Source organism: Olea europaea, chromosome 11 (genome assembly GCF_002742605.1).
Source record: "Olea europaea var. sylvestris chromosome 11, O_europaea_v1, whole genome shotgun sequence".
NCBI classification, from domain to species: domain Eukaryota; kingdom Viridiplantae; phylum Streptophyta; class Magnoliopsida; order Lamiales; family Oleaceae; genus Olea; species Olea europaea.
Window position 1 is genome coordinate 35,430,489 of NC_036247.1, and position 66,044 is coordinate 35,496,532.

General features: G+C 36.3%; 2 protein-coding genes and 1 pseudogene across 3 annotated transcripts; 1 reads left to right on the forward strand and 2 right to left on the reverse strand.

Moving 5' to 3' along the window:
* Positions 1 to 12,661: 12,661 nt before the first annotated feature.
* On the forward strand, positions 12,662 to 32,894 carry LOC111404800 (annotated as a pseudogene).
* Positions 32,895 to 40,459: 7,565 nt separating this feature from the next.
* On the reverse strand, positions 40,460 to 40,993 carry LOC111404801. The gene has a single exon (XM_023033555.1). The coding sequence runs from the start codon at positions 40,991 to 40,993 to the stop codon at positions 40,460 to 40,462; it is 534 nt and encodes a 177-aa protein (XP_022889323.1).
* A 19,467-nt stretch (positions 40,994 to 60,460) lies between these two features.
* On the reverse strand, positions 60,461 to 63,231 carry LOC111404215. Of its 2 annotated transcripts, none has more exons than XM_023032997.1 (3): positions 62,896 to 63,231; positions 61,883 to 61,972; positions 60,461 to 60,646 (listed from the first exon to the last, which is right to left on the reverse strand). In XM_023032997.1, exons 1-3 carry the CDS (start codon positions 63,023 to 63,025, stop codon positions 60,597 to 60,599), a joined length of 270 nt encoding a protein of 89 aa, XP_022888765.1. In that variant the 5' UTR covers positions 63,026 to 63,231; the 3' UTR covers positions 60,461 to 60,596. The 2 variants fall into 2 exon arrangements, with proteins under 2 accessions (XP_022888765.1, XP_022888764.1); XM_023032996.1 differs by having other exon boundaries at positions 61,883 to 62,032.
* Between the last annotated feature and the right edge of the window lie 2,813 nt (positions 63,232 to 66,044).

Sequence of the window (66,044 nt, forward strand, 5' to 3'; positions counted from 1 at the left end):
CCCGCCCCCCCAAAAAAAAAAATAATAATAAAATAATAATACCTTGAAGTATTGTCCTCTCTATAATTTTATACTATATATTCATACTATTTTGACTACTCGATGAGAGACTCGTTTACTTATCTTTTTATCGCCGTGCCCATAAAAGGAGAGATATAAGTTTTATCTTGGAACCGTGTATTGCCAAAAGAACCCGCACGAATAGAAGGTAACACGTTTATAGGACAACGCTTTCAAAGTGACTCCCAACACTTCCTTTTCTAACCCTCTTCTTATTTTATATTATTGTCTAATTATGTATTATTGTTTAATTATGTTTATGTCATTTAATTGATTATGCTAATTGATAAATTTATCTACACATAAATCACCAATTTTCCAACAATCTAAAAGTGTTGGTGATTTGTTTGTAGATTAAATATGGTGTGATCTACAAACTTAAAAGACATCTTAATTTGAAGTATGTGATTGAATTATATGTTTGCTGAATTATTAGACTTATTATTTGAATAATAATGAAAATTACATGCTCTCGAAAGGTTTATGAATTACATTCACGTGAACTAGCTTCTTTAATAATTGGGAATGACCAATGTTTAAAGAAAAGAATTTTCTGATGATATTAACCATAAAGGTGATTGGGATAGATTCTAATATATATTATTCGGAAAAAATGATCTTGTGCTAATTATATTTAATTATAATTAGAATTATTCCCTTATTTGCTTTTATGTACTTAGAACTCATTTTCTACTTTCTTTAATGGGTTTATAAATATATGAAGTTTATGCCCAACATATTAAATAGATGGTGAACATGTAGTGAATCTAAGATTTTCATTAACCTTTCTTTTGATAATACTGATTTGACGAACTAAAACTTGTCTAGGAGAAAAAAGGATGGCAAAATCAATTTTGAGTAATGGAATGTGATTATTATTTATATTGAAATAAAACGTATAATATGTAATATATTAGGTCTAAACTAGTTTTCAATTAGTAATGGATTGAAGGTCAAAGAGGTTACAAAATATGAGTCCTATTACTATCTTGGTATGCATTGAAATTAAAGTTTAGAATAGAGGAAGAAGGATAATCCCATGGTACCAGATATATGGCTATGTTGCTGGCATTAATTCCGTTGGAACAACAAGTTCTAATTGAAAATAATATACATTGACCGACAATGCAACTGAGTCTCTAAGGTCATTGACAATGTAACTTTAGACCACATAGGAGTAAATTTAGGAGTTGGATAGTTTAATATTGGATTACCAAAAGTTTAATTTCATAATTAATCAGCATAATTTTATTGAAATTTGTAACTTATAAAAAGATTCCCAACTTTAATATTCTATTTTTTATTATTTAAAACTTCAGTTTCAAGTTTCAAAGTACATATTTAATACAAAATCTAAATATTAGAATGTATGTTATGGATGGATTAATTTTCATTATTGTGGGGGTTGTTTTTTTAGAGGCTATTACTTTCATAGAGAATTAATAAAAACAAATTGGTACTTTTACATCCAATGAGGATTGCAGTGAAATTAGTTTGTGTTAGAAATTTTAATAACGCTAGGTAAATAATTGATCATGTTATAAGTTTGCTAGTGATATTCTAAAATAACCTACGTGCATGTAGGTGGAAATGAAAATTTGTTGAATAAATTATGTTACAACATAATTGCTATCCATTTAAAATTTATTTTAACCAATTGATAACAAAGTTCATGAGAATAATGTTTCAAAAGGAAGCTTTATATTTTAAACATTATATAAATGTTGTAACTTAAGTTTTAAATTTTGAAAACTTAAAACTGATTTTAATTTTAATTTTTTATTTTAATTATCTTTTTAATACATAATTAAAACCTCATAATTTATATTGTAACCTATATGGTTTAAATGTTTCTTTCCTCTGAGACATAGTGCAAATGTCTTGAATGTAGGAGGCAAAATGAGATGAAAATGTAAATTTAATTTGTGGTAGTGTTTTAATCTCATTCATAATTAGTGGTACTCCTACTTTGGCAGGTATTCTAAATATAATTAATTATTTGGTTATAATTTATTGTTATATAAATAATATTCTGTTAATGTGTTGAAGAAGAATTTATGGATCTATTGGTGGATGAAAATCATGAAAGTATGAAAAATTATATGCATTAACCATCTCCGCTCAATGTTGGATCTTATCAAAATAGATAAATTGTAAAAATGTATACTCACTCTATTCAAGTTGGATATCTTTTGAATGTGGAGGTATTTACATATTTCAAATAGAAGCACCTTGCATACTTTGTTCTCAAACTGACTCTTAAAATGTGTTAAAAATTCAATTGTAGATTTACAGGTGAAATACAATTGCTCAATTGATGCATATGCTCAAACATGTTACTAGAAGTCAATTTCTAAGTTTCAAATATTTATCGTATTATAATTAAACGTGTGAGTAAAAGCTTGTAAATTGACATTACCAAATTATTGTCCAAGAGGGACATGAAATAAATTATAGTTTGAAATCGACATAATAAATTATCGAGGGCGATGAGTTTAAGCCATTAGGGAGTCACCTCCGGGAGTAACCCAACATTTGTGATTGGAGATCCCATGAAGAAAATTCAGTGTGGTAGAAACAACCCGTACTGCATGATTAGTAATAGCACTATGCCCTTGTTTGAGCCCCATTATTTCTATAAAAATCCATTTTCAACAGTGATTTGACCCTATTTCAATCATATATTCTTTATTAAAATAATATTACATGCAAATCTAAAATATTTCCTTATTTTTAATCACACAATTTCCTTCAATATACTATTCAGAAATACATTTTTTGGCAAGAATGGGGCTCAAACAAGAGCTATATTATTTGTGCTCATCCCTGATGATAATGCTAATAATAATGTGATGTTAGGAAGGGTTTAACCATGAATGAGTACGGAGGTGAGAATTCTCGCGAGATGTGAGTCACATGCACCCTTAGAAGACTCACCTATATAAGAGTTGCCATGAGGTCGTGGCTATGAAATTGGGCTATTCCCTAGAGACTTTTACTAGAATTAAGATTAGAGCACATGTCCATTAAGAGCGCTATCCGCTATGAGCTAGAGCTTAAATCGATACTATGTGCAGGACAATTGTGGGTGATTGTTGAAAAATAAATAATTTAAGTTTTAAATTTTCAAATTAATAATTTGTTGCTTCTATTTTAATTTTAATTTAATACAAAATTAAATTAATAATATTATAGTGTAACATAGATATTATAACTTGTGGTAAAATTTATACTATAATAGTTTAATAATTTATACTATAAAATTAAAACACCATAATTCATTTTATAATTTATACTATAATAGTTTAATTGCGGGGGTTGATATTCACCTATAGAAGGAGGTGATATTTCATATTATTTTGACAACTCCACAAGAGACTCGTTCACTTATCTCCCTAGAGTCATGCCTATAGAAGGAGAGCCACATGCATATTATTTTGGAGCTATGTAGTGTCGAAAGAACCTGCACAAAGGGGAGACAACACAACTTTAGTATGCTTTCGACGTGACTCTTAAGGCTTGCTTTTCTAGTCCTCTTCTTACTTTATATTATTTTTTAATTATATTTATATCATTTAGTTGATTATGCTAATTGATAAATTTATCTACACACAAATCACCAATTTTCCATCAATTCTTACTTCCAAGAGAAGCCAAAATTTTAGCCAACTTAGCGAAAAGGCCACTTGATGCAGCCGAAAAACAGAACAAAAGCAGAATCTGTGATCACGATGAATTCACAACCCTTTCACAGCCTAGAAACTAGAACTAGGAATGCACGAATCAAGAAAGAAAATTCTTATTGATTTCAATTCTCAGCCAAAACCGTGCCCCTTACAGAATATGCTCCCAAATATATAGAAAAAACTAAGGAAAACCTAGGTAGAAAGCTTACCAAAACAATGACTGACAAAATAATTAACTTATGAGAACTTTCCTTAAACTCGACCAACATAATAATGAAAATAATAGAAAGAAAAGCTAATAAATAACTTGATTTAAAAAAAGCTAGTAAAACAACTTGGTAAAATAAATGTGTTTATTTCTATCTCTCATGCCACCCACATGATCTGATCATCCTATTGCTGCCATGCGATTTGCATTAACATGTTGCTGCCACACGATCTGCATCATCCTTCCCTGTTTGGAGAGAATTCTCCCTCAAATTTGAGTCCTCCATTGATGAATTGCCAGCATATGGAATCAAGTTCTTGACATTAAAGACATCGCTAGTCGCTACATTGCTTGGAAGCTTCAACTTTTATGCATTAGGATTGATCTTTTCAATTATTTCCAGTGGTGTAATTTTTTGAGTAGCAAGTTTATTATAATCTCTAGCAGAAAATTGATCTTTTGTCAGGATAACCCGCACAGAATCTCTTGCTTCAAACTCCACAGAATGCCTCTTCACATCAGGGGCCGCCTTATACTTGGTAGTAGAATCTTGCAAGTTCTTGACCATTGCTTCATGAGTTTTTTGAATTTAACTTATTAAATTTTCAGCCTTGACATGAACTCGTCTGGTATCGAGAAGAGGAGCTAAATCAAGTGGGGCACGAGGATTATAACCATATACTACATAAAAGGGCTAAACCCCGTACTCCTATTAGTAGACCGGTTGTAAGTGAACTCAGCCTAAAATAATTTCCGATCCCAAGACTTCAAGTGATCACCTACCAGACATCGTAACAAGTCTCCCAAAGAACGGTTTACAACTTCGGTTTACCCATCGATTTGAGGATGATAGGCACTACTAAAGTCGAGCCTGGCATTAGACAAACACCATAAACATCTCTAGAAGTGGCTAAGAAAACGAGTGACTCTGTCAGACATGGTGGACGACGACAATCCATGTAACTGATATATCTCACGAAAATAAAGTTGCGCCACATGAACAACATCTGATGTCTTCTTACAAGCCACAAAGTGTGCCATCTTGGAGAATATGTCTACCACCACAAAAATAGAATCATGTCCGTGTTGTGTTCTAGGCAACCCCAACACAAAATCCATGCTAAAACTAGTCCAAGGTCTGTCTGGAATAGGCTAGGGCAAGTAAAGACCTGCATTACTTGCTTTCCCCTTCGAGGCCTGACAGATCCTACATCCCTCCACAAATTTTGTGACCTCCTTCCACATATGAGGCCAAAAAAACTACTCTAAGCTTCAAAATTTTGTCACGCCCCACATGACCTTCATTGTATAATCCTTGAATAATCTTTAGGCTTAGACTCCCCTTAGGAACACAAAATTGATTTCCTTTGAACAGAAACCCATGATGCGTAGTTTAGTCATCTTGAGATTGGAATCCTAATTTATTTAAAATAGGACAAAAAAATGATCGACGGATAAGCAATCTTTGAACTGATCAAAACAATTTACCTTGGTCTACATTTGTACCAGTAACAACGTCATCCTGCTTAAAGCGTCTGTCACCCTGTTTACAGCTCCTGATTTGTGTTTAATGGTGAAAGAACATTGTTGAGTGTAAGCAACCCAACATGCATGTCTAGTTGAGAGTTTATCCTGACTATGAAGGTGCTTCAATGCCTCATGATCTGAATAAAGGATGAACTCATTATATGCTAGATAAGAGCTCCAATGCTTCAAAGTTCGAACTACAAAATAAAATTCAATCATAGGTACTATAGTTAAGTTTGGACCCATTCAATTTCTCACTGAAGTAAGCCACGGGCCTGCCTCCTTGACTTAGAACGGCTTCAATGCCAACTCCAGAAGCATTGCAATGTAACTGAAAAGGTTGAGAAAAATTCAGCATCCAAGTACGGGAGCGGTCGTCAACTTCTCCTTAATTTGTTCAAATGCCTCGGTTGCTTTGTTCGTCCACATGAATTTTCCACCCTTCATACAATCCGTGAATGGTGCCGTAATAGTACTAAAATTTGGTATAAAACATCTGTAAAAAGATACCAACCCATGGAAACTATATACCTCCTGAATAGTGGTAGGAAATGGCCAGTTCCAAATAGTTGCGACTTTAGATTCATCGATAGACAGGCCATCCTTGGAAACTACATAGCCCAAAAATAAGACCGAGTCTGCCATGAAAAAACATTTGTCCTAGGCTAAAAAAACTTTTCCCTGCGTAGTACTTCCAAAATCTCTCTCAACTGCTGAAGATGCAACTTAACAGTAGCACTATATATCAATTTATCGTCGAAATAAACTAGAGACACCAGCCAATGAATGACCTAAAAATCTAGTTCATCAACTGCATAAAGGTAATAGGGGCGTTAGATAACCCAAAGGGCATCACCAACCACTCATACAACCCTTCCCTAGTTTTGAAAGAAGTTTTCCGCTCATCTCCTGGACATATAAGTGTCTGATGATAACCACTATTCAAGTTTAACTTGGTAAACATAGTAACACTACTTAGTTGATCCAACAAGTCATCTAGTCAAAGAATAGGAAATTTGTACTTGATTGTAATTTTGTTGATAGCCCTACTGTCAACACACATCCTCCAGGACCCGTTAGTAAGTAATGCCAACACGACACAGGGGCTAAGACTTTCTCTGATATGACCCTTTGACAACAAGGTCTCCACCTGAAGCCTAAGCTCTTCATGCTCTTTAGAGCTCATGCGGTAATGTGTCGGTTTGGTGGATTAGAACCAGGAACCAGGTCAATTTGATGTTGTATTTCTCTTAATGGGGATAAACCTTCCGGTAGCTCGTTTAGAAATATATTAGAAAGTTTCTCCACTTGTTCATGTGAGGTGGTACCTTTTCCCTCTACGTAACCCTATTTTCCCAGTAACACAAACACCACTGACTCCTGCAACTCATTCATAAACTCCCTTTTAGCCAACAAAATTTGTCTCTCCCTCGAAGGCAGTTGGGGCTCATCCCTTTTGTTAGGTAATAAGACAATCTTTACTTTGTCAAACACAAAACTATACATATTCCGCCTTCCATCATGTATAACGTCCTGTCAAATTGCCACGGTCGACCTAATAAAAGATGACATGTGTCCATGGTTATCACATCACACCAAATTTATCCTTATACTTCGCACAGATAGAAAATGAGACAAGCAACGCTTTGAAATAGTTACCTCACGTCCTTTCTTGAGCCATGCCAATTTGTAAGGACTAGGATGCTTCTCAGTCTCCATTCCCAACTTCTTAACAGCCTCTTCAGAAATCACATTCTCACATCTGCCTGAATCAATGATAAGTTAACAAACTTTGCCACCATTGGTACAAGCTGACTAAAAGATATTGTGATATAATCAGTCATCTCCTTCATCCTTATAAGGTGCCAAACACACACTCCTTACTACTAACAAAGGGCCTTCATCACTTCCAACCTGCACCTCTTCCTCATCATTGTAAATAAGTTCCTGATCGACATCAGCAGCTGAATTTCTAGAATTAATGAATAGCCCCTTATCGTATCTACCACTTTTTTTTGCAATCTTCCATGTGATGACCCTGCTCACCACACTTGAAACATCATGCCTAGGAACTCGATGCTACTCCTCTGCTCGATTGGGCATTAGTGTCCCCTTTATTCTGTGAAGACAGAGTACTTACAATTCGCGGCTGGTTCGTCTGATTTCTTCTAGTACTACCGCCATTGCTCACCCCACCAGCACTCCAACTCCTCCTAGATAGGTCTTTTCCAAGTGTAGAGCCCGTTGATGAGTTTTAGAAACATTCACAGGGTCAAAAAATTCAACGAGTCTTGAAATTGCTGTCTCATCCCTCCAATATACCGTGACACCAGCTAATCATCAGATTCTGCCAAGTCCACATGTGCCACCAATTTATAAAAATTCGTCATATATTCATCCACAGATCTCGTTTTTTACCTAAGGTTCTAAAATTGTTGGTACATCATCCTCACATAATTATGGGGTAAAAATGCTGCCCTAATTTATTTCAAGAATTTCTTACAACTACATATTTTTTGCTTACCTTAGAGCACTCGCGTCTGTTTAGTTTGCTGCCACCAAGCAGCAGATTGTCCCCTAAATCTTGTGGCTACTAAGGAAGCTCTTCGATCATCTGGTACTCCTTTGAACTCCAATATTTCATTCGCAGCAGCAACCCAATCCAGGAACTCTTCAGGTTGAAGGCATCCATGGAATTATGGAATGTCCAGTTTGAAGCCAGATTCCTACCCGCTGGTATTATTTTGGACAACTGGCCGTTCTCACCTTCCTCTCAACTCAGCAAATAGGTTTTGAGCCTCCTCTCCATTGCTCCCGTCATCACTTTCTTTAGCAAAGCGATTATCATCTCGTGCTTGACGTCGATGATATCCAATATTAAGAGCCCCCAGTTTTTAATCAAGGCATTAAATCGGTGACGCATCTGAGCAAATCGCTCATCCACATGTTAGAATATCCGTGCCTCCAGTTGTGCATCACGTGTTATCTCATCGCATTCGTTCACCTCTTCCAACGCTGCATGCCTTTCCCCATAAATTCCCTTACGTGCCATGGAAGAAAGGAAGTCAACAAGGCTTTGATACCAACTGATGTAGCGAAAAAATGGAGCATAAGCAGAATTTGTGATCACGATCACCACCTTTCCACAGCCTAGAAATCAAAACTAGGAATGCAGGAATCAAGACATAAAATTCTTATTGAAGTCAATTCTCAGCCAAAACTGTCCCCTTACAAAATATGTTCCCAAATATATTGAAAAACTAAGGAAAACCTAGGTAGAAAACTTACCAAAACAATGACTGATAAAATAATTAACTTATGGGAACTTTCCTTAAACTCGACGAACATAATAATAAAAATAATAGAAAGAAAAGCTAATAAAATAACCTGGTAAAATAAATTAGTTTATTTCTATGTCTCATGCCACCAACATGATCTGATCATCCGGTTACTATCACACGGTTTGCATCAACTTGCTGCTGCCACACGATCTGCATTATCACTTCTCTAATGGAAGGAAGTAAAGTCAAACATGCAACCCAACTGCGATCGAACTTCTAGGTCAGCAAAATTGTGCAAATTCCATCACTGGTTTTCAACTTTTCCCTGCTACCAATTTATCATTTCTGCTACACTTTACTTAATGCAGTAGCTCTTAGGTCAATATCAAACTCTGGTTCTAGATGGATCTTATTTTCGTTCATCAACAAACGATTTGTCATATATATTAAAAATATTGGAGCTCATTTTGTCTCTATCTAAGTTGCATAAAAACTTCTAATGCAAGTGTTTATTTTCTGATATGACTGAGAAGTTGAAATTCTTTTAAACTTAAAAAAACATTTCTTAAACTCAAAACTTTTCCTAAATTTCTATATCTTATGTAAATGTCTAAAAACTACTTTGTAATTTTAATCCCTATACTACATGAATAACTAGTAATTAGAGTTGAATTAATATGTAGGTTTGAAAATATTAAATGTTGACTTTATAAGGATAAATATAAAATTTTATACATGGTTTCAACAGCGTAACACAACCTTTTTGTAGCCTTCTCTTTCTGAACTTGGGATCACATTATCATATGTAAGCTATTATAGTATGACAATGTGAGATAAATTAATCTACATTAAGGTGGATTTTTTAATTTTTTATTTCCTTCTCATACCTTTTGCATGAGTTGAGAAGACAATTTCATATGCCCATTACCGATCGGAATTTGTTATATATTGTTCAACATTAATAAGATACGATTATGGAACGAAGAAAGAAATTGGGAGCCAAGTACTTGGTCCATGCGGTCACATGGCCTATGGCAGAAAATTAGCAACCATGTTGTCCTTGAACCATGCGACCACTTGGTGTTGAACCATGTGGTCGCATGGTAGTAAACAAGTGATCGTTGGAGGTCGTTTCTAGTTAGTTTTTTGGCGGCTTTTGGAGAGTTTCTTGCAACCTTTCAACATGGTTTTGGCACCAATTCGTGGTATTGATTGAGGCCTATAAATAAGCCATGGATGATCAATAAAAAAAAATATATAGAATTTATATCACAAACATATGGAAAAACCATCTTTTCATTCCACAAAGAAGAAACCAAAATCTTCTTCATCCATATTCAAATTTCCTTAGTGTTCTTCAAGTTTTGAAGAATCACACAAGTGCTCAAGTGTTGATTTTTTAAAAGGCTTGTTATAATCCTACAAACCGTTTGCCGTAAGACCCTTTAAGCACCAAAATCATATCTGAGGGGGGGCAAATATAGTTTGAGGACAGCGATTACGCGTTCGAGCCTTCATGTTCATTTTGCCTCTTCTTCTTCTTCTCCATTTTCATCTTCTTGATTTTCTGGTGGATTATTTCTTCTCCAACCTTGGTGGCCGCAAATTTTCCAACAATCTCAAACTATATTTCTGCGATGGAGAATAAAATATGGCGACAATCAAGTGATGGATTGAGACTTTGTTCGTGAGAATTGTTTGATGGCATTAACTTTGCAAAATGGTTCGACTTGTGGAAGAATATGAATCCAGATCTTTGTGTAAGTCAAAATTACTCTCCAAATTCGAAAAGTTGAAATTGCGTTTGATTTCACGCAAGCATGAGGTATGTGAATATAAAATATGTACAACATTGATGTCATATTCCAATAATCCTAAGATGATTTTGTGTTCATTGTGCATAAGAATCTGGAATTATATATGGCTTTAATCTTGGAAGATTTAAAATTAACCATGTGCATATTCTACAACAAACGGGTAAAGTATGCAATGACGGTTTAGATAATGCAAAACTGTAAGTATTCTGATGAAAATTTATGAATTGTGAATTTATTATGCCAACCATTGTATTCCTTCATGTTGTAACTAACTCTATTCAAATTAGACTAATGTTATGTTGTGCCATCCATTGGATTAGTTTATGATAAAAAAGTAAAGTATTATATGTGACTGTAATTATCAATGCATGGCTGCCAACTGGTTTAAACTTCTACAAGTGCATGTGATCTTAAATCAATTTTTGTTGGTGGTTGATGATGGAAAAGAATGTACGAGCAAATGCATGTGTATTGCTGTAATGTTAACCAGTGGATTTATGCATTCTTTTAACACTCACATGATTCTCTCTCTCGTAAACTGTGCATTGCATGATCATGGTTTATAAAGGGATTATGTGTCAAGAACCATGAACTTGACAAATGCATCTGGGTTTTTTGGCAGTTTATTAAATGGATTTATGTTGTGACTTATATGAAATATAAACCTGGATCTATTTGGCCGGTTAAGGTTTTGTGACTTTTTGAAATTATGTATCATGAATTGATTTGTCTTATGGGTTATCTGACTTCATCTATGAATGAGCGTGATGGATTAAATATGGATTCCATGAGATGGAATAAAGCAATCAAATAAACCATGTGTGATTTTTTATGCTTTATTTATGGAATTTGATTTTATATACAATATATGGAAATTGTAGACACTAATGAAAAGGCTATGGAATAATTAACTTGGTGTCAACATGAAAACTAGAAAGAATAATGTGATTCTATCCAAGTTGAAATCATTATTAATGAATGTTTAACCTCTTATTTGTGGAAAATTATATAGAATATTATGAAATATTCTAGATGAAAGTATGTGATTTTCCCAAGTATGGTTTATTTTATGAATGTTATTTCATGTGGAAAGATGGATGTTGATAATCAATAAATTATTGATTCATCTTGAACAAACGCATGTTTGGCGATCATCTATATACTTTAATGGTTAAAGTTTAATATGTATATCATATTATGGAAATCATGGTATTGCATAAAGTTCTCAAAGACTTGTATCACTATGTTACATATGGGTCTAAAGGGACCTCTAATTGTGTTGATTTGGAAAATTTATGATATGCTCTAAATAACATTAGTGTGTAAAGGATATTGTGGAAATCAATTTAGATGAATTGATTATTCTCACTTTGTTGTAACAATTGGGAATGGCTCATATGCATGACATTTTAAGAATGCAATTTAAACCAATTGTGATGGCTAGAGATTTATTTGGCTATGGTTGTTATTCGGTGACTAATTCCAATACATTGGCTGTCACTTACAAAAATTATGATCTAGTCAAAAAGGACTGTTTAACTTTTATATGTCAAAAATGATTGTGACTGCAATAAGAAAGATGAAGTCACTTTCCCAGATTGTTTGTGTGTGTTGGAAGAATACCAATTGGTTTTGGAATTGCATGATACAGATCTCGGCCATTGTTTAATTCAATTGTGGTAGTGGCAATCTTTGTTGTGAGAATAAGATTGCAAATACAGATGGAATACAACCATACAATAAATGTATGTTATTCTTTCACTTTGGTCGTGATAATGTGAATGCATGATTATTGGAAGAATGCATTTGAATTTTCATTTCTTTGTTGAAATATGTGGGAAATTTTATGAAAGAAAGTATGTGAACTTTCATGACCATTTCTTCTACTAAAAAATTGAAAATGACATGATAAATTTGTTTGATTGATTTATGTCTTGTTGAACTCATATTAACTTGGATTAATGCTGATAGCCTAATTTAATCCTATAGAATTAAGTGAGATGATTTTATTCCAATTATATTTGCATAAAGTATGACAATTGTGACTTGTTCTAGTGAAAATTGTTGCGAAAATATTTAGACATGAAAATACTTTGTAAAGCACAGACTGTGCCTACAGTTGGCAGTGGTGCTAAACATCCTTCAAATCCGGAAAAGTTTGAATGTGGTGATTTAGTTAAATATTCATATTTGGTTAGAAATTATACTAACTTTTCATGATAACGTCAATTAAATGAGATGATCTTATACAAGGACAAACTATGATGTTGTCCAAAAGTGAGTAAGGTGAATATATGCCTTATTATTTGATATGATATAATGTTATTTTGTAAAAGAGACAAAATGCAATTCTTGTGAAACAAGAAGCATAGTCTTATTCGTTGTTGAATTTGACTACTATCATGGAACCAATTGAATTTAGTTTATGCTTGGAAAAGCATTATTGGTCTATAAGACGAACTTGATCAAATTGTGTGATCAAAATTAAAGATAGTTGGATTGAAGCACATAGTGGCTTAACGACCACTATCAGAAAGTATTTAGACATTCACGAAGATCATTAAAATGACAAGATAATTGAACTATGAAAGAGTTGATGAACTCTAAGTTCAATTACAATCCCAAATATGGGGGTTAACATATTGATGAATTCTAAGTTCGAGTTTAACTTGAAACGTGGGGGTTAACGTTAAGATCGTGAACTTACATGAGAAGTTCAAATACATGTTGATGCAATATTCCAAGTTGCATATGGATTCCTAATTGAGGAATTGTGGGGGGTAACTTAAATTTAAAGGTTACTGTATCGTGTACCTTTTAATCGTAGAAAGAGATCTATGAAAGGAGAAAGGTAGAAAAGCCCTTAAATATATAATTATAAGGATGTGATACAATAAGTCTAAGTGGATGAATTGGGTAAAAGCGGGTCATGGGGCTTACAAAACCAATGGAATATTTAAAATATTCATTGAAGATCATTGTAATATTTCAATGATGAAAACTGAATACCCGAAAGTGTGAAATCCACAAATTAAAGTAACTGACTAGTATAATGGTTGATAGAAATCTTCCAAACCAGTTTTGGAAAATAAAGCTTTAAGTAAATCAAATGAGAAGCACAAGAGAATTCTTTGTGGTAACAAGCTGTGTCTATCAAATGAATCGATCATTTTCTAGCTATATGTGATAAGATACTAAGTCATATGTAATATCTAGACATATAAGTAAGTTATAAATGTGACTTACAAGGAAATTATCAAAGTGGGAATAATTTCCGAAGAGAATTTAGCGGATCCTTTAACTAGACCACTAAATAAAATTTTAGTGGCATCTCCTTCGAGTAGGATGGGGTTGAAACTTTTTAACTAAAAATTTCCACCAATGACAACAACCCTACCTATCATTACTCAAAAGGTAATCTACGGGTTCAAAGGGTAACAACAAGTCATTCGATATGTGAATAGTTACAGCATTTTTAAAATCTGCAATAATCCTATCATAATTAAAACAATGCTGGTTGTTACTGAACTGAGGGTTGAGCTTTAAGTTCTCAATGAAGTTCAATGCTAAAACACAAGTACCTCTAAAAGCAACAAAGGTGCTGGAAGAACTTCACCTAAACAATCTTAAAGGTGGTGCTGCCTTAATAGAGAGTTGGAGTTTCTCTCTTAAAAGATTGTTGAAAAGGATAAGCGCAAGGCCATAAAAGCGCTAAGCAAGTTATGAGAAACTTGAGAACATATGGTACTCATGTATGTGTTCTAAACCGGTATTGTCACATGGAATAACAAGTTCAAAGCAACGGCTACCTTTGATTCCAACTTTACTTTGTTTGAATTACACTATGGTCAGATTTAAATCGAAATATATCTAATCTTTATGCATGGGTATTGTATACTTTGAATATGAAATCTTATTAAGTGTTGAACAAGTGGGGGATTGTTATATATTGTTCAACATTAATAAGATACGAGTGTGGAACGAAGAAAGAAATTGGGAGCCAAGTACTTGGTTCATGAGGGCCATGCGGCAAAAAATTAGCAGCCATGTTATCCTTGAACCATGCGACCGCATGGTGTTGAACCATGTGGTCGCATGGTAGTAAACAAGTGACCGTTGGAGGTCATTTCTAGTTCCTTTTTGGCGGCTTTTGAAGAGTTTCTTGCAACCTTTTTACGTGGTTTTTGCACCAATTCGTGGAATTGATTGAGGCCTATAAATAGACCATGGATGATCAATAAAAAAATATATAGAATTCATATCACAAACATATGGAAAAACCATCTTTTCATTCCACAAAGAAGAAACCAAAATCTTCTTCATCCATATTCAAATTCCCCTAGTGTTCTTCCGATTTTGGAGAATCACACGAGTGCTTAAGTATTGATTCTTTAAAGGCTTGTTATAATCCTATAAACCATTTGCCGTGAGACCCTTTAAGCACCAAAATCATATCTGAAAGGGGACAAATATAGTTTGAGAACTGCGATTACGCGTTCGAGCCTTCATGTTCGTTTTATCTCTTCTTCTTCTTCATTTTCATCTTCTAGTTTTTCTGGTGGATTATTTCTTTTCCAACCCTGGTGGTCAAAAATTTCCAAACAGAATTCCCTATAAATAGGCAAACTTACTAGTCCAAGGTAACCTATTTCTTCATTTGTAGCAATGGCTGCCCAAAACAACTTAATGATGATTGCTAGTGCCGATGGATCTCCACAAACTGAACATGCCATTGCTAGTTAAGTGGCTAGGTATAACCAACCCAAGATCAAGCGCTCAGATTTTCGCGATGATTTTGTGTTCGGCGTTGTAACTTCGGCTTATCAGGTAAAACAAACTCATAATTTTGTGATATAATTTCAAAACGAAAAGAACAAGCACTCGTGTAATTTTCCCCTGTTCTAGCTTTTGCTTAATTTGTTTTCTAGACCATATAATTATACAGATTGAAGGTGGATGGAATGCTGGAAGTAAAGGCATGAGTAATTGGGATGTTTACACACTGAAAGAACCTGGTCTCTTCTCTTTTTCCAGTCTTCTCGTGTGTGTATATTATACACAGACAAAAATGCGTGTCAACGTCTGTGTTACATGTCCATTAATGTTGAGAATCTGTTTATTGGATTGGCAGGTGGTATTTTCAGATGGTAGCAATGGATGTGTTGCTATTGATAATATGTTCCGGGTATATTTCAATAATTTTTAGTATAGCATAAAGCTTAGCTGAGTAAATCAAATGAGAAAAACTAAATGAAAAGGATATGAAACGCCAATCTTCTTATAATATTCTCGACGAGTTTGATAATTTCAATTCTTTTCATTATATTGTCCACTAATATCTATCCCCACTTTGTACTAAACATGAACTCGTAGGACTTATAAAAGGAAATTAAATACAATTCTTATTTTCCCTTCATTTTGCTTACTTTTAATGTCAAGTTTTCTACTTATTAATTTTAATAACAATGTATTCCATATTCCTTTAACTCTTAAGACAACACGAGAAATTATTATTATTTTTTTTTTTTGGGCTCTAGAACATTTCCATGCAAGTGTATTCATATTTAATAATGTTGCAGGAAGATGTGACTTTGATGATGAAATTGGGTTTGAATGTTGGGAATTAATTCAAATTCGGGGTTTCGTTTTACTTGGTATTTTTTGTTGCTATTATTTAGGAAGTAAGTTGAATTTTTATATTCTAGATTTGAGGATAATCTATTCTATACAGATCATGCCCACTAAGTATTTGTTGTTATGTGCCAACAAGTTCGGTAGAAATATTAGGGAGCAGTAGCCACATATTTGTAACTGCAAAGTGTTGTATGCCTATTTAAACACTTGGAGTCTTGAAACAGAGGTTGAATTTCAGCCAATAAAGAATTCTCTTCATAATATTTTCTTCTATTCTTTTTACTGATATTTCTAATCAAATCTAGTATTAGAGCAGGTTCAAAGAATTAAAGTTGTGAGTGATCAAACACATCCACTTGTAAACAGCGTCTACTTGGGTCGCACCAAACTCATCTCAGAATATCCCTATCTTTATTAGACTTAACTACCAGTTTTGGCATATCAAGATGATGACTCTATTTCTGTCCTATGATTTATGAGATCTCGTTGACAATGGTTTTGATGATCTTGCAGATGCAAAGAGGCTAACTGCTGCTCAACGTAATGATGAAAGAAAAGCAAAAGAAGGATTCCAAAGCTCTAGTCTTAATTCAGCAAGCACTAGATGATGCCATTTTTCCATGAGTTATGGCTGCCACAACATTGAAAGAAGCATGGGATTTACTTGAAAATGAGTATCAAGGAATAAACAAAGTGGTTACTATAAAGCTGTAAACCATGCATCGAGAATTCGAGAATTTGCATATGAAGCCATCAGAATCAGTTCAAGAATTCTTTTCAAGAGTTTACTCAGTGGTGAATAAGATTAAATCTCTTAGAGAAGAATTGACAGACCAAAAAGGTTGTTGAGAGAGTTTTACGATGCCTTCCTCCCAAATTTGATCATGTTGTTGTTGCAATAGAAGAATCGAAGGATTTATCCAATTATTCTCTGAATGAATTAATGGGGTCACTTCAAGCACATGAGCAGCGTATTAATAGAATGGTAGAGACCCCTATTCAACAAGCCTTTCAATCAAAATTTGATTTAAAGAAGAAATTAGATGAGTCAAGTCGATGGAACTCTAGTCGAGGTCGTGGGAGATCATCTCATGGAAGAGGAAGAGGAAGAGGCAGAGGCAGGAGTAATGGTCAACAAAGGAACTCAAATGGAGGTAACAATTCCAATTCTTGTTCATATTGTGGAAGATCAAACCATGAGGATAAAAATTGTTGGAATAAGGAGAAGTATTGCCAAAAGAAAAATGCTCCCCAGTGCTATTATTGCAAAGAATATGGTCATATTGAGAAAAATTGTTATAAAAAGGCTATAAACAATACCAATTCCCAGGAAGAAAAAAAATGGTTTTATGAAAATTTGTTTCTTGCTTACACATTTGCTCAAGGTAATAAGTATGAGGATTTTTGGTATCTTGATAGTGGTTGTAGCAATCATATGACTGGCAACAAACAATTCTTTGTGGAGATTGATGAATCCATAACGACAAAAGTCCAGATGGGCAACAACAATCAAGTTCAGGTATGTGGAATGGGTACGATTGCTGTGATGTCAAAGTTTGGAAAGAAACTATTGCATGCTGTTATGTATGTACCTGGATTAGCTCATAACCTAAGTAGTGTTGGCCAGTTTGTGAAAAAGGGCTATTATGTTGTGTCTGACGTTGATGAATGCTTGATATTTGATAAAAGGAGCATGCAACTAATCTTTTCAGCTAAAATGGGAGAAGATAAGATGTTTCCTATTGTGTTTTTAGAAGTTCCTATCAATGCCTTTGCTGTAGCTACTGATGATTCTTTTCTTTGGCATCAAAGATTTAGTTACCTTAACTTTAGAGGACTAACCTTGTTATGGAAAAAGAATATGGTAAAGGGTCTTCCCATGATTGGAGATGAAAGGCAAAATTGTGAAGTCTGTATTTTTGGAAAGCATTCTCGAAAGATATTTCCCAGAGGAAAATTGTGGAGAGCTCCAAATCCATTGACGTTGGTGCATGCAGATGTTTGTGGGCCAATGCAAACACTCTCCTTAAGTGGAAGTAAGTTCTTTCTAATTTTTTTTGATGATTTCTCAAGAATGATATAGGTGTGTTTTCTGAAAGAGAAGTCGAAAGTTTTTGAATGTTTCAAACAATTCAAAACAATGGTTGAAAAGGAAAAATGCCGTCCTTTATTGACTCTACACACCGATCGTGGTGGTGAGTTCACTTCCATAGAATATAATAATTTTTGCAATTACAATGGCATCCAAAGGCAACTTACAGCAAGCTATACTCCACAGCAAAATGGAGTCGCCGAGTGAAAAAATAGAACCATAGTTGAAGCTACTAGAAGTATGTTGAAAGGGAAAAAAAAACTTCCTAACAAATTCTGGGCAGAAGCTATCGAAGTTGCAGTATACCTTATCAGTAGATTTCCAACTCAAGCGGTTGAAGAAATGACTCCTTATGAAGCTTGGTATGAATACAAACCTATTGTAAGTCACTTAAAGACATTTGGTTGTATTAACTATGCTTTTGTGCCTGGTAAATTGAGAATGAAATTGGATGATAAAAGCATCAAATGTATTTTTGTGGGATATAGTAATGAAACTAAAGGCTATAGGCTTTATGATCCTATTTCAGAAAGGTTAATTATAAGTCGTGATGTAATTTTAAATGAAAATGATGCTTGGATTTGGGAAGATGTTCCTTTCTAGCCTACACATGTAGTAGATATAGCTGATTCGAAATTGAATAACCTACAAGAATCTCCTCTATCATCCCTAGAATCAACAACAACAAAAATAAGAAGTCTTGCTAAAATTTATGAGTCGTGTGACTATGCTTCTATTACCATGGAGCCTAGTCGTTTTAAAGATGTAGTAAAGAAAGAAGAATGGCCTATTGCAATGAGTGAAGAGATTAAAGCAATTGAAAAGAACAAGACATGGACCTTGATGGATTTGCTTGAAGGAAAGGAAGCTATCGGCCTAAAATGGATTTACAAGTCTAAACTTAACTCGAATGGTTCGCTGCAAAGGTACAAAGCACAGTTTGTGGCTAAGGAATATGCTCAGGTTGCAGGTATTGATTTCACCGAAACTTTTGCTCCGGTTGTTTGTTTTGATAAAATTAGAACACTTTTGGCATTGGTAGCCAATAAAGGATGGATTGTTTATTAATTGGATATAAAATCTATTTTTCTTAATGGTGATTTGTTGGAAGATGTATACATTGAACAGCCCCAAGGATTTGTGGTGAAAGATCAAGAACATAAGGTATACAGATTACATAAGGCACTCTATGGGCTCAAACAAGCTCCACAGGCCTAGTATAGCAAAATTGACTCATATTTTGCTAAGAACAATTTTACAAAAAGTGCTAATGAGCCTAACCTCTATGTTAAAAGTTATAATGGTGATTTCTTGGCTATGTGCTTATACGTTGATGATATGGTTTATATTGGAAGTTCATTAAAAATGGTGGAAACATTTAAAAAGTCCATAATGCAAACTTTTGATATGTCTGACTTGGGTTCCTTGCATTATTTTTTGGGAATTGAAGTGGTGCAAGATTCGATGGTATTTTCGTCTGTCAAAAAAATATGCAGATGACTTAATGAAAAAATTTGGAATGAGGAATTGCAAGATGGCAAAGACTCCACTGAATGCAAATGAGAAGTTGACTTTGAGTGATGGAGCTGAGAAGGTTGATGAGAAGATTTTCAGAAGTTTTGTGGAAAGCCTAATGTATCTCACTAGTACAAGGCCCGATATTACATTTGCTGTGAGTCTTGTTTCCAGGTTCATGCATAGTCCAAGCAAGCTTCATTTGGGAGCAGCTAAGATAATTCTTCGTTATGTTCAAGGAACTTTATATTTTGGCATCAGGTATTTAAGAAGCAACTCAGAAAAGTAACTCAAATAAACTCATTGCTTTTACTGACAGTGATTGGGTTCTTGTACAGACAATAGAAAAAGCGCTATAGGGTATATGATTAGTTTTGGATCAGGTGTTGTTTCATGGTCCTAAAAACACAACATAGTGTTGCTCTTTCAAGCACAAATGCATAACAGCCCAAAATCCTCATACTGTCGGTGGAGCAACGTTGACTTTTTGTGACAAGTCAACAATTGCATTGTCCAAAAATCCTGTTCAACAAGGAAGAACAAAGCACATTGAGACCAAGCATCATTTTATTCGCAAGTTAGCGTCAAAAGAAATTGTGGAGCTGCATTACATCAACACAAACGATCAACCAGCAGACATTCTCACTAAAGCTTTACCTGAAGCAAAATTTGTAAAATTCAAATCCATGATGGGAGTTGAACCCCTCATTGAATTAAGGGAAGGGAATGTTGGGAATTAATTCAAATTCGGGGTTTCGTTTTGGCTTGGTATTTTTTGTTGCTATTATTTAGGAAGTAAGTTGAATCTTTATGTTCTAGATTTGAGGATAATCTATTCTATATAGATCATGCCCACTAAGTATTTGTTGTTATGTGCCAATAAGTTTGGTAGAAATATTAGGGAGTAGCAGCCACATTTTTGTAACTGCAAATGTTGAATGCCTATTTAAACACTTGGAGTCTTGAAATAGAGGTTGAATTTCAGTCAATAAAGAATTCTCTTCATAATATTTTCTTCTATTCTTTTTACTGAGATTTCTACACTATCATTGAATTCATACAGATTTTCAATAGCATGGTTTAGAATCTTGCCACGCACGTTGGTTCATAATTGTCATTGAGCTTGTCCATCATTTTATGATGTTCTATTAAATGCAAGTCGAAGTTTTATTACAATTTGCATTCTATATTGGTTTTTTAGGAGGAAGATTATGTACTGGCATAAATAAAGAAGGAATTAAGTTCTATAACGATCTAATTGATGCAATCTTGGCAGTAGGTTAGAGTCAATTGCATAGTTCTTGTATTTATTATTTTTGTTGCGGAAGCTCTCTTAAAAGATCTTCCAATCGGTGATTTTCGAGCTCAATCCAACGCACCTTTCTCAACCAACAACTAGTCCAATCGGCTCCAAACCACAACCAATTAATTCACCTCGGTTGCTATTCAATCTTACCCACGTAAGACAAGAAAAGATGATGATTTGTGGTCACAAAGGTTAGGAGAAGACACCACAAAGGTATACTATGAAGAAATCATCAATTGCACACGTTAAATAAGTGTTTTGAACACTTCTAGAGGCTATTTTTCACACACAAAGGGGGGCAGCCGGGATTCCTCTATTTCTCTCTCAAAACCACACAAAACATCACAAGAAAGTGGCTAGGGTTATAGCCATATATATACTCTAGGGTTAGGCTTTAAGTTGGATCTTTAAAGAGGTAAACGAGCCAAGATTCAAGCTTTCCAAGAGGGAATACAATTGGTCAGGGTGTAACTCATGGACTTGGTTGTTGGACTTATTTCATTCATCGGCCTATGCCTATGAAATAATATTAATCCACGTTAACATCATAGGCCGGGATTTATTGGGTATTAAAAAACCCAACAATTTCTTTAAGAACTTTTATTTTCATAATTCACAATTAGACTTAAGTTTATAATTTGGTGTGTGTGCAAACATTTTTAATTTTGCATAAAAAAATATTGAAAATTTTATTCATTAACTCACATTCTTTCAATTTCTTTTGGTAGGCATTGAGCCATATGTAACTATCTTTCACTGGGATGTTCCCCAATGTTTGGAAGGAGAGTAATGTGGCTTCGTAAGTGATATAATTGTGTAAGTTATAACTTAATCTTGCATCATATGACACATTTACAGGTAAGATATTTAAGGAATTTAAACTTGAATCCAAAGTAAGAGAAACTATCATTTGCTCCAACATTAGTGATCATAATGATGAGAAGATAAAAAATTTTTATCTAAGACAAATGGATTATAATTTATTAAACTAGTGGAATATCTTCTACAATGATTAAAGTTCCAGCTTAACAACTTTTAGCATATTCTGCCATTTTATGTATCTATACTATAGGAAGGATTTTTGTAAGTTTGTTGAGATTTGCTTCTGGGAATTTGGTGATTGGGTGAAATATTGGATCACACTAAATGAGCCGTGGTCCTTTAGCGTTCAAGAATATGTGACTGGCTCTTTTTCCCCTATCGCGGTAAACATCCAACAACTACGGGAGAGGCCACAAAGTATTCCCGTCTTCATAGAGGTAGATCTAGACCACATATTGCTTGTAAGTATGGAGATCCCGACACGAAACCATATAAAGTGGCACACCATTTAATCCTTGCTCATGCACATGTAGTGGATATATTAGGAGAAAATATCAGGTTTCCACACATTAATTTCATCAGCAATTTTATGCAGATATACATATCTATATAATACTTTGATATATATAGTTTACACAAATGGATACATTTGTACGTAAAGGAAAGTCAAGTAGGTAAGATAGGGATGACAAACTACATTCAGTGGTATGAGCCTCTTACTGACTCTAAAGAAGATCACGATCTGCTTCTAGGGGACTTGATTTTATGGTGGGATGGTAAGTATTAAATATCTTGACAACAATTGGCCAATTTACTTTCTTCTTAGTTCATTGTCGCATGCTTTTTATGATTTTCACACTAATTGTGTTGAATACTTCATCTAAAAGTTTCAAAAATTAGAAATTGATGACATATCTTTTTATTAAACTCACTATTCAACAAACAAAAATCACAAATTTGTGCTTCTTTTTTTTTCCATGTTCTTTCTTTGAAGGTTTGTAGAACCGCTAGTAATTGGAGACCATCCAGAAAGTATGATAACAAATGTCGGACAATGTCTTCTGAAATTTAATGAAAAAGAGGAGAAGCTAGTGAAAGGTTCCTACAACTTTTTAGGCATAAAATATTATACGGCTAGTTATGCCACCAGTGATCCAACAAAGCCGACGGCTAATAGCTACCTCATTGATTCACACATTTTGGCGTTACGTAAGTATTAAGTGTAGGAAAATTTATTGCTTTAAATCACTGGATTTTTCATGTTAAATCATCAAGAAATTGAAGAACTATAGGTGAAGCGTACCTGAATTAGATATGGTTATTTGCAATAATTGAATCCTGCGATATAATCTTCAAAATCTACACGCAGCCTCCTTTTTCTCTCTGTGATGGGATACAGAAGAGAATGAATAATACGTACGTGTGATTTGAGGACCATAACCGTATTTATATATAGCGATGCCCTTTGACCTAATTCGACCATCATAGAATTAGGACTTGGGTCCGATCTCTACACATTTATAAACCCACACTTTAATTGGATACATAACGGCCTAAAATCGAAATCTTATTAGATCACTTTAATTGGGCTCAACCGAACTCGATAGCCTTTAATTTAACACACAATTATCACACATATAAGCCCATCTATTGATTAAAAATCCTTACAATCTCCCACTTGGGTTATATGTATCACCTTATAATTGTGCATTACCTTATGAGTACTCAGAATTTTGCTATCATTACTGAAATCATCCCCAAACAATCACGTCCATCAATCATATCAACATAGGATCAAAATAGCTTTCGCTACTTTCGTGTACCTAAACCCATCAATGGTCACGTATACCAATATAACCGAATGACATGGATCAAGCATGGATGTGTAGCATGGAAATTACATGTAATGTGATCTGTAACATGCCTATTTCCAATTGGTCTACCTTAATACCTTAGTGAGATAATTTTAAACAAGTTCAGAGATGATAAACCAAATAACTTTATAACTGAAAATAACTTTAACCTTAAGCTGTATTCAAGATAATAGTACATGTGTCCAATATGAAAAGCAAAAGTACAAACTCCCACTGAAACTAGATATCTTCAAAAGACATTATACCCATATGAGCAGTATGCTCATGAAAAACCTTGGGTATTAATCCCTTAGTAAGCGGTTCCACCACCATGGAGTTTGTTCCAATATGCTCTATTGACACTTGTTCACTCTGAACTCTTTCTTTAACAGTCAGGAACTTGATCTCTATATTTTTGACTTCATTGAGCTCCTGTTGTTATTGGAATATAGCACTCCTGATTTATTATCAAAAAATATCTTAAGTGGTCTTTCTATATTCTCCACAATGCGCAGCCCAGTGACAAAATTACACAACCATATTCCATGATTTGATGCCTCATAACACGCTATAAATTCCGCTGCCATGGTGGAAGTAGCTATGAGTATCTGCTTAGCACTCTTCTAAGAAATAGCACCTCCAACAAACAGGTAAATATAGCCTAAAGTGGATCTCCTACTATCTTGGTGTCCCACGAAATCGGAATTAGAATAATCGACTATCTCCAACTGATTGATCTACTGTATGTGAGCATGTAGTCTTTTGTTCTCTGTAAATACCGCATGACCCATTTGGCTACTTTCCAATGATCCATTCCTGGGTTACTTAAACATCTCCCTAGCATCCCAACAATGTACGCTGTATCTGGACGCGTACATACCTGAGCATACATCAGACTCCCTATAGCTGAGGAATAATGAATCTTCTACATTTCTTTAATTTTCAAGTCATTTTTAGGGAACTGACTTAAACTAAACTTGTCTTCTTTAGCTACAGGGGTGTCACCTGGTTTACAATCTTGCATGCCATATCTTTTAAGAACCTTTTCGGTATAGCTCTTTTGTGATAATCCAAGAATACCTCGAGAATGATCACAATGTATCTAAATTCCTAATACAAAAGAGCGTCATCAAGATCTTTCATCTCAAAATTTTTTGCTAGAAATTTCTTGGTTTCGTGCAATAAACATATATCGTTGTTAGCAAGCAATATGTCATCAACATATAAAACTAGAAAATATACTTACTCCCACTGAACTTGTAGTATATACAATTATCGATCAACTTCATCTCAAAATCAAATGAGATGATCACTTGATGAAACTTGTAATACCATTGACGAGACGTCTGTTTGAGTCCATAAATGGATTTCTTTAATTTACAAATCATTTGCTTTGCACCGTCCAATACAAAGTTTTCTGGTTGTACCATATAAATTGTTTCATCAATGTCACCATTGAGAAATGATGTCTTAACATCCATCTGATGTAACTCAAGATTGAAATGCGCTACCAATACCATTATAGTTTTAAAAGAATCTTTCAAAGAAAACTAGAGAGAAAGTCTCTTTATAATCGACGCCTTCTTTCTGTGTAAAGCCCTTTGCAACAAGACGAGTCTTATACCTCTCTACATCACCCTTCGAATCCCTCTTGGTCTTAAATAACCATTTACAAACCAATGGATTTCACACATTCAGGCAATGGAACGAGGTCCCATACGTCATTGTCCTTCATGGACTTTATCTCTTCATTTATGGCATCAAGCCACTTTTGAGAGTTAGAACTTTCCATGGCTTGTCGGAAGTTGATCGGATCGTCTTTTACCATTCCAATGTCAACTTCATGTTCTTGGAGAAATATGATTTAATCATTCGAAACCACACTTCTTCTTTCTCTAGTGGATCTTCTTAATGACATTAGTTCTTGAGACTGTAGAGTTTGTTCTTCTGAAACAATTTGTTCATCTTGAGAGGGAGGTATGACATTGTTTTGATCCAGAGTTGCTTCTTGAACAATGTTAGTGATAGAAACCTGATCATTGTCAATGGCAATTGGAGGAATTTCAATAAATTCCTCCTCAAAGACAAAGCCTGTAACCCTTTGTCCCCCCGCAAACTCAACATCCTCAAAGAACCGATCATTTCCTATCTCGAAAATTGCCTTATTTGTGGGATTATAAAACTTGTAACCCTTGGACCTTTCAGAATATTCAATAAAGTAGCTACTGATGGTCTTTGCGTCCAGTTTCTTTTCATTTGGCTTATAGGGCCTTGCCTCAGCTGGACACCCCCAAATATGAATATGCTTCAAACTAGGCTTTTTGCCCGTCCAAAGCTCATATGAGGTTTTATCAGTGGTCTTAGTTGGAATTCTGTTGAGTATATAAGCTACGGTCTTTAATGCTTTACCCTAGAGAGATTCTGGTAAGGTAGAATGACCGATCATACTCCTCACCATGTCCTTAAGCATTCTATTTTGTCTCTTAGCAACACCATTCATAGTGGGCAAACCCGGCATAGTGTACTGTGGGATGATACCGCATTTCTCTAGGAATTTAGCAAATGGTCCTGGACGCTATTCACCTGAACCATCATATCTGCCATAGTATTCACCCCCACGGTCAGATCTGACGCTTTTAATCCTTTTGTCGAGTTGGTTCCCAACTTCTGCTTTATAGTTTTTGAACACATCCAGTGACTGTGATTTTTCATGAATGAGATATATATAGCCATATCTAGACAAGTCATCTATGAATGTTATAAAATATTGTTGACCATTCCAAGAACCCGTAGGGAATGGTCCACAAATGTCCGTATGTATAAGTTCTGAGACGTCCGAAGTCCTATTGGCTTGAAATCTCCTTTTATTGGTTTGTTTTCCTTTATATAGTTGACACACAAAGCATAATCTGTGAAGTCAAGAGGGTCGAGAATCCCGTCAGACATAAGTTTCTCAATTCTCCTTTTAGAGATGTGACCTAATCTCTTGTGCCACAACGAGGCAGAATTCTCGCCGGTTAATTTTCTATTTATACCTCGAGTACTTACATGTAGGGTTTCATTAAAAAAAGCAATTGTATCAATTGAATAAAGATTATTGTAGCCTGATAAAGACCTGGAACCAACCAATTTTGAATCATGAAACAACCTAAATTTTCCATTTTCAAATGAACAAGTATAACCAAATTTGTCCAAAACAGAAATAGAAATCAGATTCCATCTAAAAGACAGTACAATAAATGTCTCAACAAGATCCAAATAAAATCCAGTCTTTAACAATTATCTAAATTTTCCTATTACCTCTACTTCCACTTGCTTGCTGTCGCCAGCATAGATGTATCTTTCACCATCACTTGGTTTTCGACAATTCAGGCAACCTTGAATAGACATATTGATGTGAGTTGTTGCACTAGAATCTATCCACCATGTATGTCTAGATACCGAAGTTAAATTAACCATAGAACAAACCAAATGAAGAAGAATACATTTCTTTACACGCCATGCGTGATAATTGGTGCAATTCTTTTTCTTATGACCTGCAGCTCCACAGAAGAAACAACCACCTTTAGTTGGTTCCTAATGCTGTTTCTTTTGCAATGCTGTACCCGCAGCTTCCTTATTAATCTTTCTTTTCTTGTTCTTTTTGTCCTTAGAGGTGGTGGCCAAATGAGCACTTTCTGTCTTCTCATGCTTCAATCTTTCCTCTTCCTGGACATAGTGTGAGATGAACTTATTAAGGGACCATGAGTCCTTTTGACAGTTGTAGCTCACCTTGAATTAACTGAAATGTGCCTGAAGGGATATCAGAACCAAGTGCACTTACAAGTCTTCAAATAAATCCAACTTGAGTGCCTTTAGTTTTGAAGCAATGTGAGACATTTCCATAATGTACTCTTGAATGTTTCCCTTCCCTTTATACCTCATTGAGACAATGTTCACCAAAAGTGTACTTGTTTCAACATTTTCATTCTTGGCAAACCTCTTCTCAAGATCCTCAAGAAAACCCTTAACTGTAGTCACCTTATCGGACATAGTGCCCCGAAATGCTTCTGGAATAGCACGCTTCATGACCATTAAGCTTATGTGGTTCGATCGTTCCCACTTTTCCATCTCCCTCTTGTCATTAGAGGTACTCTTATCAGTAAATGCAGCAGAATGATCGACCTGTAAAGCAAGGTCTAGGTCCATAACTCCGAGAACAATCATCACGTTTTCTTGCCATGCCCTGAAATTTGTGCCATTTAGCATTGGAATTGAATTGATGCTAGCAGAGATATTAGCAGCAGAACCTGAAACTGAATTAAAGAACGATTATTATGAATAGTTCACATGAATATCTTTAATATGCAAATAATAATATTCTCAAATAGTGGCAGGCCCCATCACAAGATACCTAGCACAACATCAATATCTAGTCTTTGGACAGAAATATTGACTTGCAAGCAATACTCTTGGCGTAGTGATCAAACATTAACAATAAAATAACGTGTCAATCAATAAACTTTTCTTTGGACCGATTTATTGATCACACATTAAACCAAATAATCGTCACATGTTTATCACCACAGGTACACGTGTATTCGGCTAAATATTGACTTTCCTTTGGGCCGACCAATATTCTCATTAATAACACATGCACAAATACTTTTTAATATTCTAAATTAATTAATTTTCACAAGAGAGATTGCTTTGGCAATATGTTGTTTCAATTAACTAATTTTCGAACATTATATCTCTTAAAAGAGCCCTTAGTACCAAAATTTGAGAAAGAGAATCACCAATTTTGCATTTTTTGTTTAGTTTTAATCTTTAGGGGCCTTAGGATTAATAATTCAAAACTTTAAGGGGGCTAAATTAATTAATTCCAAACTTTAGGGATTGAAATTAATAAATTTGAAACTTTAGGGACCAAAATTTATTAATTCAAGACTCTAGAGGATCAACTAGAACAATTTAAAACTTTAGGGGCCAAAAATTGACCAATTCAAAACTTTAGGGGATCAAATTTTGAAAATTTGAAACTTTAGGGGTCAATTTGAATTAATTATAAACTTTGAGGACCAATTGAAATTAATAATTAAAGTTTGAGGGCTTTAATTATAAAAAACTGAATTTAATGGCTTGAATTAATTAATTTTTAAACCTTAGGGACTAAATTATTAAATCCAAAACTTAAAGGCCCAAATCTGAATATAACTTAAATGTTAGGGACTGAAACCTTAATTTTATAACCCTAACCCTAATTGCGAGCAAGGGCCTCAAGTTATCCAATTTACACGTGAGGCCCCCATCCCCAAATCAACCAAAACTGAAAACCCAAAAAAAAAAAAAAAAAAAAAAAAAAAAAGTTTCCCTTCTTCCTCCCTAGGTGGGCGCCGCCCCTCGCAAATTGGAGCGCCGACCAATGCTGACGCCCCTTTCTTCATTGGCAGCAGCAGCGCCGGGCGCTGCTGTCGGAAAAAAACTTAAAATATATATATATATATATTCTGTACCGAAATCAGAATCCAAAGAAACCAAAATCCATAATTCGAAATTTTTAACCCAAAAAAAACTGTAATTCCTCAAAAATTTCATAATCTGAAAATTTCTCAATCAACTAATCCGGATTATGAAAGATAATGAAAAATTATACCGAATAGTTTTCAAATTCAACAAAAGTAAATCCAAAACTGTCAAATCTGAAAACTTCATAAAATATTGCAAGAATCAAATAAATTATTCGATTCTCAATGATTCAACATGAAAAGGCTCTGATACCACTTGTAGGAAAATTTATTGCTTTAAATCACCGAATTTTTCATGTTAAATCATTAAGAAATTGAAGAATTATAGCGGAAGCATACTTAAATCAGACATGTTATTTGTAATAATTGAATCCTGCGGTATAATCTTCCAAATCTACACGCAACCTCCTTTTTCTCTTTGTGATGGGATGCAAAAGAGAATGAATAATACGTACGTGTAATTTGGGGACCATAACCGTATATATATATAGCGATGCCCTTTGACCTAATTCGGCCCATCATAGAATTAGGACTTGGGCCCGGTCTCTACACATTTATAAACTCACACTTTAATTGGATGCATAACAGCCCAAAATCGAAGCCTTATTAGGTCACTTTAATTGGGCTCAATTGAATTCGATAGCCTTTAATTTAACACACAATTATGTGGTAATTACACAAAACCCTAACATTAAAATCATGAATTCTAAAATCATATGGGAACTTTAATCTTTCAAAAATCAGATATTTTATTAATTAATTAATATATTTTAGATATTAATAATTATATTACAAAATTAAATATACATATTCATCCTACTAAACCCTAAATTTATCTTCATTCATCCCTTTCATTTTCTCTCTCTATATCTATCAGCCACTGGTCTTCATTCCTCTCATTTTCTCTCTCTTCCTCTCCCCTCTTCCCAATTCCCCCTTCTCTCAATACCTCTCTACCTTCTCTTTAATCTCACTGTCAATGGAAGACGGCAGCCGGAAGATCATGGTCGAGCAAAATTTACAGCGGTGGTCACACCACTAGGCGACGATGCGTCATAGCGTGTGAGGCACCTCGATTTCAGTAGGCACTGCATCTCCGTGAACCTCAACAGGTGGTGGTCGTGGAGGTCTTGGCGACGACAGCGACTCAAAGGAATCGGCTCACGATTGTAGGAAAGATGGTTCGACGGCTACAGACGACGATTTGATGTGGATCTAGGGTGAATTTGGTGGTGGTGGCTTTCATTTTAGATTTGAAGTAGATGTGGTGTTGGTTGTGTTGGTGGTGGTGTTAATAGTTGTGTAGGTTGTGGATTGGTGGAGGCTCTATTGAATCGATCAAGTGGTACAGGCGAGTGCTATTGCAGTGGTGGTGCTGTGGGTACGGTGTGCTATGTGCAATGCGGTGGTTAGGTGGTGGTGGTGATGTGGGTAAGATGTGTTGTGTGCGATGATAATGTCGACATGGTGGTGGCTCTAGCAATGTCAGTGATGTCGATCGGTTGTCCTGCGGTGGTGGGCATGGCTCTAGTGGTGGTGGCGTTGTTTTCTCTGTTGTGGTGATGAATTTGTTAGTGTATTGTGGTGTTGACTATTCATTATGAGGTGGTGGTGGATTTGTTGGCGGCAGTGCTCCATTGTTATGGTGGTGATAATGGTGATAGTGGTGGTAGATGTGGCAATCACGACGATGGTTGTCGGTGGGAAGAAATGGAGTTTGATATTTGTGACCAATTATTTGATTGATTGTGACTAACAATTGAGAAATTTGTAATATGTGACCTAAAAATTGTGACTGTAATTCATAACTGATTAAGTTGTGACCGAACAATTAATCGTGACTAATTAATCTAATAATTTGCAATGAATGAATGAGTTGTGACCAATAAAATATTGATTTTGTGACCAATGAAAAATCCGTGACCTATAAAAATTTTTACTGTGACGATCGTGATCGAAAAATAATGTAACTTATAAAATTTTGATTTGTGACTAAAAAATAAGCTGTGACCAATTAATTGATAAGTTGTGACTATTAAATTGGTTAATCTGTGACCAATAAATAATATGTGACAAATGAAAAAAATAAATTATGATCGAAAAATAATGTCTGACCTAAAAGATTGTTAATCTGTGACCGATAATTTGATAATTTGTAACTGTATAATAAGTTGTGACTTGTAATATTTGTAATTTGTGACCAGTAAATAAATCGTGACTTGAAAAATTTTGGATTTGTGACCGATGAACAAATTGTGACCTATAAAATTTTTGAATTGCGACCGTAAAATTATTTGTGACATAAAAATTCTGATTTGTGACCAAAAAATAATAAGTAACAAATTAAATCGTTAATTTGTGACTAAATTATATAAATCTGTGACCTAAATATATTTAATTAGTAAAATAATTAATTAATTAATTAAATTATAAATTATTTTTTAATAAAAATCTGGTTTTTGAAATTTAAAACTTGTTTTCTTATTTTTGAAATGTAGCATAATTAATCTCACATTTATGAAATTTTTCCCACAATTATTCACACATATAAGCCCATCTATTGATTAGAAATCCTTACATTAAGACTTTTTATAGGTACAATTATAAGGTTTATCATCACATATTTATTAGACACTACTTGTAACATGATACTAATTGTTGTCATTCTTTAGATGAACGAAATGGGGTGCCTATTGGTGCGAAGGTATGCGAACTCTTGCCCTTTCCTCAAAAGAAGATAGATAGAATTATATTCTAACATCTTATAAAAGTATAATTCAACAACTTAAAACAATGCATTGTTGTGTCATATTTAAGAGCCACAACAAATTAAAATACTTTCAAAGGTTTAATTTATAATTTTTCTCCAAAACAAATAAACAAAAAGTAATTAGAATCTTGTTCTTTTGTTTTAGGCCGGTTTGGATTGGTTATACATAGTTCCATGGGGACTTTATAAGCTTATGCTTGATGTAAAGGAAAAATACCACGATCTGGTCATTTACATAATAGAGAATGGTAAGTGGTCATGTTTAATATTATTATGTCATCTATAATAACATAGCCACACATATATTGTAATATCTTCTAATATTAATTTGGTGAAAATAATATCACTATGATTTTTGTAGGAGTGGATGAAGTCAACAATAAGTCCTGAAGTTGTGCACGATCCCTCTCGGACGAAATAAGGATTCACTATCATCAAGAACGTCTCTACAACCTTAAGCTAACAATGAAGTAATTAATTAGTTTAATTTGTGGTCTTAAATTAATTGTTATGAATATATTTACTACATAATGTAAACTCAATTAATGTTAAAGAATTTGCTTTCCTTTTTGCAGCCAAGGTGTAAATGTGAAGGGTTATTTCATATGGTCTTTGTTTGACAATTTTGAATGGGCCGCGGGATACAGTGTTAAATTTGGCATTATTTACGTAGACTACATGAATGGCCGTTACACACGGTTGCCCAAAAACTCAGCTGTATGGTGGAGGACTTTCCTCAGCAAGAAGGCTGTAAATCCATCAGACAAAAAAGCTGAAAAATCTGAAGAACGTCGTAAAAGGCTAAGAAGCGCCTAATTGAGCTTATCAAAATTAGTGCTTCCTCAATGTTACGTTGAATAATGCATGGTTGCAACAGTCGCTTTTAATTTGTTTCCTTTCCTTGCGTGGATTGAGTGTTTCTACTTGTACTCGTTGTTGTCAATAAAAGGAGATGGCCTGTAAGGCTCCAAGTCAAACTCTCGTGTTGATTGTTTTCATGTTTGCATTACAAAAATTGGAACCGGCGTGTTATGTCCAATGTCTCTAATAATTAATATATATTACCTAAATTTTGTCGCTGTTAATATTCCGGTAAAGGATTTGAGTAACTTGAATATGATCGTGGAAATCAGCTTTATAGATTGAAAATCAGAGTAGAATGACTAGCCCTAGGTGTTGTGAATTGGACCATAAAAGCTGAAAAATCTGAAGAACGTCGTAAAAGGCTAAGAAGCGCCTAATTGAGCTTATCAAAATTAGTGCTTCCTCAATGTTATGTTGAATAATGCATGGTTGCAACAGTCGCTTTTAATTTGTTTCCTTTCCTTGCGTGGATTGAGTGTTCCTACTTGTACTCGTTGTTGTCAATAAAAGGAGATGGCCTGTAAGCTCCAAGTCAAACTCTCGTGTTGATTGTTTTCATGTTTGCATTACAAGATTTGGAACCGGCGTGTTATGTCCAATGTCTCTAATAATTAATCTATATTACCTAAATTTTGTCGCTGTTAATGTTCCGGTAAAGGATTTGAGTAACTTGAATATGATCGTGGAAATCAGCTTTATAGATTGAAAGTCAGAGTAGAATGACTAGCGCTAGGTGTTGTGCATTGGACCAGATTCCTCATTGCAAGTTGCAATGGATCAAAAATTAAAGGTTTGGACTTGAGAGCCAAAAATTCATCGTGTCCAAGCTAGAGTGGCGTTTTCATTAATATATACAAAAATAAAAATTTTAAATTTTAAATGATTTAAGTGTGTACACACGTGTATCTATATGTGTCTGCATGAAAATTCAATACTATTCTCATTCGTGGGACATGGGAAAAGTGTATAGGCTACTTCATGCATTCCTCTCAGTAATATCAGTAATGGTTCCAACCTTGCCTGCAGTGGGAACAAATGGCTTACTAAAAAGGATTGTCTACTCAGCGGAACTAATCTTGGTGGAATAAAGCTTAAGTATATCCAATAAAAAAACAAACTTCATTTTGGTGATCTTCGTCCCTAGACTTTTGTGACTTTTGTTTCTAGTGATTGTGATTACCATTTTTGATGGCCAAGTTTTGGCAGTTTATGTTATTATTGCTGTAATAATTTTTTTTTTTTTTATTTCAATAATATATCGAGGTGCGTAAATGAGGATGGTGCTATGGGTTTTGATCTCCAAGCTCCACACACCCGAAATACAGTATACACTATCAATAAAGTGTGTTGAGAGCCTGAAAGAACCATTACCTGGAGCAAAGAAGCTTTCTAAGATACATCAATGGTTGGAGGTACGATTTTCAGTCCGCAAGATTTTTGATTTCTCGATCCAATTTCTTTCCGCATACTTGTTTAGGATCAAGTTTGAGTCTTTCATTTGGCATCATAGCTTGAAATTACCTCTGTCTTGGTGTTTTACCATTAATATGCAGAAATCTTTTTTTGGCAAAATTTATTCTTCTGCAAATAATTTCAAATATCTCCATAAAATTGATTTTTTAAGCTCTATATGGTTTTAAACTTGAGTTTTAATGGAGAGAGAGTTTAATTTGAAGAGGTTCAGAATTGGGTTAGTTTTAGAGGTTGAAGACGATCTCTGGTTTTCTGACATTTACGTATACAAAGGCCAATTATATATACAAAAACCAACTGAAGATGATGCTCTTTAATGGACCATTAATTATTTGGCCATTTGAAAGTTATAAACATTTCTATTGGGCCATATTTGTTAGGCATTTGAAAATGTTTATTGATTGTTAGTTGGGCCGTTTGGAAAAAGATATGCAATTGAATATTGATCCATTTTTCAGAATTAATTGTTGGCATGTATATGTTTGTTAGGCCAATTAATTTTTGGATACATGTATTTTGGATTTTGTCCAATTATGCAGTTTAATTCTTGGGCATTTATTTCAATTTTGTACATGTCAATTATTTATTTTAGAATAATATATGCAATTTTATGTTGTCTTAAATTGTAAAGTATACTCATATTTAGTTTGCATAAATTGATTAAGTTTAATTATTTTATGCAATTTATAATATTTATGAGAATATTTTGCGCATAATCACAAATTGTTAGTTAATATTGTGCAATTAGACTTATTCTCACATTAAGTTAATCATTTACGCATAAATTTTGATGTCTAGTGATCCATACAATTTTGATTAATTAGGAAGTAGCCACAACATCCTTAATTAAGTAAAATTATATATTATGCTTGTTTAGGATCACATAAAGAGTTTTAGACATTAAATTGTAATTAATTATACTTAATATAATAAATTTTACCCCACGGGAATTTTTATTATATCTATATAATTAATAGGGAAAAGATGCCATGTTACCCTTTTTCATAGTATACTCACATAAATTATAGATTAGGATATAATTTGATAGTATTATAAAGTTTAGGATAGAATATCATATTATGATCATAATATACCCACTAATAAAGAATTAAGTACATAATTTGATAATTCTATAGAATCTACTTGAATTAAAAATTTAGTCCACATGCAATTTTTATATCAATATATTCGAATTTAAACATAATTTACATTGGTAAAGCATAAAATTTAATTAAGTCTCAGTTTTAACATAAGCATATAATTTATGCAGCTACTCAACCTGCAAATTTTTCTGATATCCGTTGTGATGTTTCTCAAACTTATGGGTGATAATTATAAAGAATGGAATGATAGAATTTTACTCAATCTAGGGTGGATGGACATTGACTATGTAATTAGGAAAGACGAACCACCTGCAATTACTGGGACTAGCTCTCCAAATGAAATTGCTCTTTATGAACGATGGGAACAATCCAATCGCCTCGGTGTGATGTTCATAAAGACAAATATCTCAGCTAGTATACATAGTTTGGTTGATCAGCATGACAAAGTTCGTAATTTACTAAAAGTCATAGATGATCAATTCATCACTTTGAATGAGGCATTGGCAGGGACCCTAATTATGAAGCTCTTTATTATCAATTTTATTTCTGCAAGTGTACGGACAGTAGCAATTAATACAGTGGACCTAAGAATCTGGATTGTCAATCCCAAGAGGACTATACTCTAACTTAATTCAAATTTTTCCTAACCACAATTTGATGATAACAAATAAAAATTTGTAAGATTTGATTTTTATCTAAATGCGAGAAAATTGGTGAATGCATACACGATTGATTTGAAAATCAAATTATGAATGGAGTTAGGGCAGAATAATTTCACCTATTGATCACCTTTGCACTTCAAATCAAGACTCTTTCCAAATGTAGTGTTTGGTCGAATTCTTCTATTGTATACAATTTACCCATCTCGAGTTCTCATAGATCATATTTAACTAATTAAATTCCATATCTCTATTTAAATCTAACTCAGTTAAACTAGTTCTTCATCCTAGAAATTCAATTATGACCGCAATAATTAGTATATATATCTCTACTCTTTATACCAATTTATCTAATTTTACTACATGGTTTAAATTCTAAACTCATATCTCTATTCGTAAAGAATTCACGAAATCATCAAATTAGTGATCAGATAATTTAATGCATTCAATTCATAGCAAAATAAACACATGGGACAATAAAAACTAAGAATCTTAATAAAAATTATAAAGGATCCCAATTTGTTTACATTATTCACCATAACAATAGATTTAGCTATTTATAGCGAAAGAAGAAAAACAATAAGTTGTCTTAGAATACATCATCGAATTTTGTATTAAAGGTGTATAAGAAAAAGTAGATCTTGCACAAAAAATTTCTTCCTCTTCCAATTGATGCTTTACACGATGAATTTCTTGTTGTTTTCTCCTTTGAATTTCTCCATTGTTTCTCCAATTGTATTCTCTAGCCTCTCAATGTGTGAATCCCCCTCAAAGGTATGAGAATTTTGTATTTATAGATGTCTCCTTATTTGTGTAGAAAGTAGAGATTTTATGGACTTCAAAACGGGCAAAAAACGTACCCCAAACGACCTCGACGCAGTGCCTAAGTGCTAGGAGTCAATGCCTAAGCTCCATGAACAATTCACATGTAGTGCCCAGCGCTGATGATAGCACCTGGGCGCTATGATTGCAGCAACTAGGCACTGCCTTTCTGCTTCAATTCTTTGTTTTTTCACATTTCGTAGTGCCTAGGTGCTATGCGCTATGAGTGCAGGGCCTAAGCACTGCCTTTCTGTTCCAAATTCTTTATTTTTGACTTCTTCGTCCACTTTAGCATCTCTTTTTGCATCACCTTTCCTAATCTTCAAAACAAAACTAACAAACACATTAAAAACATTCTATACTCACAAGATCTAGCAAATAGTCAAGTTAAAATTGTGTAAAACTCGTGAGTAAAACAAACTCATCACTCTCTTCAACTAAGCTCATCACTGTGAGAGGTGTGCACGAACACATCATGCAGATGATGGATATTGTGGCTCAATAGAAGAACCTCGAGGTTGAGATATCGAAATCCTTCCTGGTACACTATATCTTGAATTATCTCTCGCCTCAATATGGGTCTTTCAAGATCTAGTACAACACATATAAAGACAAAGAGTCAATTAATGAACTCATGACCATGTGAGTTCAAAAGGAAGTGAGGCTCATGATAGAACTAGGAGAAAGTGCTATGCTGTTAATGCGAGGAAAGGATAGAGCTCAAGCCAATAAGAATGGGAAAGGTAAAATACCTCTCCAAGCTAACATTAAGAAGGAATCCTTGTGTTTCTTCTGTAAGAAGAAGGGACACGTAAAGAAGGAATGTGCCAAGTTTTAGAAATGGCTTGAGAAGAAAGGGTATGCGAAACCTAAGGAAGCTAGTTGGAAGTAAGCAAGGCATCTATTCACGAAACAAGATGTGTTCACATGTAGAGTCTATTCAAATATGTAGTTTGACTTTAAGTAGGTTTTATTTTAGATTTGGAAAAGACATTTTATATTACAAGTTTCTCTAGAAATTTGATTTCAGTTTCAAAACTTGTACCTTTGGGTTATTTCTTTAATTTTTCGGAATCAACTATCAATTTAGTTTATAAATTTGATCTTGTTGGGAATGGTCTATTGTCTGATAGTCTTTTCTCTCTCAATTTGCAAAAGAACGCCACTTATAATGCTATGCATGTTCACATTGGTATTAAATGATGTGTTATGAATGAGGATTCTAAATTATAGCGTCGAAGATTGGAACATATCTCCATAGAGTGGATTAAGAGATTAGTAAATGATAGCGTACTTAATGCTCTTGATTTTATTGATTTTTAAACTTGTCTAGACTTCATTGGGGGAAAGTAGACTAACAAGTTAAAGAAAGGTGTCAATAGGAGTTTGAACATATTAGAGATCATACATACTGATATATGTAGTCCAGAAATAGATTCACATGGTAAGAGATACTTCATCTCTTTTATAGATGACTACTCACAATACATATATCTCTACCTATTTCATAATAAGAACGAAACATTAGATGGCTTTAAGATTTTTAAGGTTGAAGTAGAGAAACAATGTAGAAAGCAAATTAAGATTGTGAGATCAAATAGAGATGAAGAATATTATGGTAAATATACAGAGGATGGACAGGCACATGGTCCTTTTGCAAAGTTTCTTCAAAAGAATGGGATAATTTCCTAATACACTTGCTTGGTTCACAAGACCATAATGGTGTGGCAAAAATAAGAAATAGAACATTATTGGACATGGTACAGAGCATGCTTAATAGCTTCAATCTTCCTAGATCCTTGTGGACTGAAGCACTGAAGATGGCTGTGTATATACTAAATCGAGTTCTAACTAAGGCGGTCCCAAAGGCACCATTTGAATTATTGAAAGGTAGGAAACTAAGTTTGCGACATTGTTCGTTTGGGCATGCCAGTCTGAAGTAAGAATTTATAATCAACAAGAAAGGAAGCTAGATCCAAGGACAATTAGTGGATATTTCACCGGATATGATGAGAAGTCTAAAGGATACAAATTTTACTGTCCATCTCACAACACTAGGATTGTAGAATCAAGAAATGCAAAATTTCTTGAGAATGACTTGATTAGTGGAAGCGATAAAATCAGAAACATAGTTTCTAAGAATGATCATTCAGGATCTCAACCTTCTACCTCAAGTGATAGACTGGTTATTATACACTGCACCCCTCAAGTACAAATTGGTATTGAACAACCAATTGTTGAATTTCCACAAGCTGCTAACAACATCCCAATAGATCAAGTACTTCAAGAGTTGCCAAGGACTTTTGAACGACTAGTTGAACCACGTTCTTCTCAATAAGACAATGGAATGATATTAAGAAGATCTATTAGTACAAAGAGATCAGCAGTTCCTAATGATTTTGTTGTATATCTACAAGAATTTGACTACAACATTGGAGCCATAAATGATCCTAAGTCTCTTTTCACAAGCCATGAGTTACAAAGAATCAGAATTATAGTACAATGTCATGAAGGAAGAGATGAATTCTATGAAGAGTAACGGAGTATATAGTCTTATTGAGTTGCCTGATTGTGCAAAAACCATTGGATACAAATGGGTCTTTAAGATAAAGAAAGACTCATTGGGCAACATTGAGAGATACAAGGCGAGAATCATTGCTAAGAATTCGCTCAAAAAGAAGGAATTGATAACACTGAGACCTTATCTCTTGTATCTAAGAAAGATTCCTTTAGCATCATTTTGGTATTAGTAGCCCATTTTGACTTAAAATTACAACAAACGGATGTGAAAATGGCATTTCTCAATGAAGATCTAGAAAAGAAGGTTTATATGAAACAACCTAAAGAATTTTCCTCTAATGATGCTGAGCATTTGGTCTGGAAGCTCAAGAAATCCATATACAACTTAAAACAAGCGTCCCATCAATGGTATTTCAAATTTTATGATGTAATTTCTTCATTCAGATTTGTAGAAAACATTATGGATCAATGTATATATACTAGAATGTCAGTAGGAATAAGATTTGTTTTCTTGTTTTATATACGGATGACATTCTACTTGCGAGCAATGATAAGGGTTTGCTACATAACGTGACACAATTTCTCTCTAAAATTTTTGACATATTTCTCTCTCTAAAAATTTTGTCAAAAATTTTGACATAAAAGAAATGGGAGAGATATCTTATGTCATTGGCATTAAGATCAATAGAGACAGATTTAAAGGCATTTTAGGTTCGTTTCAAGAAACCTATATTAATAAAGTTTTAGAAAGATTTTGAATGAAGGATTGTTCACCAAGTGTAGCTTCCGTTGTTAAAGGTGATAGATTCAATTTGAATCAATGCCCAAAAAATGATTTTGAAAGGAAACAAATGAAGAACATTCCACATACTTCTACTGTTGGAAGTTTGATGTGTAACGTAAGCAATTCGGATGTTGATAGAATACCTGCCATCATGTCCTAATTCTCAATTGCCTCTTGCTGGGTTAAAGCAAAAACTCTAGCTGGTCCCTTTTTGCTTTGATCATTGTCCCTCTTTGGTGAGGGTTCCTGACAATTGGTAGCAATATGACCCTGCTTTCCACATTGAAAACATACATTCTTTCCATGCAAACACTCGCCTCTACGAGCCTTATTGCACTTAGGACAATGAGTAAGAACATTATTCGGCTTGCTGGACCCTGATTGCCTTTCAAAGCTAGCCCTCTTATTTTGTCCATTTCTTTTACCTTCGTTCGGCCCATTCCATTTCCTCTTTCCTGAAAATTCAATACTTTCTTGAGTTGTCTGATCAAGTTCTAGTTGATTTGAAATTGCTTGAGCTCGTTGTAGAACCTGACTGGACGTGGTGAATTCATGGGATGCTATGATTCCTCCAATTTCTGGGCGCAATCTGAGTTTAAACCTTCTAGCTTTCTTTTGCTTTATATCCACTAGACGTGTTGTATACCTAGAAATTTGTTTGAACTTCCTCTCATAATCAACCAATGCCATTTTCCCTACTTAAGTTGCAGAAACTTTGTCTCTTTACGATCTCTCAAGAATTGTGAAAAATATTTTCCCATCATCTCCTCTTTGAAAGGTTTTATGTGTAGAGTTCATGCTACTTAGTGCAAGAGAGATGCTTGAAGATCCGTTAAAGGTAGAGGCTTGTAATGAGGAAATTGTTCCACGATTGAGCTCGTAGTGTTGGAGTTAGTATGTGCATTTTGAGAAGGCACTTGTGTTTGCTGCCTACCAAGATCTTGCACATCTCTCAACAAATCCCTAAACATAGCAGCTTCTATTGGTTGATGTGCCATTTCCTTTAAATTAGCCAAATAAATTTCATTTTAGAAATAGTCAATGACAGCTCTATATATTAGAATGGAAAAACGCAATTTCATAAAATTTTAAATCTTAGAATACATGAGGAACGATTGAAAGAAGAAAAACCTATAGATTATTTCAAGTACTGATTACATTTTTTTAGGGAGGGAAGAAATTATTTACTTAAACTAAATTATCTCTGGGTTGCTAGTCTTTATCTTTTCTCGTCCAAACATTTTGAATCCTACAAAGCTTAGATGAAGAGGCTTCATCATCCAAAGATATACATGACTCAGGCTTAGATTCCTGGTCAACCTCTAGCTCAGGGTCTAGTACGTATCCTAGCGACTGCTGTGGTTCTAGTTCTGGCTCTGGTCCTAGTACATACTCCTGCTCGTTCTCTGAATTAGATTCATAATTTGGCTCCTCTTCTGGGTCTTCCTCTGGGTGCTCCTCTAGCTCGAGTTCGAGCTCGGGCTCAGGCTCGAGAGTAGAAATCCACCTATCTAGAAAAGTTTCACAATAAAGTTCAAACTCCATCTTTTCTGGATGCTCTGGAGGGTTACCCTCTAACATTTCATCCCTAACCAAAATACTCATGTCTCCCCACTAAGGTGGCAATATATGGATAAAATTGTTAACAACTTGAAGGGATATAACCCCATGTCCTACACCCCTTGCCGTAGCCCACCTCACGAAGACTTCTTCCACATGCTCAATAAGTGTGAGTCAGGTCTGCCTCATAATTCTCGTAGGCTTGGATAACTGCTGCCCTGTGGTTTAGAACACTCTTGCAAGCGGTTTCTCTAGTTCTAGCCATGACTCTCACATACAAACCTAGTCCAATTATGCTTAATATTTTATTAGTGGTAACACATTGCCTTTTATGCTCGCATAACTCATTATAAGGATAAGATAAAAGATTATGCTTTTATTAAAATGATTAAGTTGATTAAAAGCATGCAGGAAACATTTCATAGGTTGAAGCAAAATAAATATCATGCTCACAATTCATACTAGAACATTTCATTTCATTTCATTTCATTTCTCAATTTAAATATAAGAATGTATATCTCATGATCAAAATTAAAAACATATCATGTAATACATTCGGTCTCTCAAATGGTAGTTGATTGGTGAATACTAGATGCCAAGAGCCTTGTTATAATTCTTGTTTCTCAAAATGTTTATCAAAATTTTCATTTCTTGCTAATGTGCTTGCCAATACGTGAACACGGAAAAATTGATGAAGCTTTGTACTTTGACTTTTATGCATAGATAATGGAACATAAAAGAGGCAGCTGGGACATTTTAATATTGACTTGCAAAATTTGAAAATTTAAAGGATAATTACGTGAACGTATGACAGTGGGAGAAGTCATTAAATTCCAAGTTCACCTCCATAGGCATAGAAATTTGACAGAAGTCAATCGAGCCAGTTATTTATTTACTAAAACTTTCAGCAGAAGTTACCACACAATAATAAAATATTTCATTTTATTTTCACAAATATTCTTTTACGAATACAAAAATAATATATTTTTATCTACTTTATGAACTTAATTGTAGAAATATTTCTTACTCAAAATAATTACGTTAATTAAGTCAGCAAATTATTATGACATGAAAGGCATACACATTAGTGTTAATTAAATTTAAGTGCATATTCATCATTTTGATTGCTATTTACTATTTAATACAATATAGTTTTAAACCAATTATATGCAATTAAAATTCATGCTACAATAAAATTGCATACACGAACATATAATACATATATATACATCCTTGAAAATAAAATCATAGAAATAACACATAAGTACAATTAGAACTATGTATAACGACATTGTAGTATTAAATTAATATTTACTTAAAAGCAATTATGGGCTAACATTGGAACAGTTCGTTTCAAAATATTAAGTTAAGGCACATAATCCCAAAAAAATCTTACAAATCAACTTTTTTCACTACTCTAGCGTCACTACTCACGGATGAACAGTGACTTTCCAATTTTTTTTTTTTTTTTTTTCAAACTAAGGAAAAATCAATAACAGCGGTCATTAAAATTTCTTAAAATAAGATTTTCTCAAAATAGAAGTTTCTAAAAAATAGGATTTTCTTAAATTTAGAATGGTCCGAAATATTGTCTTTCGTCTTATTGATTCGAATAACACGCAACCAAAATGTTTCCAGATGAGGAGGAGGGTCACAAGTGAACCGCTTAAATCCCAAACTCATTTTAGACAGTATAGATCTTTTTGACAAAACCCTTCAATCTTGCGAATACTCAGATTAAGAAAACTCAAACAATAAGTGGGAAAAAGATATTTCTTAAAAAAAAAAAAATTTGGTCTACAAGAAAATAATCCTTTGCTTTGATACCAAACTATAACTCCCCAAGTAAAATAGGAATTCAAAACTTATTTCCTTTTGGTCCACAATTTTTCAAAATATAACAATATAACAAACAATAATTTTATTCTAAAATTTTCGGGGTGTTACATGACGTATGCTCAAGTCTACACAAGACCTGACATTATATTTGTTGTGAGAATGTTGAGAAAATATCAAAATAATCTAAGTATGGACCACTGGAAAGTTGCAAAGAAAGTAATAATGTACCTTCAAGGAACAAAAGGCTACAAGCTTATATATAAACGAACGAACAATTAATTTGGAAGTAATTGGTTACTCAGATTCGGACTTTGCTGGCTGTCTTGATTCACACAAATCAATATCAGGATACATCTTTCTGATGGCTGATGGGGCTGTATTTTGGAAGAGTGCTGAGCAGACCTTGACTGCTACTTCCACTATGGAAGTTGAGTTCGTTTCTTATTTTGAGGTTCCTTCACATGGTGTATGACTAAAGAGTTTCATATCTAGGCTTAGAATCATAGATTCTATTTCTAGGCCATTGAGAATATATTGCGACAATTCAGCTATTGTCTTTATGGCTAAGAATAACAAAAATCGAAGTCGAAGTAAGCACATCAACATCAAGTATTTGACCATAAGGAAACGTATTAAGGAAAAGAAAGTTGTCATTGAGAACATCAGTACTGATTTGATGATCGCTGATCCTTTGACTAAGAGCATGCCACCGTTGAAATTCAAGCATCATGTTGTGTTAATGGGACTTGGTTCCATTATGTAATTTTTCATTGTCTGAATAATGTTATTTTAATGAAATTCTTATTTATAGTGACATTTTCTCATATTCATGCGCACTTTAATTTATTTAAGAAAATGTATCTTTATAGGACCAAAATTAAACATAAGGTTTATTCATCAAGTAAAAGTTCCCACATAAAGAGTAATGTTTCGAAAATTAGATACATTGTAATACATGGAATATAATAACCATTATTAGAAAATTTATCGTCATGATTCATGTATTTGTTTCTTAAGGGTTATATTGAATGTGATTAAGTTAAGAGATTGGGTTAAACATGTGGACCAAGTATGAAAATGTTGGAATTTCCAGTTAAAAGAGTCCCAAATCATCGGGAACAAATTTGGAAACTCCATGATTGATGGTCCTCGTTGAACCAATCTTGCCCCATTCCATTTCTTGTCCTGATTTTCTGGCGACATTAAAGGTCTAGCCATAGAGAGTTTGATGAAAACTCGGGTATAAATTCCCATTTTGGTCCCCAAGCTCCACACCCGAAATACAGTACACATCATCAATAAAGTATGTTGAGAACTTGGAAGAACCATTACATGGAGCAAAGAAGTTTTCTAAGATATATCAATGACCGAAGGTACAATTTTCGATCTGCAAGATTTTTTAATTCTCGATCCAATTTGTTTTCGCATACTTGTTTTGGATGGAGTTTGAGTCTTTTAGTTCAATAATGTATTGACATGTGTCCCATTTGTCAATGAGTCTGTCACTATAGCAAGATTGTGTTATGTAAATAGTGCACGACGTAGATCCTAAGCTTTTGGGTGGAGGTCCTGAGCAAGATTTGCATATATAGTAGGGCTCACAAAGGCTAGGTAATTTGCACTTTAAGTTCTCAAATTTTAACCTTTGTCATTTCAGCCTGTCAACTTTTAAGTTCACCTATTTAGGTCCTCCAACTTTTGAACATAATGATGTCCATCAGCTTCTGTACTCCTCCACTTTGGTCCTCGAACTTATGAAAATATCCATTTAGCTTCCAATGCTTCTAATCAGGTCCTCACACTTTCCTACAATCACGAAATTCCATCACTTGACTCCAAGTAAGCACCAATTCTCTTCATTTTGCATGATTTATATCTAAATTTGGGATTTTACCTACGAAAGCAATATATATAAACTAAAATGAGAAATTCTACTGAAATTAATCAATTTTAAGAAAATCTAAGAGCCTAGATAAGTATGTTATCAGCCATCAATATGGTAAAAAGAGGAGTTGGACGGAACAACGAGTGTGCAACGTGGAAGTTGGGACATGTGCTGATTTTTTGAAATGTTGACCTCGAAAATTGGAGCTTCTACATGGCCAACCAATAACTACTCCACGTATTCCTCCCTGCACACAATTAACGCACCGTCAGACACACACGACCGGGACCAGTGGGGGTGGCGGTGGCCACATACACTCCGACGGTCAAGTCAGGTTCAGGTGGTCGAAATAGTACTAGAGGTTGTGTCAAAAACACTAAGGGGGAGAAGAAAATATATAAACTTGCTATGGAGTGCTATGTAGTAAGAGTTTCATTACCTTTGCCTCTTGCCAAACCTTGGGTATTTATAGGTGGGATGAACCGTTGGATGTGGGACACGTATATACATCTGACGGTATCAGGTGTCTGCTCATATGCGTCAATCAGCCGCGTCTATAGAGTGGGCGGGCAGTTTGTTTTTCCCGAGTTAAGTTGACATAAAGTTGATAAGTCACATCAACTAACCTCATGGAGACGTCAAAGTAATTTAAACCTTAGGTACAGAGAGGATCTTGGCAAAAATCTCTTTCTGAAATTGGCGGCGGATCTTATGACAGAGGTCCACTTTGCCTCTGCCTCAGGGGCGAGGGCGCTTCGATCAGTTCAGCAGGATCTCCGATGTCTCGCAGTATGCTATCAAGTCGTTGACATTGGTGAGATCACTTTGGAAACACTTCGGATGGGTGTCTATCAGGTCGAAATGTGTGGTGGTGGGCATTCCGAGGCGGTTCAGATAGGGGCGTAACAGTGGTCCCCCAAGTCCAGGTATGAATATTTATATCATGGGTGGACTTGCTTTCCTGACCGGATGTGCATGCCTCAGTACTGGGGACCGCGACTTGTGGGAGCTTGTGGGTCGATCTTTTGCAGTAACCGAAGCCATGATCTTAGGCAGATGCGCCAAAGCTTCGTTACTGCGTAAGGAAAACAATAACCAATGTGAGGTCAAAGCGTTGCAAGACTTGGCGACTAGTAGGAAAAAAGGCCAACGCGACGACCAAGGCAATGACCCACAAGGGACTCGCGTCAAGCGTGCCTAAGCTTTGTAAAATTGAGTGAGGAGCTCATTTGCCACCGGTGCGCTGACCCACGGGGGACGACGCGTTGGGAGATGGCTAAAACTATGTAAAGCTTAGGAAGGAACGCAGTGGCCGAGGTGATGACCTATAGGGGACTCCGCGTCGGGTGTGTCTAAGCTTTGTAAAGTTGAGTGAGGAGCTCATCTGCCATCGGTACGTTGACCCACAGGGGATGACGCATTAGGAGATGGCTAAAACTTTGTAAAGTTTAGGAGGAAACGTAGCGCCGAGACGATGACCCACAAAGGACTCCGTGTCAAGTGCGTCTAAGCTTTGTAAAGTTGAGTGAGGAGCTCATCTGCCACCGGTGCACTAACCCACAGGGGACGACGTGTTGAGAGATGGCTAAAACTTTGTAAAGCTTAGGAGGGAACGCAGTGCCGAGGCGATGACCCACAGGGAACTCTGCGTCAGGTGCATCTAAGCTTTGTAAAGTTGAGTGAGGAGCTCATCTACCACCAGTGCGCTGACCCACAGGGGACGACACGTTGGGAGATGGCTAAAACTTTGTAAAGCTTAGGAGGGAACGCAGTGGCCGAGGCGATGACCCACAGGGACTCCGTGTCGGTGCATCTAAACTTTGTAAAGTTGAGTGAGGAACTCATCTTCCACCGGTGCGCTGACCCACGGGGGACGACACGTTGGGAGATGGCTAAAACTTTGTAAAGCTTAGGAGGGAATGCAGCGGCCGAGGCGATGACCTACAAGGGACTTCGCGTCAGGTGCGTCTAAACTTTATAAAGTTAAGTAAGGAGCTCGATTCGAGGCAATTCAGACGTCAAATGATTTGACAACTGTTGCGTATTTCCAAGGTTACAGTTGGGTGCCATGCCCATTCTCCTAAAAGGCTGCTACGCTACTTATTAATGACGGTTAGTGGTGATCGAGGTGACGCGTTTTAAGCGAGCGTGAAGGTCACAATGACATCTTGGGCGTAGATCAAATCTGGCATTTCATTTCAACGGCCTAGATTGAAGATGTGACGAACGGCTTAGATTGATTGTATTTGAATTCAACGGTGGAGATTGGATGGGTCTTTCTATAAAAGGCGGACTCTGAGCTTTTCTTAAGCTTTCTATCCTTGCGAAAACAGACAATACACTTTGCTCTCAAGCCATTTGCGGTTTTCAGCATTTTCTAAGCAATTCCGACGAGAAACTTGAACTTCCGACGAGAAATACCAACATCCAGCGACCTTACACCATTTTCGGCTAGGAAAACCTTCAAACTCGTAAGTTTCAGTACCTTTTAGGATTTTTAACTTCTGAAAAATGGCTTCTGAGGGGAGTTCTGGTTCGGGGAGGGGATTAGAAGTAGTGAGGATGGACAAGCCCATTGTGGCGACCTCTTCAAAAATAGCCGAGGTGATAATAGGGGGAAAAATATATGGAAGCGACCGAATAGCCCAGCGGATACTTCTGTGCACTGGGGGGCGTCAGACTACTCATCTAAACTAAGAGAGGCCGACCTGGAGAGACTTAGGGTAGAGTATAGGATCCCAGATAGCATAGATCTAATCCTCCTCGAGCCCGAAGAGAGGGCTTGCTACCCTAGGCCGGGTTGTGTGGCCATTAGTGAGGCGATCCTTAGGGCCGGACTTAGGCTGCCAATTCATCCATTCTTTAGGATGGTGCTTAGATCCTATGGGCTAGCCTCGACCCAACTCAATCCGAACTCCTGGAGCCAAATGGTGGGCTCTTGGATGTTGTGGAAAGAGGCGTCACTAGGGGTGGAGATGCCCTTCTTCGTCTTCCAGACCCTTTACATACCTAAAGTAACTGCCGAGGGGGATAAGACTAGGGGGTGGTACTACCTTACTTTATGGGGTTCCCACACTCCATTCGTGCTTGATCTGGCGAGCTCCATCAAAGAATGGAAGAGCTCGTGGTGCTGGGCCGCTGGGCGATGGGAAACGATGGAGGGGGACCCCCTGGCACTCCTTACGGTCCCGACGAAGTACTCAACACTTAAGTGAGTATAGTAGTTGCTTTTCTTTATATTTCTCTTCGGTTCGAACCGTGACTAATATTTGCATTTCTTTTGTAGGTACTCTTCCTCGGTGCGAACTGTCTTCCGAAGACTTTGCCACCATCTGCATCATCTATCAGCTGCCTCAAAAGAAGAGGTCATACCATCGGTTGATCCAAAAGAACATTCACTTCGTTACACACGACTTGATAGCATCCCAAGGTAACTGGACCGAAGTCTTTACCCTTTATTCTGAACTTTTAACACTTGTACTAATCCGTCATTTGTTCCTTGCAGACAATTTTAATAAGAAGATACCCGTGCGCCCCGACTTTAAGACCATCCAGAGGATGATGGTAGAGGCACGAGCACTAATGGCCTCCTCCTCCTCCTACAAGAAGCAAATGGAGGATCTGATAGACGCCAGTAAGAGGCTTCAGCCTCCGACGGAGGAGGAAGTATCGGAGGACCCGGAGGCTGATCTACGGAGGAAGGGTAAGAAGAGTGTCGCCCCTCCAAAATGCCCAACTGTGGCGAGGCTACCCCCCGTTCTGAAGCAGACCACAATTCCAATCGGGGTGGCCATTCTGGAGAAGAGGCCTGCGCCATCTGAGGCTGCCATTACCCCTGCCACAACACCACTTGCTACCGTGCCAATGGCTCAAGTGTCGGGACAATAGAAGAGGAAGAGGGCCCGTCCCTCTAAGGAGGTCGACGTTATGGGCACAAATTTGGAGGAGCCGGTGAAGGAAGTACTGTAGGCCTTTCCTCCAGAAACAGCTGTAGTGGCGGTGGTCCACAACAGATACTAGACTGAGGAGTGGAGGGACCATACCGCCTCCTGCACAGCTGAAGACCTTGGTGGCTGCCAATAGCGCCTACGTGGTTCGGGCCCTGAGTACAAGCATCCAACTCGAGGGCCTGGTGAAAGATCTGAACTCCAAGAAGGAGGACCTCGCCAAGTCCCTCGAGGTGATGCAATATGGGGATGTCGTGCAAGAGGCCCGGGCCAAGGCCATGCAGGCGAAGGAGGGAAGAAGGAGGCCGATGCCCAGCTAACTGCCACCAAAACAGAAGTGGAGTGGCTGAAGAAGGAGTTATACGAGGTGGAGTGCCATGTGGTTGCTATGACTCAGCAAGTTGAACACGCCAACGAGCACCACAAGCTTGCCACCGAGGCTCTGGAGGCCTCAAATAAAGAGAAGGCGGAGCTGAGGCAGAGGCTCAGTCTGAGGAGATTGCCTCCTTGAAGGAGGAGTTGAAGTTTGCAGGGGAGGTGGCAGTTCAGAACTTCATCGACCATTTCGAAGACCATCCCCTGTATGACGATTTCGACAATTTTTGGGCCTCTTAGAGTGCCCAAGGCTTATTGGGTCGACTGAAAGAGGTCCACCCCACTCTAGACATCTCCTGTTTAAAGGCAGAGTTCAGGGGACCAACTGGAGGTCGGCGTGATAGGCTTACTAAGGAAGCTTCGGAGGCCTCGAAGGCGGCCGATCTTTTGTAATGGCTTCGGCCTTCTTGTACTTCAATTCTCATTAAATGAAATGAAATTTTTTGCCAAGTATTTGTGCTTCTGCTTTCTTACCTTTTGGATCTGTTTATACTTGTATGAATGACAAACATTAGACTAAGCATCTCGTAACAATAACTAGTTAATAATTGAGGATCGGACCACTCATGTTAATATAAGTTGAATCACTTAAGCGAACACGAAGCGACTCTTAACACTAACTGGTTAAAAATTTGAGATCGGACCACTTAAGTTAATATGAAGCGAACCACTTAAGCAAACATGAAGAGCCTCTTAACGTTAATCAGTTAATAATTGAAGATCAGATCACTTAAGTAAACATATTGAAGGACTGAGGAAACTATTTACTAACCGATATAGCACAGAACCGAAGTTTCATTACTTGAGATAAATTACACCACACTTTACCAAAGCAATTCCAACACTTAGTAAGCTAGGAAATTTACAACTGAGATTAGATTAGAACAATCGATTCATTAGACAATATTGAGATCAGATCGAAACAAAGGCTCATCATTGATAGTACTTCCTCAAGTGTTCGATGTTCCATTGATGAAGCAGTGTCTTTCCTGCCATGTCTTCAATTTCGAAAGTACCAGGTCGGGATTCCCTACAGATGCGGTGAGGGCCCTCCCAGTTTGGTCCAAACACTCTTGACACGGTCGATTTTGAAGATTGGAAGACCCTTCTAAGGATGAGGTCGCCCAGGTGAAGAGTTTTGTTTCTGACCTTGGAGTTATAATAGCGGGTCATCTTTTGATGATACTTCACCAAGTTCACTTAGGAGGCATCCCTCCTTTCCTCAAGGAGGTGTAGTTCGCTTATTCGAGCCTCGTCATTGCCGATCTCATTGAAGTGTATCCGACGGTGTGATGGGACCCAGACCTCGACCAGGCTCATGGCCTCGGCTCCGTAGGTCATTGAGAATGGTGTTTCCCCTGTAACAGTTCGGCTAGATGTTCTGATGGCCCAGAGGACGTGGGGGACCTCGTCCACCCAAGCCCCTTTTGAGGTGTCAAGCGTCCTTTTTAGGGTGTGCTTGATAGTCTTGTTCACTACCTCAACATGTCTATTTGCCTGAGGGTGATGAGGCGTTGAGAAGTCCTTCTTAATGCCCAGCTCGTCGCACAATTCTTGCATCCTCCTATTGTCGAACTGTCTTCCATTGTCGGACACTAAGGAGTGGAGAATGCCGAACCTACAAATGATGTTCTTCCAGATGAATTTAGCAGTGTTCACCTCGGTGATCTTGGCAAGGGGTTCAGCTTCGACCCACTTAGTGAAGTAATCAATGGCGACAATGGTGAAAGTTGCGCTTCCTCTTCCTTTTAGGAGGGGACCAATGAAGTCAATGCCCTACTTGGCAAATGGCCAGGGGCTGGTTCCTACGGAGAGGCTCTAAGAAGGCTGCCTTTGAATATTTGAGAAGCGCTGGCACTTGTCACATTTCTGGACAAACTGGCATGCGTCCCTTTTCAGGGTCGGCCAGAAGTAGCCTTAATGGAGAACCTTGTGTGCCAGAGCCGTTCCTCCGGAGTGATTTTCGCAGATTCCCTTATGGATTTCCCTGAGTATGTATGTGGCCTCTTCGCCTCCCACGCATCGGAGAAGTGGCGAGGCAAAGCCTCTCTTGTAAAGGGTATCTTCTTGCAGGACGAAATGTGCAACCCTTCTTTTTAACTTTCGCGCCTCACTTCTAAAGGCAGGCAGGAATTGATCTTTCAGATAGGCGATGATAGGCTGCATCTACAATGGGGTGCCTTCTATCCATAGTACCTCTTCACCTCCGGAGGTGGAGGGCTTTGATAAGTGCTCAATAGGGATAACCTTTAGCAGCTCTGAATCCTTGTTGCTGGCCAGTTTTGAAAGGGCGTTTGCATGTGTATTTTCTAGGTGGGGGACTTGAGTCAGTTCGAACCTTTCAAAATGAGGAACTAAGTCCAGAATCAACTTCAAGTATGCAACCATGCTACTGTCCTTGGCCGCGAAGTTCCCATTGACTTGATTCACTATAAGTTGAGAATCGTTGCTCACCAGGAGCCTTCTGACCTGCATCTCTTTAGCAAGTCTAAGACTTGCCAGAAGGGCCTCGTATTCAGCGATGTTGTTTGAGGCTTTGAAGCCGAACCTTACTGCGCAGTTTAGCTTGTGGCCTTCCGAGCTTTCTAAGAAGATCCCTGCCCCGGAGCCAGTCTCTCCTAAGGACCCATCTACGAACAGTTTCCATGTAGGGGGCTTGGTTGGTTCCATTATCGCCTCCATTTATAGGGCTTTGGCAAACTCAACCATAAAATCAGCAAGGGCCTGGCCTTGATGGCGTGTTGAGGTCGAAACATTAGATCGAACTCACTGAGCTCGATTGCCCATTTTAGCAAAGCATCTTGATGCGTCTATTTTATGCATCACCTGCTTCAGTGGGAAGTTGGTGAGAACTTGAATTGAGTGGCCTGGAAGTATGGCCTCAATTTTCTTGAGGCTGTGATAAGGGCGATTGCCAGTTTCTCCATGTCTGGGTAGCGTGTTTCAGCTGGGAGAAGTGCTTTGCCGACGTAGTACACTGGCAACTGGTGCTCATTTTCTTCTCTGACTAAGATGGCGCTGACCGCCACGTCCGAAACCGCTAAGTACAGCAGTAGTAACTCATCCGGTTGAGGTTTTGACAAGAGTGGCGCCTCTCCGAGGTGCCTTTTCAGCGCCTGGAAGGCTTCCTCACATTTCAAAGTCCATTGGAATTTCTTTCCTTGTTTTAGTACATTGAAGAAAGGCAAGCTTTTATCTGTGGCACTGGAGATGAAGTGACTGAGTGTGGCTACCCAACCATTGAGGCTTTGGATCTCCTTTGGTTTCTGGGGTGACCTCATCTCTAGCAAGGCCCTTATTTTCACTGGATTTGCTTCAATTCCCCTTTGATTGACAATATATCCCAAGAACTGACCCGATGCCACTCCAAAGGTGCATTTGAGGGGATTCAACTTCATCTTATATTTTCTAAGTATCTGGAGAGTTCGGTCGAGGTGACTTACGTGTTCGGCTGCCCGGAGGCTTTTGACTAACATGTCATCCACGTAGACCTCCATGGTTTTGCCAATGAGTTCGGCAAACATCATGTTGACCAGCCTTTGATATGTAGCTCTGGCATTCTTCAATCCAAAGGGCCTGACTTTGTAGCAGTACAGACCCCTATCCATAATAAACGACGTAGCTTCCTCATCAGGTCGGAACATGGGTATCTGGTTGTACCCCGAGTATGCATCCATGAAGCTCAAAAGTTCGTGTCCAGCAGTGGAATCCACAAGTTGGTCTATCCTTAGAAGTGGGAAGCTGTCTTTAGGGCACGCCTTATTCAAGTTTGTGAAGTCTACGCACACCCTCCACTTTCCGCTGGGCTTTTTCACCAGGACCAAGTTGGATATCCACTTCGAGTAGATGGCTTCCCTTATAAAACCACTGCGGCTAAATTTGTTCACTTTGCCTTTCAGTGCCTCGTACCTCTCCGGGTTGAGGGCACGTCTCTTCTGTCGATGGGGGGCACAAGAGGGGTTGATGTTAAGATGATGGCAGCTGATCCTTAGATCTATTCCCACATGTCTTTATGCTTCCAAGCGAAGACATCCAAGTTCCTTTTCAGGAAGCTTATCATCTCTTATTTTGCTTTGGGGGACAGCGCCTTCCTTATGCGCAAGACCTGACTGGGGTCTTCTGGGTTGGCGGAGAAAGTTTCCAGTTCTTCCATCGGGGTTGCATTTGGTTCAGAGTCAATTATCCGAGGATCTAATTCATCAAGAGGGTGCCCTTGTTCAGGGGCCTCTTCCATGTCGACATCTTCCTCTTGTTCAGAGGTATGCCCTTGTTCAGGGGCGTCGAGCATTTCCACATCTGTACTGATTTCAGCGGGAACCTCAGTTAGGATTACATTAACAGTTCGGGGCTCCGACTTTTGGAGCGAGTTTAAGTAGCATGCCCTGGAGCCCATCTGATCGCCTCGGACCGTAGCAATCCCATGTTCAGATGGGAATTTCATGCACAACTAGCGGATGGATGTGACGGCCTAAAGATCTTTCAAAGCGGGTCTGCCCAATACTCCATGATAGGCCGATCTGTGATCTACCATCAAAAATTCCATGAAGTGTTGGGCCACTAGGGGTGCCGAACCCATCTTGATGGGCAGAGTGATCCGCCCTCGTGGGATGATGCTGTCCCCAGTGAATCCGAATAGTGGATCAGTCATGGGGATCAACCCATGTTCAATTTGCATTTTGTCAAAGGTGAAGCCGAACAATATGTTCACCCAACTGCCATTGTCGACGAGCATGTGTTTCAGTCCGTTTCTAGCCACTATGGCTCTTACAACCAAAGCATCACAATGGGGATGGTGAACTCCCTTTGCGTCTTCTTGGGAGAATGTGATTGGGGCCATCATATCGGCTGCTTGCGACTCGTTGACAATGTAAGTGATCATTGGCGGGTCCTTCGCTTCCCTTGTATAATTCCTTTAGGCATTCTTCTTGTTGCCACCGATGTGGGGTCCCCCAATAATGGTATCGATTTCCCTGATGACCTGGCTCCTAGAAAATGGGGCTTGGTTTCTCTATTTAGATTAACCTCGGTCCCTTGATTTTCTTCTCCGAGGTGATTGCTCTCTATGCCCTCTCTCTCCCCTGCTCAGGGAGGTGGATATGCAAGGATATTCATTCCTGCTGGAAGGGTGTGGGTCGCTTCGATCAGGGCGTCGATTGGCGTCTCGACACTCACTAGTGTCATGCCCATACAGTTGATGGAAAGTGCAAAACCTTGCTCCTTCCAAGGGCCTGTTTGATCGTTTCTTCTTCTTTTTCTTGCTATCAGTTCTTCCAGATGGCCCTGCTTCGCCAGGAACATTTTCATATGTCAATACTGGCACTGCATTTAGTGTGGCAGAAGCCAGTGCCTATCTGGAGATGGAAGCTATTGTGTGACCTACCTGAGTCCACTGCTGAGTAACAAGGTGTGTTGCGGGTCCTCGACCTACCTGCCTTTGAGGCGGAGGGAGTCCCTGCACGGCACGGTTTTGGTGATCAATCATTTCTTCACTCACAATTTTCACTAGTTCATCATAGGTGGAGGGATTTTTGCTACGCACGTCCCTCCAGAGCAAAGTGTTCATGTTGAGCCCGCCTTGCAGGGCTGAAAGGGCTTCTCTGTCAGTCACCTGTTCACAGTAGGTGATTTCGTCTGTAAACCTGGCGAGATAGCTTTTCACCGTCTCCCTAGGGGCCTGCCTCATATCTTGCAAGCGTTGCACTGGTGCCTCTCCTTCTCTGTGTGAGAGGTATTGGTTCAAGAATGCTTTCTTCAAATCTGGCCAACTTCTAATGCTTAGGGGAGGAAGCCTGTTGTACCACACTTCAGCGGCTCCGCCTAATATTAAATGGAAGGCTCTGCATTTCAAAGCGGGCGAGGCTCCCCTTAGGCTCATCTGTGTCATGTACTTGGTGAGGTGCTTCTCCGGGTCCCACTTTCCTTCATACTTGGGGATCTCAGGGAGCATGAAATTTGCTGGCATTGGGAAGCTTCGGATATCCCTTGAGAAAGGGAGGTTATCATCATCATCGTCAATCTCATAAGATCGACAGGGCCCATCTGATCCTTCATCATCTTGAATGTTCTGGGGAGGTGGAGGTGCCCCTCCTCAACTCCCCCAATTAACTAGGTTCCTCCTGTCCCTCCTATTTCTAGGAAGAGGAGGGGTCTGTTCTTGTTCCCGATCCAACCGAACTGATCTTCTCACTGGGCGGACCCTATTGCTAGGATCGTCCCCTATCCGGTTGAAGACGCTTACAGATCTCTGTTCTTCATATTCTTGAGGAAAGTTATCCCCCAAGTGGGGTTTTGATGGCTGGCTCCCTTGCACATAAGATGTGGCCTTGACGTCCACTTCTCTTTCAAGGAGGCCTTCTCTGTGCTAACTGGTATGGCCTCGGGAACAAGATACTGGGGCTTCCTACACTGGGTAAGATCCTTGGGACATTTGAGAGCCCAGGTGACCTCAGGCTTGCATGAGGAGTTCATGCATTGCCATATTCTAAGCTGTCTCTCATACCCGTAACTATTTGAGTCATTCCTTCAGTGAGCATGGCTGTTCTTCCACCTCGACGACGCCAATGATGGGGTCTCTGATGAGTAACATTGTTATGGAGCACCTCTTCTTCAGAGGTCTCTCTCATCAGGTTGTCGTCTTCGTGGCTATAGCTCATTCTATCTCTTTTTTCAAGGGTGGTGAGAACTTGGATTGTAACTCGACTTTGTTCTTTTTCAAGAACGTGCCCTATTCAGGGTTAGTCGCTATTTTTCTGGTAACTTCTCCAGTAGAGAATGCGGAACTTTGAACGGGAAGTGCTTTCCATAGACGGCGCCAATCTGTTGACCTCGAAAATTGGACCTTCCACGTGGCCAATCGATAGCTACTCCACATATTCCTCCCTGCACACAATCAACGCACGGTCAGATGCAAACGGTCGGGACCAGCGGGGGTGGTGGCGGCCGTATACACTCCGACGGTTAAGTCATGTTCAGGTGGTCGGAACAGTACCCAGAGGTTGTGTCAAAAACACTATGGGGAAGGAGAAAATATATAAACTTGCTATGGAGTGCTATGTAGTAAGAGTTTCATTACCTTTGCCTCTTGCCAAACCTTAGCTATTTATAGGTGGGATGAACCGTTGGATGTGGGACACGTGTCTGACGGTATGAGGTGACAGCTCATAGGCGTCAATCAGCCGCGTCAGTAGAGTGGGTGGGCAGTTTGTTTCTCCCGAGTTGAGCTGACATAAAGTTGATAAATCACATCAACTAGCCTCATGGAGACGTCAAGTCAATTTAAACCTTAGGTGCAGAGAGGATCTTGGCAAAAATCTCTTTCTGAAATTGACGGCGGATCTTATGACAGAGGTCCACTTCGCCTCGACCTCAGGGGCGAGGGCGCTTCGGTCAGTTCAGCAGGATCGTCTATGTCTCGCAGTATGCTATCAGATCATTGACATTGGTGAGATCACTTTGGAAACACTTCGGATGGGTGTCTATCAAGTCGGAATGTGTGATGGTGGACATTCCGAGGCAGTTCAGATAAGGGCGTAACATGAAACATCAAAAGGAGCGTGGAAATTTTGTATTGGTGGCATCACATTTGGAGATTCCGAAATGGTGAGGACATGAATATATGGAATATTTAAGTTCTAGAGAACAAAAGCTATATGCCAGATTGAAGAAATGCAAGTTTCTTGTAATAATTTTATACTCGAGTTATGTTGTTTCTTGAGTGGGGTCAAGCCTTTCTTCTTTCCATCGTTGATTCACTAGCTCTATTGTTACACCAATTACATAGTGTTCAAAGAAAGACAATCTCAAATGGATAACTAAGGCACAAAAATGTTTTGCTCTTATCAAACATAACGTAACTGAAGCCCTTATTCTCTCTCTTTCAGATTTTGACATTGTTATTAAAGTTATTTGTGATGCCTTTAATATGAGGAATCAATTCTATCCTTGGTGAAAAATGCTAAATTTATCTCTTTCTTTAGTGAAAAAGCTAAAATATATCTCGAAAAATTTATTTGAGTTATGAGAAGGAGTTCTATGCAATATGTCGAGTTTTGAATCATTGGAGTTTGTAAGTGTTATACCCTAAATCCAATCAATTTTGGATATAAACACTGTTAATATATAATTGATGCAATTTTCTACCAAATCTATTATTTAATTAATATTCTAATAAATTAATTAATGGAATATATAGATTCAAGTTTTGGTAATCTGTTAATCACAAATCACAAGGAATTATGATTGTGAGATACAAATTACATATGATTGAATCTTAAATCATTCGTGGTCATAAATAATAATAAGATAGGGATACCATTATTATAGATAGACCATCATGGGTGGCATTTCTTACTTGTAAAGTAAATAGCCGATATCACAATTTAAAATGTGGTAAGACTTAAATGAACACGTGAATATTTTGTTATGAAACAAAACATTGGAAACTAGCTAGGAAATTCCATATAGATAATTATCTCGGTGTCAGTGATTAATCTCTAATGTTCGGTAATAAAATTGATCATTTAACTTGAGGTTATCATAGAGCCTTATATGAAAACAATCATACTTTAGCGATTTGGATGTTGCTCTGTCAAGGGTCGCTAATACAATATCGTTTGGGTATGTCAAAAATAGTATGAAGATTATGAATGATTAATAGATGATTCGTCATTCTTAGATAGTAAGATATTATGATCTACATTTCATCCAGTTATATTAATAATGAAATCATTGGTCGAGGTGTACTCTTAATTCGAAAAGGAGTTTTCAACTTATATCGACTTAATAGTGGAATGAAAGATATGATCGATAACTGAAATTGACACATATCCATATCTTGTAATTAATTGAATCATAGTGATGAAAGGATTATAATTTTACAGTAAACAAACAATTTTGATTTTATCATACTACCAAACATTTTTCGTCACAAATATTGCCCTCATATGGGAAGATGAAAGTGAATTAATGATAAATGAAAGAGGAGTATTTTAATTTATCGATTTTGATTAGACCAAAATAATAATTCGTATCGTTAGTTATCGTGATTGAGAATCTAATAGGTCACACACAAAAGGAGAACTAAAAGAATGATCACCAATTAATTAATGGAAAAGTGTTGAATAATTAATTAATTGGATTGCTTGTTAATATTCTTGAATTAATTAATTAGATTAATTAAGTCATGAACCAAATTTAATTAATTGGATTAAATTAAATATTGGACGGGATTAAATAAAGAGACGAGTCAAGCTCGTTTAGACTTATATTAAGAGGCTACTAGGATTTGAAAAACAAAAGAGAAATCGTCCATCTAATAGTAGGCTCCTAGAATTTGAAAAACGGAAGTCTATTTACCAATGTATATTAATAGACACTAAAATTATTCATCAACAATTTCTATTGTACGTTGATTTTCTTTTTGAGGCAAATCGTCAGTCTATTTCCCAATGTAAACTAAGAAGTCTATTACCACTGAAGCTCATTCAGGACGAATTGGAGCACACTTTGGAAGAGACAAAACTCTTGCTTTGTTATGAGAAAAATTCAATTGGCCAAAAATGGAGCAAGATGTGAGAAAATATGCAAAACGTTGCAAAGTTTGTCACTAAAAGTTATAAATGAAATACTGGTTTATACACTCTATTACCTATTGCTAACGTTTCGTGAGAAAAAATTAGTTTCGATTTTGTCTTTGGCTTACCAAGAACCCAATTCAATGACTCTATCACGGTGGTGGTGGATCGATTCTCAAAAATGGCTCATTTGTCCTATGAAACAAAACCAATGATGCATCTCTCGTATTCCTGATCTATATTTTCATGAGATTGTCAAATTGCATTAAATTCCCACGTCCATTGTTCTCAATTGTGACTCAAATTTTTAAGTCATTGTTGGTGCACTCTTTATAAAAATATGGGGACTAATCTTTATTTTAGTTCATCTTATCATGTAAACTGATGGTCAAACAGAAGCTCTCAATCGAAATTTGAAAAATCTTTTCAAGAGTTACATGGAAAAGAATATATGACAACGGGATTTTTATTTTTTACTTTTTGGCTCAAATTGAATTCGTTTATAATTAATTCACAGCCAAACTACTAGAAAAAATCCCATTTGCAATTGTATATGGTCAAAATCCATTAAGTCCTTTGGATGTAAATCCACATTCTGTTAGTCATCATTTCAGTGAAAATGCAGAAGAAAAAACTAAATTCATTAAAAAGATGCATGAACAAGTTTGAGATAAGAGACAAAGACAAAATGAGAAGTACATGAAAATTGCAGACAAGCATCGCCAACATGTTGAATTCAATGAAGGATATTTAGTTTGAGTTCATCTTAAAAGAAAAGATTTCATCAAGAAAAGTATGCTAAACTTCGTCCTAAGGCTGATGGACCTTTCGAAGTTCTTCAACGAATTGGTAATAATGCATAAATGATTGATAAACCTTCTAGTCATATTGTTTTCTACACATTCAATTAGTATGTTCTTTGTGTTATTTTGACTTCAATTTATGTGGTATCGGATAAATATACGATAAAATATTGATTTCACAAATGCAACATCACAAACAATGTAGTTCATAATCAAAACGTGTTCCAAGTTCAAATAAAGGAACGAGAAAAAAAATTGACAAAATAAGGTTACTGCTGGAAATATAAAATATTCAACCACATTGCATTAGATTTATTTTATTAGGTCCAGTAAATCCTGGCACAACGACAATATCTCACGACCTGTCAACCAACAACCCGTTTTAGCTTGTGAGAAGTAGGGAAAAAGGTAAGTATATGAGAATACTCAGATACGAATAATTGTGTAATCTCGAATAAAAATATTAAATCATACTTCAAAAATATTATACCGTTATATCATATCTTTCAAAACCGGTAAGAGCTCATAATATATCATATATTTAGTATGGATGGCCATTTTCATATCATATCATATCATTAACTTTCATTAGCATAGTATTTAAAAACATAAGGAAATAAATTAAACATGATAAACCACTAGCACCTCATGGTCCTACCTTAAACTTTTGAAAATCTTGAGTTGATGCCTACAAAAATTCAGACACTACAACAAAAGCAGTCTTTTGCAACGTTTGTTAAAAAACATTGCCGTAAGTGTTTCGCAACAATTTTTTTTTATATAGTAATTTATGTAAATTGACTCACAAAATTGAAAATGACAAATTTTGGAATTGTATAAAAATGATAATTTCATTACAAATTTTTGAAATAGTTTAGTATATGTAGTAGCAAAAAAAAAGAGGATTATCATTTCTTCTTTGGGAGGAATAATGATATAGTTTGGTATGCATAGTAGCAAAAGAAATATTTCAACAAATTCTAATACAGGTAAAGAAAGGAATTTATTGGAGACTTTCATTTCCAATTCTAACTATAATCTCATTCCCAGCACAACACGTTCCTAGGAGTAAAAAGCATGCTTCAACCCGCCTTAAATATAAGGTAGACCATCTTATTCCTTAATACCATGCTTTTAACTCTACTTGCTCTATGTTTCAATCAAAAACAGAGGCTATAAACAGGTGTAAGAAAAATCAGAACACACTTAAAGTGAAGAGAGATTAAAATAGTATATCACTTATACTATCAACCAATATTGATTAGACCAGAGAACTCACAGTGTCAACATTGATATAGTGTCATCTAGTAGCTGATAAATGGCATAAATTATGATGCTAGAATAACATGACCATGCAAATGTAGCTACTCAGGGTATCAACTGATATAGGGTTGCAGCTTATGATTATATAACCATGTAACGATGCGAATACAAAGAGATGTGAAGCCTCGAACTGTGAAAGAAGAAATAAAGCATTGAAATAGTCTAAACGGGGGTAAAGCTAATGACAAGATAATTTCTTCTGAGCATGTGTTGTATACAAAAAAAACAAAAAATTGATACACACATCTACCTTACAAATACAAATCCATTCCTACCTTCATTTTTTTCTTTTTCCATCATCAAATTTATATTAATTGCCTTCATGAATGGTGGTTCACCAGGAGCAGGACTTCTGTAGAATGTGCCTGCCATGGGGCATTTAAGTGGGGAAAGAAATAAGCTTGATTTCTTCACAACTTGTGAGCCTAGAATGAAGAAAAGAAACTCGCAAAAAGTCTCATCCCAACTCAAATAGAAAAGTAAGCAAGAAATGGAAAGCTATTAGAGAGCTTGAGTTGTAGCATAATATCTGACCCAAATAGAGCAAGGGCAGCTACTTCTCGATATCATGCCAACAACTAACAAGCCATGTTTACACAACCAAATTTGTAATGGCAAAAATAAATTTATCGGACCTCAAAAGTATTTTAATAAGGGAAGAATCTATCTCCCACAGGGGCTGCAATTTATGGCCATTTAATCAGGTAATTGTTAACTTGCGGTAGTCCTTATTTTTTGTTGTTTACGGATGATGCCTATCAATAAAATTTCTATTTGTTGCAGTAAAAGGGAAATTTATGTACTAGCATATATAGCTAAGCATTATACATATCGTTCCAGCAAAAGGGAAATTAGAAATTTTCGTTCACTTACCCAAAATTTCTTAAAACCGAAGGAAGACTTAAAAGCAAACACTCAAATCTACCAAACTAGTTCTTTATATTTAGCTTTTGAGTGAGAAACACGGATTGAATATAATCCTAAATCCTAATCCCATTTTTTATTCCCATTCAATATTTAAAAGGAACTAGAATATATTAGCAATAAATCCTATTCCCAGATCCCATTCAATATAATCTTAATCCTATTCAATATTTGATCAATAAATCATAATCCCATGATGTGATTCCCTAATCCTATCAAAATTTGAAAATAATCCCACCACCCACTACCTAGCGCACGACAGTAATGGCACAAAATCCTCTGGCTCCACAGCTCACCCCAAATCAGATTCTCAATCTTAAAATATTTTAAAAGAACAAGAAAAAAATATAAACAAAATGAGTACCTCCGTAGCAGTGGCAAACGATAGGGGCGAGAGAGGACATTGAGGTATAATTTGAGACTGAAGAAATCGTGATTTGAAAAATTGGGATTTGGTTTCCGCTGATGGTATTGATGGAAGAAAGACGATGCATGCGACACCATATCGTGCTCTCAAAGAGATGAGAATGAGAGGCTGAGAGAAAAATTCAAAGTCGTCGTGCTTTCGTAATCGTCCGTTCTCATAAATTAGCTGATGAATGTGTGATTGGTGAGGGTTCAGATATATTGGATTGAATTTTGGGTTTACTCTTGAGTTGGGCTGCTGGTGATGGTGTGCTAAAAGAAAAAATGGAGCTTGGGTTGACGAGCCTTTTCGCAACGTTTAGAAAACGTTGCAAAAAGCTTTCTCTTTCGCAACATTTTTTAAATGTTGCTAAAGAGAAACCAATGGCAACATTCATTTATTAGAATGTTACAATGGACCCTTTTAACATCATTTAATTAGTGAATGCTGCCTTTTGCATGTTGCAAAAAGGTATTTTTGTTGTATTGAGATTTTGTATCGAAGAGTATATTTTGACTCACAAGTTGACACAATTTTAACTTGATTATTTGGTAGATCTTATGGATATAAAACATTTTTGATGTGTTTGTTAGTATTGTTTTATAGATAGACGAGGTGGTGTAAAATGGGTGCTAAAGTGAATAAACCAATCAAAAACTCAGAAGAAAGCTAGCGCCTAGACGCCATACTGGGAGCGCTTAAACGAAAATTCATAATAGCAACATGGCGCCCAGGCTCCGCAAAGGAATAGCAAAAGAGCAAAAGGGCAGCTCCTAGGCCTGACCTAGAAGTGTAGCACGGTGCTCAGGAGCTATCATCTGGTGCTTAGGCGCTGTACCATTAGTTTTAGGTCTTGAACAATTTTTACCCTTGAAAAGCCCAAAAAGACTTCCAAATTGGAAAAAAAAACATGAAGAAGAGTATAAATAGAAAAATGGAGGCATTTAAAGGGGGATTCCACACATTGAGAGGCACAAGATACAACTTGGGAATTCAAGAGGAAATCAAAAAGGGAGAAAAACAAGAAACTAAGAGCTAGGGTTTGATATCAAGCTTAATGGCAAGAAGAGAATTTGGTGCAAGATTTATAATTTTTTATCCATCTCAATTCAAAATTCGATAATGTACTCAATGCAGATCTTTTGTTTTTTCTTTCATTATTATGAGTAGTTATATTTCATAAAGGACAAACAATGTACTTTTTTGAGATCATTTATTTATTTTATTCAAATTCTTTCATTATTTATATGTTGATTTTAATCATGTACATAATACTTTAGATTACTTGATCATTAATTCAATGATTTTGTGAATTTATTATGAATCGAGTGGTGAGTTTTAAATTTATACTACATATTAAATTTCGTTAATCCAGTATAACGTGTAGAGATAACTATACTATTTCCCGCGATCTTTGATGAATTCTTAGAACTAATGTTTCATTTAACAAAGCTTGATTCATACAGAGATATGAGATTGAATTAGTTAAATATGTTCAATAAGAACTCGAGATGAATGAATTGAATACAATAGAAGAATTTGATTGAACACTGCATTAGGTTATGAGTCTTGAATTAAGATTTAAATGTTATCAATAGATGAAATTGTTGCGCCCTAATATCTATTCCATATTTGAAACACTAAATCGATCTTTATATGCATCCATTTATTCTCAAAAAGTCATACAAGAAATCATAACAAATCCTACTCTTTGTTTGTTTGCATTCGACAATAGTTAGAAATAGTAAGTTAAGCATAAAAGTCTCGTCTTTGTGCCAGACTCAAAAATCAATCATATTACTTGATACGATATCATATACTTGCAGGATATAAAAATTGACAACATCTTCAAGTTGTCCAAAAAATTATAAAAAGATTTGCTTTCTTCGTAAAAGATGGAGGATTATGAAGGTTCTTTTTTTTTTTTGTTGCTAGAAATAAAATGGAAATAAAATGATAATTATATAATAGAAGATAAATGAAGGATGCATTTGATTGTCAATATTTTTCATGAAAAATGTGTTTTTTCCACCAAAATTCCTACTTTTGTACTGTTCGATTGTCTTTTTTTTCCATGGAAAATATTTTCCTACTTTTAGTCATGTGGCCATATTTTCCTCAAAATCAAGGAAAATATTTTCTTTAGAGGGAGTAAAATTTTATTTCCAAGGAATTCAGTCTCTTTTTCTCTCTCCTTTATCTATCCACTCTCTTTCATCTATCCACCAATAAAAAACGGACAAGTATAATATTTTCTACGTTGAAAATGAAATCAACCAAACACATTTAATTGACAATTTTCATGTAAATAAATTCTAGGGAATTAAATTACTTATAATTTATTTTCTTTCTATGTAAATTCCATGTTTGCAATCAAATGCACCCTAAGAAATATTTGAAAGAAAAATAAACGTGAGTTTAGGAGATAATGAACAGGAAATAACAAATAAGAAATATCCACTCTTTTTTAAATGTATTAAAAATTATTTTATTAAATATAAAATAATCCCCATTAATTACAATCTTTGTATTGAAATAACTTGGACTTAACTTATATGAACTAACTATTTCTCTAGCCGCGGACTTCTGATTAATTAAAGTTATGGAAGGAGTCCAATATTGATATATTAATTATCACCTTATGAATAATTAATTATTTGACCTAAAATAATATTGAATTTAATACTAGTTTGCCTTAGTCCATCAACTTTTCAATATTTACAAAAATATAGCAATAGAACAAGTAGTTTTATTCTATAAAAATTTCTGTAAGCAAAAATGGATAATATCTGAAAGTAATCTTTTCTAATGAAATGTGATCGGGACTCTATGAAGCTGAAGTGGAAAAAATAGAAATTATCCAAAGTTCCGTCTAAATGTAGATGCTTTGTCGTACGTGTTGATTAAGTAATTAACTCAATCAATAAAAAGAAAGAGAAAACTTCAAGAGAAAAACTTAAGATTAATTTCTTAGCGAACTTGAATCATGAGGCCCTTTGTTACTGTTTTTAGAGTATTATATTTTCTCTCTTGAAGTTTTTTATATTTTAATGTGTGTTCGTGACACATAGAAGAAAATATTGGATTATTAAAAATATATATATATA

Excerpts from the sequence above, each read along its gene's own strand:
- LOC111404215 (XM_023032996.1), bottom strand. The coding sequence starts at position 63,025 with ATGCATCGTCTTTCTTCCATCAATACCATCAGCGGAAACCAAATCCCA. Across the intron at positions 62,033-62,895 it reads CGTTTGCCACTGCTACGGAG|GCTCACAAGTTGTGAAGAAA; the intron begins GTACTCATTTTG and ends TCTTCATTCTAG. Across the intron at positions 60,647-61,882 it reads GGAAAAAGAAAAAAATGAAG|GTCGTGAGATATTGTCGTTG; the intron begins GTAGGAATGGAT and ends GTTGGTTGACAG.
- LOC111404801 (XM_023033555.1), bottom strand. The coding sequence starts at position 40,993 with ATGGCATTGGTTGATTATGAGAGGAAGTTCAAACAAATTTCTAGGTAT.